General features: G+C 33.6%; 6 protein-coding genes, 2 long non-coding RNA genes and 1 pseudogene across 15 annotated transcripts; 4 read left to right on the forward strand and 5 right to left on the reverse strand.

Annotated features, from left to right (window-relative positions):
• Positions 1-3,032: 3,032 nt before the first annotated feature.
• LOC130981987 (4-coumarate--CoA ligase 2) lies at positions 3,033-8,248 on the reverse strand. Its single transcript, XM_057905775.1, has 6 exons — positions 6,923-8,248; positions 4,535-4,733; positions 4,033-4,178; positions 3,836-3,903; positions 3,635-3,737; positions 3,033-3,487 (listed from the first exon to the last, which is right to left on the reverse strand). The coding sequence occupies exons 1-6, from the start codon at positions 8,003-8,005 to the stop codon at positions 3,362-3,364; spliced, it is 1,725 nt and encodes a 574-aa protein (XP_057761758.1). The 5' UTR covers positions 8,006-8,248; the 3' UTR covers positions 3,033-3,361.
• LOC130981988 (uncharacterized) lies at positions 8,192-9,782 on the forward strand. The gene is made up of 2 exons (XM_057905776.1): positions 8,192-8,400; positions 8,566-9,782. Exon 2 carries the CDS (start codon positions 8,594-8,596, stop codon positions 9,533-9,535), a length of 942 nt encoding a protein of 313 aa, XP_057761759.1. The 5' UTR covers positions 8,192-8,400; positions 8,566-8,593; the 3' UTR covers positions 9,536-9,782.
• A 997-nt stretch (positions 9,783-10,779) lies between these two features.
• Positions 10,780-12,240, reverse strand: LOC130979374 (uncharacterized). The gene is made up of 3 exons (XR_009086639.1): positions 11,471-12,240; positions 11,265-11,330; positions 10,780-11,161 (listed from the first exon to the last, which is right to left on the reverse strand). It is a non-coding gene; the product is annotated as an uncharacterized LOC130979374 (long non-coding RNA).
• Positions 12,241-13,714: 1,474 nt separating this feature from the next.
• Positions 13,715-26,812, reverse strand: LOC130982398 (probable fucosyltransferase 8). 7 transcript variants are annotated; one of them, XM_057906394.1, is made up of 5 exons: positions 26,571-26,812; positions 25,658-25,929; positions 25,036-25,096; positions 19,996-20,285; positions 13,715-13,765 (listed from the first exon to the last, which is right to left on the reverse strand). In XM_057906394.1, the coding sequence occupies exons 1-4, from the start codon at positions 26,665-26,667 to the stop codon at positions 20,044-20,046; spliced, it is 672 nt and encodes a 223-aa protein (XP_057762377.1). In that variant the 5' UTR covers positions 26,668-26,812; the 3' UTR covers positions 13,715-13,765; positions 19,996-20,043. The 7 variants fall into 7 exon arrangements, 6 of the variants coding, with proteins under 6 accessions (XP_057762377.1, XP_057762376.1, XP_057762378.1 ...); XM_057906393.1 differs by lacking the exon at positions 13,715-13,765 and adding an exon at positions 18,297-18,836; XM_057906395.1 differs by lacking the exon at positions 13,715-13,765 and adding an exon at positions 24,017-24,134 and having other exon boundaries at positions 19,697-20,285; positions 25,658-25,972; positions 26,571-26,804.
• Positions 26,813-29,007: 2,195 nt separating this feature from the next.
• On the forward strand, positions 29,008-33,496 carry LOC130980533 (putative cyclic nucleotide-gated ion channel 7). The gene is made up of 7 exons (XM_057904202.1): positions 29,008-29,066; positions 29,514-30,093; positions 30,232-30,444; positions 30,866-31,167; positions 31,582-31,693; positions 32,421-32,657; positions 32,780-33,496. Exons 1-7 carry the CDS (start codon positions 29,008-29,010, stop codon positions 33,494-33,496), a joined length of 2,220 nt encoding a protein of 739 aa, XP_057760185.1.
• LOC130982399 (protein LPA3-like) lies at positions 32,516-38,078 on the reverse strand (annotated as a pseudogene).
• Positions 38,079-38,355: 277 nt separating this feature from the next.
• On the forward strand, positions 38,356-40,503 carry LOC130982400 (uncharacterized). Of its 2 annotated transcripts, XM_057906396.1 has the most exons (3): positions 38,363-38,644; positions 38,887-39,329; positions 39,864-40,503. In XM_057906396.1, the coding sequence occupies exon 3, from the start codon at positions 39,920-39,922 to the stop codon at positions 40,103-40,105; it is 186 nt and encodes a 61-aa protein (XP_057762379.1). In that variant the 5' UTR covers positions 38,363-38,644; positions 38,887-39,329; positions 39,864-39,919; the 3' UTR covers positions 40,106-40,503. The 2 variants fall into 2 exon arrangements, with proteins under 2 accessions (XP_057762380.1, XP_057762379.1); XM_057906397.1 differs by lacking the exon at positions 38,887-39,329 and having other exon boundaries at positions 38,356-38,644.
• A 14,702-nt stretch (positions 40,504-55,205) lies between these two features.
• LOC130982520 (uncharacterized) lies at positions 55,206-59,688 on the forward strand. Its single transcript, XR_009087175.1, has 6 exons — positions 55,206-55,773; positions 55,981-56,182; positions 56,323-56,388; positions 56,492-56,603; positions 57,136-57,308; positions 58,614-59,688. It is a non-coding gene; the product is annotated as an uncharacterized LOC130982520 (long non-coding RNA).
• A 6,294-nt stretch (positions 59,689-65,982) lies between these two features.
• LOC130980534 (uncharacterized) lies at positions 65,983-66,984 on the reverse strand. Its single transcript, XM_057904203.1, has one exon. It carries the CDS (start codon positions 66,982-66,984, stop codon positions 65,983-65,985), a length of 1,002 nt encoding a protein of 333 aa, XP_057760186.1.
• Between the last annotated feature and the right edge of the window lie 4,679 nt (positions 66,985-71,663).

Genomic DNA, 71,663 nt, shown 5'->3' on the forward strand with positions numbered 1-71,663 from the left:
GCACAAACAAGGAAAGGAGAAGTTTGAAAGATTGCAGAAACGGAAAAACGAAAGAGAGGGAAAGTATTTATAAATAGGCTAAGGGGCATAATGGTAAAAACGAGACAGTCATTAATGAGACTGCACCGTTACCAAAGCCCTCAATCCCTAAATGATCCCTCAACTGACACGACGCTTGAATTGACGTAACTGTCAGAAACAAAAGGTCGCGAAAATCACGTCGGTTTCAAGACCCGTGAAGGTCGGCTACGAACCCGAGTTAAATACTTGAACCCAAGCCTTAAAAGGATCTTGGGCCCAAGTAGGGGCACTGTTCATACCCTGGCCCAATGTTAAGGGCCCAGGTCTAACCAAAAGGCCTGATCCAATAGATTAAGCCTAGCAAAGCACCGACCTCCACTTAAGAAGTCGGTGTCAACCACGACTTAGTATGAAGAAGTCGGTTATGAGATTAGCTGGCAGATAAACACTCATTCAAATGAGCAACCGCCCCGAAAATCTCTCTAACCACTTCATAAAGCCATATCTTAACCTCCCTAAGATAATGGGACGGTTAATACCCTAAAGATACGGCACTACTCCAACGGTGGTTATTGGCTCACCACTATAAGTACACTGACACGCCTCAGGTATCTCTAAGCCCAATACTCTCTAGACCTGCTCACACTCTTGCTAACTTAGTCATCGGAGTGTCTTTGCAGGTACCACCCCCCATTCACCCACGCGCGCAAGTCGGACGGAGCCTCCCGAGTTGCAGATCCATCCGGAGTCCTCCTCCTTCATATACTTGGGCCACTCAACGCCATCCATCTCATTTATCTCCGGTTACCCACCGTAACAAAATGTATTGATACATTTACGGTGGAACTACGTTGAAGCTAAATAAAACTTTTTTGAATTCAAATAGGACACTCTAAATCTTAAGGACCAAAATAGGATTACACCCTATGAAGTACGGACACTTCGTTGAGTTGCCGTATCCGCGTGTCGGATACATTTCGGATACGACACTCATCGACACTTGGACACACCTAAATATCATCACGTGTCAGCTGTCCAGCCTTATTCTTAATATGTATTATCGAAATGAGTTTAAAAATAATATATATTATTATTTATTAAAACAAAAAATATTTTAGATACTTTTATACAGTTAAAAGAAGACATTAAAAATTGCTAAAAAATTATTTTATATTTTAATAACAATAAAATATCAAAAATTCATTGTAATTTATCTAAAAAATACTTTATATTCTATATATATGACGTGTCCTAAAATTCGTGTGTTCATGTGTCTCGTGTCCATGTCAATGTCCATGTCCGTACGTCATAGATTACACCCAAACATAGGAGACCAATTTAATACTTTACCCATACAAAAATATCAAAGTTATCAAACTCAGTCCCACCCTGATAGTACCGAATCAAAAATCCGGTCACTTGGTCATCAATCTTAGTTTTGGTCATCATTTGAACTAGTTAAACAATTAACCCGGTCAAACTTAGGCAAACTCAATAAAATCGGTCAAATTTATTCAAGATCGATTTAAACCGATCCGATCAAATCCGGTTAAGTTAAAAAAATATTATTTTCTATACATAATTTTTTATTAAATATATTACGTAAATAAAATTAAATTATATTTACAAATTTAAAGAAAAATATTATTTTATTAATTATGATATATTTTTTATTTTTATGATTGTTGTTCCGCTCTGGAGTATGACTTCCGACTTATAACTCGGCTACAGTCAGGCTAGGTAGTCCTTCTATAACGCGGAACGTCTTCTCTGGAACCGGGGTGTGGTCGGCGTGGAATCTGCAAAAGGGACTCCGCTCGGAGTCAGTAATATTACAAGACAATGAGAAATACTTTAAGAGAGAATAAAATAGATGTCTTGTGTGGGCTGAAGTGTTTTATTCTTCAGTGTTTAGATGAAGAGAGATCAGAGAAAATCATATCCCCTAGTGGGGTTAGGAGGTGACTTATATAGACGGGAAAGCTTAGTGATTTCGCCGTTATATTGACCTTGATAGTAGGGCTGTTATGGATATTTTCTGTTGTTCTCTTATATCTCGGTAAGTTTGGAAGATTCAGCTATTATCGGTTAATTTTGTAGAATTTAAATCCGATCTTTTCTGCTTGTGGTTAAGCTCGGTCAAAACTTTTGGAAGCCGAGTATTTCCGTATGGATCAATTGTTATTTTTATTTATTTTTATAAATATTTAAGGAGTATGTATAATAAATATAAATTTATAAATATCTGAAGAGTATAATAAATATAAATTAATTGATGAGTTATTAAAATTTAAAAATAATAATTAATTAAATATAAAATAAAATTAAAAAAATATTTATTATAAAAATAAATAAATTAAATTAAATTTTATATAATTATTTAATTATAATAAATCAACTAATTTAACGTATAATTTATCGATTGAACCAGTAATTTATTGATCTAGTATTCTGATTAGTTCGATTATATTCGGTTCTTGGTTCTTACAGTTATTATTAGTATACTTTGGTATTCACATGTGATCCGTGTGTCTCAGTACGGCTGGACTGCGTCACTGCAGAAATGAATGTATGGTTCTTAACTTCTTATTTCTACATGAGTTGCGGGCGGTTATATTTTGAGGAATGACAAAGTGTTTTTGTTGACTTTATTCCAAAGTCCAAACTTAATCGTGGAGCTAGCATGTGTTTTCCTTTGTTGCTTTGGTACATGGATTTTTTTGTTTTCATTTTAAACTAATTGCTTTGGCTTTCCTTTCCATATTTCAACCAAGCATTTTTATTAATGATTTACAGTATATTATAAGGTATCTATCAAAACTGTTTACAATGACCAATTATAAGGTACCGTTTTCTTCACCAACACTCCAAAGTAGTTTTTTTTCTGTATACATTGTCAAATGTCAAACTTTGACTCTCAATAGAGACTAATCCAATCTCTTTTGTTACAATCTCTTATGGCTCACGGAAAAAAACATTTTTTAAAAATCATTTAGAATTTAGAATACAAATAACATTCGAAGGGCAACAAATAATATTATTAGTAACAATAATAATAACAATTATATTCCGAATTTTAGTGATGTAAAATCACCTAACTACAATCAAAAGTCTCTCAAACAAAAAATTACAGCAGACAACAGAGGAGTAAAACCGTCTTCACATGAAAAGAATACAATTGTTTATTTGCTTCTCGTATTGGCTTTGTGCCATGAAGCATTAAATCATAAGATTACAATTATGGAACCCGTACCCAAAAGAAGAGAGGAAAATAAAAGGAAAAAAAGAAAGAAAGAATAAATATAGAATATACTGCAAAGACAAAAGTTCTATGAAGCGTCTAGGGCTTAAGGGTGGTGGTGTTTTCTAGCTTTGCTCTGAGGTCTTTCCTTAATATCTTTCCTGATGGAGACTTCGGAATTGCATGCACAAAGTACACTTTGTGTAGTCTTTTGTAAAACACTACCTGCACACAACAAACACCGCATACTTTAATTTCAATAACAAGCTCTCAAAATATCAAGGTTGTCGAATTTCCATTAAATTCATATGGCTTTTAATTACATATTGAGTTCAAAGCAGCCAAAAGTAATGAATCATTTAACTTAATTACCTGTTTAGCTATGAATTCCTTTACAGACTCTTCAGTGAGTTCAAAGCCATTAGATCTAACCACGAATGCAACAGGAACTTCACCAGCAGCAACATCCTTTTGCCTGTTATAAAATTGATGATATTAGTTATGTTACTAGCTAGAGTTCCGCTGTATTAGTAAATTAAATAATAAATCAAGATTCAAGGAAATTAAACTTACGGGACAACAGCTGCGTCTGCAATAGAGGGGTGACTTACAAGAAGGGCTTCAAGTTCTGCAGGGGGCACCTACAACAATCAAACATCAAACATTTTATTTATAAGCATGAGTCATGAGGTGTTGTTACAATATACTTTCTGTTTAAACAATTTTAATGAAATGTATTACATGCATCAGTTAGAGAATAATTTCAGTACCTGGAAACCTTTAAATTTGATGAGTTCCTTGACCCTGTCAACGATGAAGATTTCATCATCATCATCTACATAACCAACATCACCGGTATGCAGCCAGCCATCCACATCGATAGTTGTTGCTGTTGCTGTATCATCGTTCAAATACCCTACAAGGAATTCAAATATTTGACATAGTTAGAAATAAGCACGTGTATCGGAGTTCATCATAATAGGATTTGAACATTCTAAATTATAATTATAATCACTCACAGACAGATATAAGAAGAGTTTATTTACAATTTTATTTCTTAAAACACACTTCATCATATATCATTTATAAAAAAATATATATATTTTATTGCTATTTGTAAGACTCGAATTTAAAACTTTTTAGTTAAAATATATCAGCTAATTTTACTTTTATTATTTTTATATATATTTACTAAATAAAAAAGTAAACTAATATGCACATTGATACTCATTGATACACTAGTAAAATATAATATACATATGGTGATCATACCTTTCATGATTTGTTGACCACGGATGCAAATTTCACCAGGTTGATTATAACCAAGAGAGCAACCAGTTTCAGGGTCGACGACCTTAAGCTCAGCATTTCTAACAACAGTGCCACATGAACCTGATTTCGTTGGGAATGGTTGCTTCGCAAAGCCCAAGCACATGGACAGCACTGGCCCTGCCTCTGTCATCCCGTACCCCTATAATAATTCTTAAATAAATCATTACTTCGAACGTGTAATATATAATTAAATAAATACCAGATTCCTAGGTCTACAATTCTCATCATAAACATGCATGTTGACACCTATCCAGTTGTTTTATCATTTTTTTAATTATTATTTCCCACATATTTGCTTAGCAGCAGTCACGAGCTAATTAGCAAATAGAGGTTTGGAATCAGTACTAATTTACTAATTGACATGATATTAGGGTGTTCATCACATTGGGTATTTCGTGAAATAATTATGTTTACACTAGAATTATTATATATAAAGAATTTATTTTGTCGATTTTGCAGATGAGCTGTCTACAATTCTACATGGAAAAGAATCTTATGTGTTATGAGTTATGACCTGTTTTGTCATTTTTGTGCGTGTCTGTGGTGGTCATTTTTTCTTTTGGACATTTTTTCTCCTCAAATGGGACTCGATAGAGACTAAAGATCTGATATCTAATTTTATATATGCACTATTTATATATATAATTTTCATATATTTTTTTATTAAAAATGTTTGATAAAAGAAAATAAAAATTATTTATACTATAAAAAATGTATTAAAAAGTATAAAAATAGTATAATATTATTTTTAAATTTTAAAATAAGTTTCACAATTTTTGTTTAACATTTTATGAAAAGATTATGAATATTTTAAAGAAAAAGTCTAGGGGCCAATAATTTTATCAAATTCTGGCCAGCATGTAATCATCAAAAAAAGTAGGCCATTTGATGAAATCTCACATTAATCTCACACTATTAAAAACCTCATTGATAGTTATTTGATGACTATAAATCCCAAAAGTTGCTGGCCTAGCATTCCACTATTTTAAAAGCCTGTTCAAACTTGTTATACATACATCGATTGATGCTTAAGTTTAAGATTAACTTAAATTGACCGATTAAAGAAAAGGTAAAATCTTTGACTGGCCAATACAAGTGTTTGGGGAAGTTGGCAGTTGGCACTTCATCATGGAGCCAAGTCAACTACTAACCAAACTATGACCATGAGGATCACGTTGCCAAGTTTGACAGGTAAGTAAAACGTTTTATAATACTATTAAAATAAAAAATATAATACTATTTTCATTTTCAAAATAAATGATGAAAGACCAAAATAAGCTTATATCTGGTAAGAAGTAGTTATTGGAAAGACATCATCATTTTTGTCTTTTAAGCTAATTTATTTTCCTAGCGGGGGGTATATAAAGACATAAAAAGGAAGAAAACTATTGTCTTAAAGTATAAATCCATCTAAAGCAACAAACAAAAAACACGAGCGCTTTTTGCCTTTTTCCTACTCGTGAACCATGAATCAATGATAACTAGCACCTCATATATCCCCTTTTGTGTAATAGGGAATTCCACATATCCCGTGAATAATTCTACTTTCAAGGCCCACTTTCAATTTCCTCTCCACCACAATAATAGTTTATTATTATTTTTTCAAGATCATGCTTAAAAATACTAGTTTAAATTATCTATTTTAATATTATTTTCTTTTATAACATTTTAAAAATAATTGTTAGCTAAATTCTATCTTTTATTATCAATTATCAATTTAAGGGAAAACAGTCAACTTTGATTCTTCTCTCCCTTATTCATCTCCTCTTTAACTTGGAGAGATAATTCAATTCAACTCAATTCAATTTCCATTATTCCAGTTCATTCCAAACACACACTTAAGCTAATCTCCAAAATAAGAGCCATCATAAAGTTTTTGGTCCCCAAGAACAGGCCGGATGCATGAACAAGAGGTTATTGTTGTTGGGGCTTTGGAATGTACGTGGGAGCAAAGAATTCAGTTGTGTATTAAATGAACGCAATCACCAAATCAATAAAAAATAATAAAATAATTAAATTTCATTTTGGTTCTCAACCTTATGATTATAATATAAACAAAATTATTCACGTGAAAATATTAAATATTTTTATGTGAATATAATAAAGATTTGATATATTTAATTAAATTATTTAACATAATATAATTCAATTTAGCCTTCAAATCTCAAAAGCTGTAATTACTAAGTCCATAAATCAAGGATTTAATTGTTACTTTTAAGAATTTTGAGAACCAATTTCAATTGGAATATGGGCAAAATTTTCGATTTGGAGCACAAAATGAACATTTATCCGGGAAAAAAATAAAGGAAAAAAAAAGAAAAAGCTGACCTGTCCCAAAACAGCTTGAGGCACCCGGCTCCGGAGACCCTCTTCGAGCTCCTTGCCGAGCGGCGCCGCTCCGGACAACACCAACCTTATAGAGCTCAAATCATACTCCACCACCATCGGATTCTTCGCCAGAGCCAGCACGAGCGGTGGCACCACCATCGCCACCGAAACCCTGTACCTCTGAATGAGCTCCAGCAACGTTCCAATGTCGAACTTCTGCATCAGCAACACGGCGCTTCCAGCTCTCAAAGCACACAACAGAACACTGTTCAGCGAGAATATGTGGAACAGAGGAAGAACGCAGAGAAGAACGTCCTCCGTTTTCAGGTACAGGTTAGGGTTTTCTCCGTCGACCTGTTGAGCCACGCTCGTCGTTAAGCTCCTGTGCGTGAGAACCACTCCTTTCGGGAGACCGGTTGTTCCGGAGGAGAACGGCAGCGCCACCGCGTCGTCAGGGTGGATCTCAACCTCCGGTAGGTCGTTCTCGTTTCCCTCGGAGATCGCTGAGAAGTGCAGGCAGTTCTCCGGCGGATCGTCGACGGTTACGACCTTGAAATCCTCTCCGATTTTGGCGGAATCGCTGTCTCGGAGCTTGTCAACGTACATTGCCTGCGTGATGACGAGCTTGGCCTTGGAGGCGGTGATCTGCTTGAAGATCTCGGCGGGAGTGTAGAACGGGTTGGCGGTGGTGGCGACAGCGCCGATCATGGAGGCGGCGATGAAGGAGAAGACAAACTCCGCTGAGTTCTGGAGGAGGATCATGATGACATCGCCCTTGGTAATTCCGATGGCGGACATGCCGGCGGCGAGTCTCCGGGAGGCGTGGTATGTTTCGCCGTAGGTGTAGATTTTTCCGGCGGAACCGACGATGAGACATGGACGGTCAGAGATTTCATTGAGTCTTTGGAAGCAGAAAGAGTGGAGAGGAAGGTGGTTGGAGAGGGGTATATCGGGTAATTTAGACTTGAAGATGTGGACATTTTGGGGAGAAGAATTGGGTTGTTGGGTTGGGTCAGCGGTCCTTTGCTGCTGCTGTTGTTGTTGGGTTTGGGTGCTGTCAAGAGAAGGAGCTACTGACAACATGGTGTGTTAATTTGTTATTGCAATAATGAGAGAGAAAAGGAGAGAGGAAGTAGTGAAATAAACGAGTATAGGTGTATGTATATGAATATGAATAAGAATAAAAGTGTTGAAGAGCAGAGAAGGGTGTTAGGTGAGAATGAGTGATGGCACAAGCTAAGAGAAGAGAAGAGAAGAGAAGAGAAGAGAAGGAGACGTAAGTAGACGAGGGAATGGAGATGGGGGCAGCCACGCTACCATTTGTTGTTCAATATTGGCGCACAACACCCCTACCTACCCCCTTTTCCCTGTCTTTTTCTCTCTCACTCCCCTCCCCATCTACTTCCAGATTTCAAGTTCTCAACTACCTCCACTAGGGGTGTCAAACTATCAATATGAATTAAGTTTCTCCTATTATGGTATGTAATTAAAAATTATTATTATAATATATATATATATAATAAAGTTGATAGATATTAAACCCATATTTTTTTATTTTTATAATTTTAACAAGAATTTTATTATAATTTTATTATTTTTAATTTTAATATAAATTTAATTTAACAAAAGTTCTATGGTGCTAGCTTGGTTTTTCTATCACCACATCAACTCATGCTAACTTTCCCTCCAGACCCTTACGATGATAGTGATAACGATGATGATTTAGAACATGATCATCAGAACAAAAGGATTCTAATTTCCCCTGAGGTTTTCATCAAAGGGACAGTGTGTGGTTGTTCCATGAATGTTTTCTTGTGTAGTGACAACAGGTACACAAGTGGCTATGGTTATTTCCTCCATGACCCCATTAACAAGGAATCCTTCAAGCTCCCTTCGCTCGAGGTGAAGGAGGAGTGTCTTCATGCTATTGGCTTTACATGTGATCCATATTATTGTAATGACCCTAAAGAGGATTCAAGGAGAAACTATCTTGATCCTAGGAAGTGTTTCAGGGTGGTAAGAATCAATTCCTTCATTGCAATACACTATGAATTCGAGGTTGATGTTTGGTCCTCAGAGACAGGGAACTGGAGACAAAAGACTGTGATATTAGATGATGGTTTTGCTTTTGCTCCTCACTGGTCAATGAGTTTTGCATATGAAGGAGGATTGTATTTCATGGGTAGGACTAGTATATTTGTTTATGATCCTTATGGACTTAATGGTGAGACACTTGATTACCCTGTTGATTCTGACCCAATGAACATTATGAGCTTTGGTTTTCTTGGAACTTCTTGTGGAGACTTGAGGATTGCTGAAATTAGACACAATTATATTAAGGTTTGGGAGTTGGTGTCGAATGACTGGGAATTATTACACCATGTTGATTTCTCAGGACTTTTGCCAAATGAGTTTTGTGCTGATTACTATAAGCGTGTGGGGGGTTTTCACCCACATGAAGGGGAGACTGTGTACTTGTACTCTTTTAATGAAGGGATTTATGTTGCAAATCTTGAGACAATAAAATTTACCTACATCCCTGGATATCAGAAATCTGATTTGAGTCCATTTCATTTGGAGTTGCCATTGTGGTCATTGAAGGATTTCTTTTAGTCATAGTTTGTTACTTGTAGATTTCAGAACTTTTTCTTTTAGTCATAGTTTGTTACTTGGTAGATTTTATGTCTTGAATAATTTGATTGTACTTTACTGTAGATTTACATGTATTATCATATGATACGATGTAGTAAACAAATGATGAGAAATGACCAAATCTTATTGAGTTGTATTCCGCCTACTTATTTTTTCATGTAGAGAAGAGTGCATTAAACATAAAATTAGGTGACTACTTAATTAAGATTTATTGAGGGACAAATGATAAATAATTATTAGATATTTTCATTTCATATTAAGTGTCTCATTCTAATTTTACACAAGTATTAAGACAATTATTATATTTTATTGAAAGTATAAACAATCAAAAGATAAAGACAAAATTATCCCAAAGTCTATCTTCTAAAATTTTCTTCCTATCTAATATTAGAAGATATAATATATAAAAAATAATTGCAGACTTCTTGAAGTTAGAAAATGATACTTTATTTGTAACAAAACTAAAAATGAAAAAAAATTGAAAGAATAGATCACAAGTGATTTTTTTATTAAGTGCTTTTGAAATCATACATTAAAAAGAAAACTTGATTTTGTCATCGATATTTATTTTAGCGATAACAAGATGAGGTCTTTTAAATGTGGTCATCTAGAAACCAAAATACCAAACGGGAGGTATTCAGAACCCTAGTCCAAGTGAAGAGTGAGGCAAGTCACTAACTGCCGAGGAATGATTCCGAGGCTCTAATGCTTTTGTGCCCATATGTCACCTTTTTGTCCTATTGGACAAATTGATTATCAGCCGTCGCCACCTTAACTTTATACGAGTGATCTCGAAAGTATCACCAGTCGCCGTCTTAACTTTATGAGATTGACTTTAACTTTATGCGAGTGATCTCGAAAGTATCGCCAGTCGCCGCCTTAACTTTATGAGAGTGATTTCGGAAGAAAACCCGTACTGTGAAATTAAATGTGAAGTGTTTGGGTTTGTTGTATGGTACTTAGGATCGGGTGTTGTTCAATCCATCTAACAAAATAAAAAGTTTGCAAGTGCTACGTTTCATGGTAATTTCAATTCCAGAAAAAGGTTTTCTAACCATATGTGAATGTCACTATAAATGCACCTCCTATTGATATTATGCTTCCCACAATTTTAGCTTGGGTTGTTCTAGTTTTTACATCTATCTTTTCCATCCTTAAGTTGTGGTAGTAATAGCATTGTAAACAAACAAAACACGGAACAAGAATGGATAATAGGGTAAGATACTAAGATAGTGATTCAGAAAGAAATTATTAATTACATCACTTATATATGTAATATTGATCATTTATTCCAACTGTAATTAATAAATACAAAACAAGATAACTTTGATTTGACTTGGACTGATTTTTATTATCTTCTGAGCATTTTTGTTTTCATTTTTCTTCTTCTTTGAAACACCTTTGAGCAGCAAATGATGATTGTACAGGTTAGAATTTTGTCAAATAAATCCATAAATTGAGAAAGAGAAAGGAACCTGCAAATGATAACAAGTATGACGGTGAAAGCAGGAATGAGGTTACTGATAGCTGAGGAAAGTGGGATTACTGTAACTAATTCCAGCATAGCCCAGCATCTGTGATGAACATCTGCAAAAAATTCACAACAATTAAGGGTGAAAAGAGCCTTAATGATGGTGAATTCCAATAGTCAACTCAAAGAAAAGGGTATATATAGGAATAGTTAACTTACCCTATGACCCCAAGCAGGGCAATTTTGCAAATGATTGAGAAACTCAGTGGAGGAACCACTCTTGATCTGCAAAAACAAGATGAATTCATATAAATCCATCAAGTGTTGATGTTTTTTCACAATGTATTAACCAGATAGGAAAAATTAAAATTTCTATCTCATGACAATGCCATTATGCAAGATAAGTTGGCCATTGTTGTATATACTTTCATAAAATTCAGAGTGGGAGTCTATTTTCTCAACAAAATTGACTGAAATGCAGGCTTCCCCAATATTCTACATCCTTATCTTGCTGCAAATTCAGAATGTATGTCACCCCCTCTTCCTTCTTGAGGTGATCGATGTCTTCAGGTTTCTGTGGTTGGGATCCCACAATGAGATTGTCAGTTATAAGTGTGTAATTCAAACCCAGATCGTGGTGATACTCATAAGGATTCCTCATCATCCTCTTCATAGCAAAATTGTAATCTTCCATTCCGTCCTTGGATTTAGAGGCAGCGGTATTGCTGGTGGAGGGTTTGTGCTTCTTCTCATCAATGCCACTTTCTGATAGCTTCTTGCAGCATATCCGAGTGACAGGACACGATTCAAAAGCAGCGATGTCCAGAGGGGCAGACGACAGCGTGACAGCAGAAGCAGAAGAGGCGACAACCCACAAACGACAACGAGAAGCATCGATGGTGACAACGGCGACGACGGCTTCGCGCAGCTCCAATGGTGACGACGGCGACGGAGCTGGCAGTGACGAGGACAGCCAGGCTCCCCTCCAGTGGCGGCGACGCTACTCCCTCGCGAGCTCGTCTCTCTCTCCCCTCACGTTATTACTCTCCCGACAGCGATAAGACGGCGGCGACGGTGGCAGTGACATCCACCGCCGCCGTCTCCCCTTTTCCCCCTCTCCTTCCTTCTCCTTCTTTCCGTTTCGTGTGTGTATGGTTTAGGGTCTGAGTGTTTGTGTGTGGGGCGGCTGGGGAAAAAAAAGGGCGAGGGTGAGGGTTAGTTAGGTTTTTATTTAGGAATTTTAATAAAATTAAGGTATAAATAAGTATTTTTAATAAAATTAGTAGTAATTAAATTACTAAAGATTTTAAATAAAAAATATCTAAATATTTATAAAAATTATATGAGTTTTAATTAATTTTAAACTCAAAATTTTATAACTTTAATTTAATTATTTTTTAGTAAATATATTTTTGAAAATAAAACCATGAATAATTATAATAAATTATAAATAATTTATTATTTATTTTTTAACAATAGAAGGTCTTATCGATTTAATGATGGGTGTTAGGTTAAAGTGAGTTTAGGACTAATAGAGGGGGAGAAAAAACTAAATTTTTATATTTTGCTTTTAAGTGAGTTTTTTTTAAATTTATTTAAATGTAAAAATATATTAAATATTAGAGTGTTAATGAAACAAAAAATAATATTTGTTTTAAATTTATTTTAGAGTAGAAAAGGAGGGTGGCTTTGAGTGTGAGAGGTGGAGCCGTGAAGACAGTGAGAGTGGACAAGCGCGACGAACAGCAGAATGAAGAGTAAAGGTGAAAGTTAGAATTAGAGTTTTAACTTTTTATATTTGTTTTTATTTTTAAATTTTAACTATTTTTATTTATGTTTAATAATTAATTTTTTAATTTAAAAAAATTAATTTTTAGTCAACATTTAAGACTTAAATATTAGTAAAAATTATATTAATTTTATAAAAAATATAAAATAATATATACCTTTTTAAAAATTAATCATTTAATCTTTAATTTTTATAAAAAATAATTAATTAATACAAATAATATATTAAAAAATAAAATTTTTGAAATAAAATAAAATTATCTTAAAGATTTTAACATTTTAAAATAAATTTTATAGTTACAAAAATTTTTATATTTTGTGACAAACAAATAACTTGTTCCAAACAATATTGAATTTTGTGACAAATTAATTTTTTGTTACAAAATAATTGGAGTTTTTGAAACCAATGGACATTTTGTTACAAAATTTTTTGAACTTTTGCAAGAACTTCGTCTTTTATTACCAAATATTATAAATTTTTGCAACAAAACACTGATTCGTTACAAAAGCCAATATAATTTGTAACAAAAAAATCAAATCGTTACAAAATATCAAAAAGTTTTGTAACAAATTGTATTGTTGATACAAAACATTATTATTATGTAACAATTACTAATTTTTGTTACAAAAAAATAATTTTTTGTAACAATTTTAAATTTGTTACAAAGTTTTTGTTACAAATGTTCCATTTTCTTGTAGTGGTAGTTATCATCATCAGAACCCTTCTTCTTAGGCTTGCGATATGTTTCCTCAACTTGCTTTGCCTTGTGCAACGTAGTGTCAATTAGCTTGGTAATGTTAGGAACTTGATAATTTTGAGCCACATAAATGCCACAGACTGTCCCTGCTATGAATGAGAAGCCTGATTATACCCATCAGTACCGGCTCGAGCGATTTCCTAGTGTTTAAATATCCAATATCTGCAAGAATCACTGCCAGAAATCGCCATATCAGATACAATGTCCAAAACAGACTCACTTTTGTTTTTCCAAAGTACATTTACACTAATAAAGCATACAATTCAATTCAGAAAAGAATCCCAAAATCTTTACAAAAAAGTAAAGCCGTCGATTGCAACTCATGACGCCATCTGAATTTTACCTATACGCTTTAATATTAGAGGTTCAAATCCTGAAGTTGCTTGGTGAGATTTTCACCTTATAATCACCTATTACCCCAAAATTTCATGATCATCGTTGCAAACCAAGATAATAATATTTGTTTTTTTTTTAAATAAAGTGTATTTAGACAATGTCTATACTATATAAACCAAATCACAAATACAATGTCCATAACCTTAGCCCTACGTAAAACAGAATACAGAAGAGATGCTCTTTGAATCCCTATCTTCCCAAATAACCCTTCCATTTGCATAAATTGAAATGGTTTATCAAGCATGAAAGGCATGAAATTCGACTGTACCAGAACATCTTTTTTCTTTTCGACTTTCCCCCAATCCCAAAAATAAGAAAAATTATATTGTACAATGACTGAAAAAACAAAACAAGGAACAAAGAAAAAACCGTACCGTAGCTAAGGATATTGAGTTGAATTTGAAAACTTGGGCAAAATTACGAAACCCTAAACGCGATGAAGGGAAGAAAGATAGTGACGGAAAACTTATGCATCGCCTTGTGAATCCCAAAGTGAATCTCTGATAGTCTAATTTGATTTTCAACTTGTTTCGAAATGCACTGTTTTAGAACTTTTTATTTTTAATATTGAGATTGTGGTGTTATTTTTAAATAATGTGGAGAGTTGGTGTATTTTTTTAGTACTGCTAGAGAGTCAATGGTCTTAAGTGTACAATGTATACAATGAGCTAAATCTTTGGTCCAATATGAATAAAATGAACATTACCTATACTATTTAGAATAACCATCTGGGTACGGAGATAATAAACATCTCATGTCACATTGTCATGAAACCACTCATCCCAAAAACTTAAACTTTATTTTGAGATTCACCAAAGATCGAACTCTTGATCTCTCAGATCTAGAGCTCCGATACTATGTTATGAAACCACTCATCCCAAAAGCTTAAGCTGATAGAAAAAGATAACACTAATGGTTATATCTCTAATACTGAATCGAACATCTTTAAACCCCATTGTACATATTGTACGAATATTCCATTGGCTCCCTATACTTCCTCATTTTTTTTTGGTATGGATGGTCACAAATCTGAAGGTGATTTGGCTCCCTATACTTCCTCATTTTTTTGGTATGGATGATCACAAATCTGAAGGTGATTTGTGATTTTATTTTTTTTTAAATATAAATTTGTGGTTTATAATTTTTTTAACAAAATTGACTAACCGATTTTCATATTCCTTAAAAAAAAACTTCAGTCCACACAAATTTGAGACTCAGATTTTTCTATTACCCCAAATCTGACCTTAAGTTTTATTTCCAAAACAAAACTGGTCCTTCGATTTGTGAATTTCAATTTAAAAAAAAAAATTATCTCCGTATAAATAAAAAACACAATATTTTTTTACAATTGAGCATAACACATTTTAAACTTCCATAACTAAAAAAATTACCCACCGTTTTAATCGCATAACGGTCAAAAAGTCAAAACAATTTTTACTTGCGGTGCACGTTACTATACACGTGGCCAAGTTTGGTTCAAGGTGTGCCAACTTATCGGGGGTGCACTATAATACCTTTTATCTGCTTGATCACCCATGCTCCATCAGCGTCAAGATCACTTTTCTTTTATTTATTTAGTTTTTATAAATTATATCTTTAATTATGGAAATACAATATATTTTATGATTGGTGGTTCATAACTTCATATTGCGACTTATTTGATTATGATGAAAAGTCATGTGCAGTCAACTTCACGTAAAGTTGATAATTGAAAGCCATTAAATAATTTGATCGATTTGACTATATTTTTCAACTTCACATAAAATTGACTGCATCTGAATTTCTACCTTTAATTATTTTGTACCAATGAATACCTTAACTGTATAGAAAAATTCTAATTGTCAACCGATTAAATAATAATCACAAAATTAACTAGACATCATAGCTTAACTTTAACCTTAAGAGACATCATTGGTTTATAATTCTTAAATAAAACTTAAAAATTAAAATATATAAAATGTACAATTCTCAATTGAAATACCAACAAAAAAAAGGTAAATAAATATACACCTACAATATTACAAAAGAATAAAAGAAAATGAAACTACAAGCTAGATAAGAAATTAAAATTAATGAACTACACCATCACCCAGCTTCACTCCACGGTAATAATCCTTGCATTCAAACATATGTGGAAAAGAAATAGCAAAATGTTCTTTGGGGTTCCCACTACACTGATACTGAGGTGAAAAATGGTAACAAGGCTCAGGTGACAAGTCTCTAAGACAAAATTATTCCAAATTTTATCCTCTAAATTTTCCTTTCTATCTAATAATAGAAGATATAATATATAAAAAATAATTAATAAATTCTTGAAATTAGAAAATGATACTTTATTTGTTACAAAATTAAAAATGAAAAGAAATTGAAGGAATAGATCACATGTGATTTTTTTTATTGAGTGCTTTTGGAATCATACATTAAAAAAAAAATTTAATTTTGTCATCGATATTCATTTCAGAGATAATAAGATGAGGTCTCTTAAATGTGGTATTCTAGAAACCAAAATACCAAACGAAAGGTATTCCTGAACCCTAATCCAAGTGAAGAGTGAGGCAAGAACCCTAGTCCAAGTAAAAAGTGAGGCAAGTCACTAACCGTTGAGGAATGAATCCGAGACTCTAATATTTTTGTGCCCATATGTCACCTTTTTTTCTATTGGACAAGTTGATTATCGGCCGTCACCACCTTAACTTTATGCAAGTGGTCTCGAAAGTATCGCCAGTCGCCGTCTTAACTTTATAAGATTGACCTTAACTTTATGCGAGTGATCTCGAAAGTATCGTCAGTCGCCACCTTAACATTATGAGATTGACCTTAACTTTATGCGAGTGATCTCGGAGGAAAACCCATACCGTGAGATTAAATGTGAAGAGTGTTTGGGTTTGTTGTGTGGTACTTAGGATCGGAGGTTGTTCAATCCATCTGACAAAAAAAAAAAAAAGCTTGCAAGTGTTATGTTTCATGGTAATTTCAGTTTCAGGTTTTGGCCCATGCCCAAGGTCCCATGTGCTCTGTTTCATCCAATTTGTGATTCCAGATTTACCTTAAACTATCATGTTTCCACAAAGGGGTAAACATGGGATAGTCAGCAGAAAACACTAGAGACAAAAATTGAGTTATTCTTATTTTAAAATGCATAGTATACCAAAGACACTTGAAAGCTTAAACTATGACCCTATGACTATGAGGCATAAATGCTTCACCCCTTGATTTCCTTGACTTTCATCACCTTGTAACTTTATGCGAGTGATATCGGGGGAATACTGCGGTATGAGATTAGTACTTGCAGAAATGCTTCACCCCTTGAGGCATAAATGCATCACCGCTTGATTTTCGTGACTTTCATCACCTTGTAACTTTATGCGAGTGATATCAAGGGAATACTGCGGCATGAGATTAGTACTTGATTTCCACCTACTTATTTTTTCATGTGGAGAAGAGTACATTAAACATAAGATTAGGTGACTACTTAATTAAGATTTATCGAGGGACAAATGATAAATAATTATTAGATATTTCTATTTCATATTAAGTGTCTCATTTTAATTTTATACAAGTATTAAGACAATCATTATATTTTATTGAAAGTATAAACAATCAAAAGAAAAAGACAAAATTATCTTAAATTCTATCTTCTGAATTTCCTTTTCTATTTAATAATAGAAGATATAATATATAAAAATTAATTGATGACTTCTTGAAGTTAGAAAATGATCCTTTATTTGTAACAAAACTAAAAAATAAAAGAAATGATCACAAGTGATTTTTTTTAAAAAGTGCTTTTGGAATCATACATTAAAAAGAAAACTTGATTTTGTCATCGATATTTATTTCAAAAATAACAAGATGAGGTCTCTTAAATGTGGTCTTCTAGAAACCAAAATACCAAAGGGAAGGTATTCCAGAACCCTAGTCCAAGTGAAGAATGAGGCAAGAACCCAAGTCCAAGTGAAGAGTGAGGCAAGTCACTAACCGTTGAGGAATGATTCCGAGGCTCTAATGTTTTTGTGCCTATATGTCACCTTTTTTCTTATTGGACAAGTTGATTATCGGCCGTCGTCACCTTAACTTTATGCGAGTGATCTCGGAAGTATCGCTAGTCACCGCCTTAACTTTATGAGAATGATCTCGGAGAAAAACCCGTACCATGAGATTAAATGTGAAGAGTGTTTGGATTTGTTGTGTAGTACTTAGGATCGAGAGTTGTTCAATTCATCTGACAAAAAAAAAAGTTTGCAAGTGCTACGTTTCATAGTAATTTCAGTTCCAGGTTTTGGCCCATGCCCAAGGTCCCATGTGCTCTGTTTCATCCAATTAGTGATTCCAGATTTACCTTAAACTATCATGTTTTCACAAAGGGATAGACAGCAGAAAACACTAGAGACAAAAATTGAGCTATATTTATTTTAAAATGCATAGTATACCAAAGACACTTATGACCCTATGACTGAGGCATAAATGCTTCACCCCTTCATTTCCTTGACTTTCATCACCTTGTAACTTTAAGGGAGTGATTTCATGAGAATACTGCGGCATGAGATTAGTACTTGCAGAAAGATAAAGGCTAAAAACTACTAGATACGAATAAAGACAGATTTAAGATATTTTTGTCCTTGGCACTTTTGAAAAATATCTTCACACATCACCACGAGTGACAAGCAGCATATGAATGGAATTCAAGAACCATCTAAAATTATACAATAGAGAGGTTGGTAACTGTTGAGAGATTGTTATGAAACTAGACAATTTTGTTCTCAAGTTTCCTTAATTCGTGCCTTCTTGAAACTTCATGCAAGTGATCCCCACATTCGAGTTCACACCGCCTTTAGACTTCATGCCGGCAATCCTAGAGGAAATTCCGTAACTCGTAACATAAGATTAATGTTTCAACAAATTTAAACCTGCAACCTATTTAAACCTGCACCCTAGCTAGTGTTCGCCAACAGATTTTGGCCAAAATTATCACACACACTCGTATGGTTTAATTTTGATGCATTATCAAAAATAAAAAGTTTGAACAGGTGTTCAAGTTTGTCTTGCCAATCATTTTAAGTGTTTTGAGTGAATCACCCAATACCTTGAAAATCTTACCAATAGAAATATGTGGTTGAATGGCAATGTAAGACTCGTACACTGAACTCATCAAAATTAAGTTCGAAATGAAAAGAAAAATGACATATTCAATTCTGATATTACTTTATGTTCTGTCTTTAGAATAGAGCCTCTAAATGCTTAAGGTATTTTTACATGCCACCACAAGTAAAAAGGAGATATCCTAATAACACTCTAAAGCTTAACTAAGAATGCACATCAATCAATGAACCGAGAGATGTTTGTAACTTAAATATTCAGCCACCATGTTTCCTTAATTCTTGCAGTCATGTAAGTTCATGGGGATGATTTCAGAGGAAATTCCAAGTTGCTTTAAAAAAGATATATATCTAAGCTCATTTGTTAGATGAAACAGGCAGACGACACATCTAATGAGAATGTTTATTAAACATTACATAGATAGACACACCATGAGATAATGTGAATTATTACAACTAAATATATAGTTAATATTATTCGCATAAGTGTTTTATCTTGGTGTCAAAATTGTGCATCAACAATGAAACTGTATAATTAACAAGCCACAATAAGATGATGACTATATCAAGAATAGGTAAAGTACCATTAAAATTTATAGGCATAAAACTCCAGGTATATTACGTAATTCTGATGACCGTAAAAACAAATTTCTTGCCCAGTCCCAAAATCTATTCAAGATTAATGAATGAGTATATTATACATTTCTTTAATTTGTAATTTCAATGTAAGATTCCAAACATGGGAGACAAAGGAAAGATAACATTTCCCATTAAAAAAAGTGAAAAAAGCTCTTATAAATGCTAAGAAATCTCCTCTAACACTCTTCCATTCATTTCGATATACCATAAACTTTTGTTAACAAATTTATTTGACCCTATATATCATTGAGGAAGACAAAACAAAGAAGAAATTACCATCACAGCAATATGAACCTGATTCTGAAGTAGCACCATATAGGGGAACTAATCGTAGTTATCATCATCAGAATCCTTCTTCTTAGGCTTGCGATATGTTTCCTCAACTTGCTTTGCCTTGTGCAAGGTAGTGTCAATTAGCTTGGTAATGTTAGGAATTTGATAATTTTGAGCCACATAAATGCCATAGACTGTCCCTGCTATGAATGAGAAGCAACTCCTGATTATACCCATCAGTACCGGCTCGAGCGATTTTCTGCTGTTTAAATATCCAATATCTGCAAGAATCACTGCCAGACATCACCATATCAGATACAATGTCCAAAAAAGACTCATTTTTGTTTTTCCAAAGTATATTTACACTAATAAAGCATACAATTTAATTCAGAAAAGAATTCTAACATCTTTACAAAAAAGTAAAGCCGTTGATTGCAACTCATGACACCATATGAATTTTACCTACACACTTCAATATTAGAAGTTCAAATCCTGAAGTTACTTTCTTAGATTTTCACCTTATAATCACCTATTACCCCAAAATTTGATGATCATCTTTTCAAACCAAGGTAATAATATTTATTTTTTTAAAAAAATAAAGTGCATTTAGGCAATGTTTATATTATATACACCAAATCACAAATACAATGTCCAGAATCTTAGTCCTGTGTAAAACAGAATACAGAAGAGATGCTCTTTGAATCCCTATCTTCCCAAATAACGCTTCCATTTGCATAAATTGAAATGATTTATCAAGCATGAAAAGTATGAAATTCGACTATACCAGAACATCTTTTTCTTTTCAACTTTCACTCAAACCCAAAAATAAGAAAAATTATACTGTACAATGACCGAAAAAACAAAACAAGGAACAAAGAAAAAACCGTACCGTAACTGAGGATATTGAGTTGATTTTTAAAACTTGAGCAAAATTCTGAAACCCTAAACGCGATGAAGGGAAGAAAGATAGTAATGGAAAACTTATGCACCGCCGTGTGAATCCCAGAGTGAAAACTCTGATAGTCTGATTTGATTTTCAACTTGTTTCGAAACGCACCATTTTAATCGTGTAACGGTCAAAGGTCAAAATTATTTTTGCTTACGGCCCACGTTACTACTATACACGTGGCCAAGTTTGGTTCATGGTGTGCCTAGGGCTGCACATGAATCGGATAATATTCGCATATCTGCGGTAATTATCCGCATCCGATCCGAATTTTGCAGATATTATCTGATCCGCACTATCGATTGCGGATATGGCAGTGATATCCACGGATCCGATTCGCAAATTCGCATATCTACATATTTCATATAAATAGCATAGTTTAAGAAAGTAAACCCTAATGTGATATGAATTTTAGTCTGTTATTTTATGAATTTTATGATATCTTATTTTTAATTTTTTATATTGTACTTCAATTTAGAATAATTAAACTTAAATCTTGTATTATTATTTTGTTTTTGTTATTAAAGAGAACTTTTATTGATATTATTTTAGAAGTAAATAGGTTTAAACAGGTGAAAAATGAATTTTCTGGATTTTTTTTTTGTAAAAACAGCCAAATAAAATTTTAAAATAATTTTGCCAAGTAAGCGATATTGCTGACATGGCATTAATAGAAAGAAAAAGATGTTTTAAAAATAATGTGGTAAACTTATGTATCTACTTTTATATACTAAGAATAGATGAATACTTGAGCTTTTTAGAAAAATTCTAATTGTCAACCGATTAAATAATAATCACAAAATTAACTAGACATCATAGCTTAACTTTAACCTTAAGAGACATTATTGGTTTACAATTCTTAAACCAAACTCAAAAATTAAAATATAGTGCTTGTTTGGGCGTCATTATTTTGATAAAAAATAAAAAAAGATTTTTTTTATTTTTTAACGTGTTTGGCAAATTTCTAGTAGTAAAAGTAAAAGCACTAGAAAAATAAAAAAAAATCTTTTTTGAGAAGTTGTAATTTACATCTTTTTTTAAAAGATCTTTTTTTTCTTAAAAAAAATATTTTTCATGTAATAAATAAACAAAAAAGTACTTTTATATTGTTATACCCAAATGTAATTGATAAAAGATCTTTTTAAATGAGAAACCCAAACATAAAATTACTTTTACTTTTTTCATAAGATCTTTTAAAAAAAGATAACTCAAAAAAAGATATTTTCTTAAAAGCTCATCCAAACAAGCTCAAAATGTACAATTCTCAATCGAAATACCAACAAAAGAAAAAAAGTAAACAAATATACACCTACAATATTACAAAAGAGAAAACAAAATGGAACTACAAGCTAGATAAGAAATTAAGAATTAATGAACTACACCATCACCCAGCTTCACTCCACGATAATAATCCTTGCATTCAAATATATGTGGGAAAGAAGTAGCAAAATGTTCTTTGGGATTCTCATTACACTGATACTGAGGTGGAAAATGGTAACAAGGCTCAGGTGACAAGTCCCTAAGACAAGGTGAAAAATGTGTTTCATTACTTACCAGCCCAGAGTAACCAAGGCTTCAAACCCCCAAAACCTTGAGCCACATACCCAAAAGTAGACAATAAAGAAGTCACCAACACATCACATAAACTTAGTAGATACATATCCACCAATGCCTTTATGTTGTGCACATTATCATTAAACTTTTGCTTTTCTTCATGACTTGGTTGATAAACTCTTATTACTTCTCCGGTAATAGTTGGTCCTTTAAGGTACATACTTCTCAAATTTTCACCATACTCTGGATACAAAGATGCCACAACAACAGCCTTTAAAGTATGGTTGTTTCTCCCCACATTTGAAGCCGTCGTGCCGGCCGGATTTCGCATATCGACCTCCGGAAGTATCTTGTTACTTGTAACACAGCTTAAAAGCAAGTCCATAACTGCTTGTTGAGGCGTGAAAGTGGGTCTAAACACTCTTATCTACAAATATTTTATGAGCAATATGTAAATATTTTTATAGTCTTAACTAATGTCGTATTTGTTACTATTATAAATAATTGTGGAAATTCAGGTGCAGTCGACTTCATGTGAAATTGATGACTGAGAACCGTTAGATGATTTTACTAATTTGACTAAATTTTTATCTAACACCTCTCAACTATCAATTTCACGTGAAATTGACTGCACCTGAGTTTTCACCATAAATAATACATTGAATAGTAAAAAAAAATATTTTACTCTTTTTTTTATGCTTTTAGTAACAAAATTTTTTGAATCCGTCGCTACTTACTTGTAGTCCAATCCTCTCTTCTGCTTTCGCCAAGTATGCATCATAGAATTTACTAATTTGTCCCCACGCCTCGTTCGAAGGGTGGAAAAGGTACCGGCCGACGTGGTGGAAAACAGCATCCTTTTCCGGGAACATCTTGTTCATATCATGACTAAAAGATGGAGTCATGAACAGAGAAGGCACAAAGTACTGATCTGATTGAACAATCAAGACAGTAACTTTCTTGAGAGCTTTTTGATTATGATCACAATGAAAAAAGATTTCAGGATCTTCTTTTGTATGTTGTAGATTAATAAACAGAACAGAAGGCAATAACAATTGATCCAATGTCAAGTTTCTAGCTTTGTCCACCTTAGCTAACACTACACTTTGATATGTCTCAATATTCGCATGGTTCCAAAAGGGTGAATTCATAGGCAAAATCCAAGTTGACCCATGAAATGATTCACAGAATAGGCCATTCATATCTGCTTCAAATCTTACCAACAGAACTCTGTCTGTGAGGACGGCGAAGAGGAAGGCGGCGGCGATGCTAATCATTCGATTTCCCAGTCCATTTGCAGGTGTCTATACAAGATATTTGCACTTTGCAGCATCAACATTATCATTGTGATGATGATGATGATGTGTTTTAGAACTTGGGGTTGTTATTTTTTGCATGGCTATTTTGTAAGCTCTAGAGTTTGGTCCACATCTTTTGTGAAATTCTTCATAGTTTCTGAGTTTAGATATCAAATATGGAGATGGCTTGTGATTAGAAGGTTTGCGGTATAAATGGGATTGATACCTGCTTAGGCATGTTGATTCATCAAATTCAGAAGCTAAAAGTCCATCAAGAAATTTGTCATGTGTGGTTGAATTTTTTGAATCATTTGTTGAAAGTTTTTGTGTATTATTTTTTGGCCCTGAAAAATTAGAGAACAATAATATCATCAATCCCGCTATCTCTACCAACTTCTGTCAACTCAATTCTTATTTATGATTGTGTTTAATGAAAGTGTCTAATAGAAATGTCTTTATAGATGTATTTTCTAGATGTGTCTCTTTATACATGTATTTAAAATATAATAATTAATTATTGTTGGTAATAAATTGGCAGATAGTATATTGGTTCCCTATACTTTTCCTAATACCATATATAAGTATAAGCAATATTTAGACATTATTTGTAACACTTCTTAAAAATGATTTATTATTAGAAGTAATAAATAAAATAATAAATTATGAGTTTTAATTTAAAATAAAGAATTAAAATTTGTTTAATTAATAACGAGTGTAATATTTTTTATTTAATAAAAAAAATTAAGAATGAGTCTTAATTTTTGAGATAAAAATATAAATATAGCAAAATAAAAATTATTTAATTGTAAAAATATAAATAGAGATAGAAAATTTTAATATTTTTGTCTTTTTCTTTATCTATTTGTTTTGTCTTGGAGATAAAATGCCATTACAACTCTATAAATTAGAGTTAAAAAAAAAAAGAAGAGTTTATTCTAAAATTTATGTACAACTTAGTTTGGTACTTTAATTTTTATAATTAAGTTACTACTATTCCATTTACTTACTGTGAATATCAAATAAGAGCACTTATTATAAATCTTAAATCATAAATTATTTCTCGATTTTTAAATTTGTGCCTTATCTAATCTGTACTATAGTTTTAACAAAATTTTATATACTTCATAATCATACCTCATAAGAACACAATATATAATAATGAACGAAAACTTAAGGTTAATAAAAACGAAAAAACTTAAGTTGAAAAAAATAGGGAAAAAAAAAAAGAAGAAGCATATAACTAACCTCCACCTGTTACTGTTTCTTGTGAAGCAGTGCAATTATTCTGAACTTTCCCTTGAGATACCTTAATTTAGCCATTAATTAAGTTTAGATTAGACTTTAGAATGAATTACAAGTTAAAAATAAAAAAAATACCATCAAAATTCCTAATTAATAATTTTAGAGAGTTTGATTTTGATTCACACACAACTTATTCAACCAATTTCATTTTTTAGATGATTATTTTTGCCACAAGTAGTTGTTTTTCTTAGGCCAATCCTCCAATATCTAAAATTTTATCCAAAAATAAAAATGATATCAGAAATATAGGTTGAAATTATTGGGTTAAAATTAAGTTTTTTTTTTATTATCTAAAACTCATATTTTTTTGTTTAGTTATTGTCTAATTTATTTTAGACCTACTATTAACTTGCTCTGGTAAATATTAACCCATAAAACAAAATACATAAATATTTAGGAAATAATAGACACCAAAATAAAATATCCTAAATTTTAAAAGAATTTGACAAAAATTACAAAGAACTAATAAATAAATAAATAAATTTGCTAGAAATTTAAAACTTATTTAAACTAAAATCATATATAAAAAATAACAAGGACATTACAACTTTACAATGTTGCTTACCTCAAAAGTATTATTCTTTTCTTCTCCTCCTCCTCCTAAGTTCTCATGTGTCATATTTTGGACTATTCCTCTTTCTTCCAATTCCATGCTATTATTATTATTATTATTCTGATATTTTCCTCCTAATAATACCTTTTGAAACCCCTCAAAAGGAAGAAAATTATTTGAGATTTTGCACATTGAGGTAATTGTGATGAAAACCAAAGGAATAGCTATGAAAAGCACAAGTAGAAGCTTTGAAACTTTTTTGTTACTCAACCCCATGTTGTCAACTGCATCATCAAGTATTTCCATGGCCCTTAAATTAGATATTTACTGCCAAAAATAATAATCAATCAAAATATGAGAACAATAAGAATATATATTTTATTTAGTATTATTATTCTATTTGTAATTAAAAAAATCATATAAAATCATTACATTTAGCATGGTTTATTTGTTAGATATATGATCATGATTATGTCATTATTCAATAATAAATTAAATAATCTTACCATTTTTATTTTTATTATTATTATTATTATCATCATCATCATCCAATAAACAGAACATCATAGAATTAATCTAGACTCTTGAAGCTTTAATCTGAGTATATCATTTCAATTCTGAATTATGTAAGGAATTTATTCAAAAAATAAACAAAGGGTATATAACTATATATCATGAATTATGCTATATCAACATGATTATGATTATTCAAAACTTAGGAATTTATCTACAGGATATTTATAAAGCTAAGTGAAACACATATGTTATATGATTCTAACTCATAAGTGTGCTTCTCAATAAGAGGATCCATCAAAAAAACATTTACAGAACAGAAGAATAAACAATAAAGAGATGGGAAAAAAGTCAACTCCTCAAACCAGATTAGTCCTAGTGATCGTAATTAAAAAAAAAAAAAGAAAAATACCTTGTGGGAGAAAATATTCAGGGGTTCTGTACAGAGGCACCACAAAGACAGTATTTTTTTGGGGGGTATAATCAGAGACAACCTTGTTAAAATACATAAGTTTCTAGATTCAACTTTTTCTCTTTGTTTTTTCCCCTTTGAATAGGCTTAGCATAATTTGAGGCTAAGCAATTCAAATTGTGTGTTTTAAGAAGGTATCAATTACTTTCTTGAAATGTTCATTGAGAATCATATCCTCACTAAAAAAGCCAAGGCTATTAAGTATATCATATTATCAATACATTTAATCTAATTGATATCTATAGTGTGAAAGGAGTACAAATATATTGATATTTATTTTATAATAAACAGAGGACTAATAATGTCTTAAAAAAAAAGAAAGTCACATATTTATTTATGAAAGATCGTCACAAAGATAATCAACCATTTTGGAGTGAAACTCTACCTGTTTTGGTAGGATTTATGATAAATAAAAAATCGCTAATAAAAGTTATATGAAAACTCAAAAAATAACGAAGATTTCGTTAATAAGGAAATACACACCATTGTAAATAACGAAATGCATGCACAACCCTATTTCGTTTCGCATCATCTATTGACGAAAAGACATACATGTCTATCATTTATTATCGCGGAGGACTTAATTAATATTTTAAAAAAATTAATTAGTCCAAAGTTAAATTTTTTGAGAATATAATTGTTATTTTACTCCAAGAAAAATATAATAGGATTATGTGAGAATGAATACAAAAGATCCGACCATCAATCAACACAATAAAAAAAAGGAGATTTCCAATGATAAGAAAATAACAAAAATATTACATTCAGAAAAAGGATAAGGTTCTAGTGGCTATAAATTTTTCAACGTGTTTTTTGGCCTCATCGGAAATTTTTGGTGGTGATAGGATCTTTCCTAATTTGCGAGATCCTTGATAGTTATACATTCTTTTTAATTTCATAATATATTTTTAATTTCAACATGAATATATGTGATACATTGATAACAAACAAATAATAGTAACTGATTATGAAAAATATACCTTTTTTCATATAAAATTATGAGCAATATACTATACATTTTGAAGTCTCTACATCTAAGGAGATCTTTTCTACTAGTAAGTTATTATATAAAAGTCAGGATCGGATATGGTTTTAATTTCTGTAGGATTATATACATATTTTCTTTAAATAATAATATGTGTAGATTTTTATAATTCCGAATAAAGTTGTATGCAATTTAGTCCATCAACTTGTATGCAATCTTCAATTTAGTCTCTGAAGTTTCAATTGCCTCTATTTAATCCTTAAACTTTGCGAATGTGACTCACATTAGTCTATAAGCTAATTTTCGACACAAAAACGTTAACAGAACACTGATGTGGATAGCCAAATATCACATTGATTCTGTAAAACGACGTCATTTTTGTTTTGACACCCCAATAGTCTAAAAAAACATCGTAAGTAGTATTTATTGAAACTTTTTTTCTTAAAATAAGTGTTTCAACGCCGTTTTTGGACTATTTAAGTGTCAAAACCAAAACGATGCTGTTTTACAAGTTCAAGCATGACATTTGGTTGTCCATGTCAGAGTTTCATTAACGTTTTTGCCCCAGAAATTGTCCCGGGCTAATGTGAGTCACGTTTATAAAATTTGAGGACTAAAGAAAGACAATTGTGATATCATAAGTAAAATAGCAAGAAGACTTGAGTGATATCTGAAAAATAAATATAGTATAGCACGTGTGAAGGTTGTGATGGCATGCATGCATGGCGGGGACAATAACCTTAACTACCATAACGGTCTAAACTACCTAAATCTACTCCAAAAACCAAACCAAACCAAACCACCTTAATTCCAATTCCTTTATCATCACAAACAAAAACATTCTTTTCTTTATTCATCAATCTGCATCTTATGTCATTTCTCTCTTGATTCTTCAAATCAAAGCCTTAAAAATTCTCATCAGTAAGTCTTCCTCTATTTTTTTAACCTTCCTAATTTAATGTTGTTTCAATTGTGCATTTCAACATTGTATTTACATGATTATGTATACATCTCCTTTAATATGAACATGGAAATTAGGGATCTTTGAAGGGAAAAAATAAAATAAAATTAAACAAATCATTCTTAGAAATTAGCATTATGATTATCAAATCAATAAGAACACAACCCAATGAACATCAGATAGGTTTCTAGCCTTGGATGAATAAGCAATTACATTATTTCCTAAGGATCATTTGTCACCTTTTTTTTTCATAATTAGTTTTCTTTGAATTAAATAAAAAAAATTTCCAACATGTTTGGCTTCCTTTTTTTTTTCTCTTTCTCTCTGCATTGCAGGAAATGGGATACTAAACTATCTGATATAATAACAAGACAGTAAACTGCTAGGAAGATCACCAATTCCTGGCGAGGTATCTATGTAATTTCCTCAAAATGTTTGACACTGGTTACAAGTCACAGTATATTGGAGGCCAGAGGGAGAAGTTTGTAAGGTACACAAATTCTTATACACAATAAAGACACAATTGCTTCAAATGTTCACAAGTGTTACTTACATACATAAAAGTTTCATGATTATCATGGTTATGAAACAAGGTAAGTATTAAGAGTAGGCTACCATTTTGGTCCTAAAAAAAGTGATACAAAATAGTCTCTTAGATTGCGTTTGATTTTGAGTACAGGACATTAAGAACAAGACACAAAAATTAGTGTTCTTATATTTTGTTTGGTGATAAACTAGAATAAATTTATGAAAGTTTAATTTACTTTATTTTTTCCGTACAAAAAATTTTGGAAGAAAAATATAATTATCAAAATTTGATAGAAATAATGAAAGAAAAAATAAAAAATAAATTGTGTCTCTTGTTAGTATCTTTATGTCATTGTGACGAATTCACTCAAAGGCCAATAATGAAGCTAACATAGAGTGTATAATGCAGGTTGGATGATCTTGATTCTAACATGTCATTCTCAGGCAGACCGAGTTTGATGGATAGGCTAAGATCGATCTTCCATGTTGGCAGCCGCGCAAGGAAGAATCCTTCACAATCCTTTAGGCTAGGAGTGAAGAAAGGATCAGCAGGACTCAGAACATTTGGAAGGTCACTGAAAACTGGTGTAACTACTTGGGCAGTGTTCCCTGAAGATCTCAAAGTTTCAGAGAAGAAAGTGTTTGATCCTCAAGACAAGCACCTTCTCCATTGGAACAAGTTCTTTGAGATCCTCTGCATTTTTTCAGTAGCTGTTGACCCTTTCTTCTTCTATCTCCCTTACTTCAACGTCAAGTCATTCTGCCTCGCCATAGATAGCACACTGGCGAATTTTACAGCAGCACTGAGGACTGTATTGGATTTTATCTATCTCCTGCGCATAAGCTTTCAGTTCCGAACTGCTTATATCGCGCCTTCATCTCGTGTGTTTGGAAGAGGTGAACTTGTCATAGATCCTGCAAAGATTGCCAGTAGATATTTACAGCGATATTTCATTATCGACTTCATGTCTGTGTTTCCTATGCCACAGGTTTGAAAACCATGCCTTTTGAATTGTCAAGGGCTACTGAACAAAACTTCTAACTTCAATACAAGTTGATGATGATTTTAGTTATATTTGAAAATTGCTTTGTCAATATGGTTCATTTTCTACATGTTTCTAATGCAGATTATAGTGTGGAAATATCTATACAAAACAAGACATTCAGAGGTATTGAGTACAAAAACGGCACTGTTGAGAACTGTGATCCTGCAATATTTTCCAAGATTTCTAAGGTTTCTTCCATTAGCATCGGAAGTTAAAAAGACAGCTGGTGTTTTTGCAGAAAATGCACTGCTTGGAGCCATTTACTATTTGATTTGGTTTATGCTAGCTAGTCATGTAAGTGCATGTTGCATGATTGAACCTTCTTTCTTTAGGGTCCTCATTTGATCATCATATGTACTTTTAATTAATTAGAGATGTCTTGTTTATAGCAAGAATCACCAAAAGTATCACCACTAATCTCTACTAGCCTGCTAAATCAAGAATTTGTCACCATATAGAGGACAAAGTCGTCCACCAAGATTTGAAAATGATGAATTCATCTCTCACCATTCAAAAAATGGTGACGAATTAGTCCTTTCATACTAATTCCATCCATAAATCCAAGGATTCAACTCAAAAGTGCAACATTTCAACTGTTTATGAGAAAAAAAAGGTTTAGGATTTTATAAACTAAGAACATAGGCATAATGATTGATACATCGTAGACTGACAGTGTAAAAAGTTTTACTAAGAACATTCTTCTACTTTGTTCCAGATAACTGGCTCCGTTTGGTACTTACTTGCCATAGAACGCAATGACACATGTTGGAACAATGTTTGTCTTGAAGATAATAGATGTAACAGTCATTTCTTGTACTGTGGAAGTACCAATAAGCACATCCCAGGGTTTGATGCTTGGAAAAATGTCAGTGAGGATGTTCTTGTAAAGAAGTGCTTTGTTGATGGTGAGTTCAATTATGGAATCTTTGCTCAAGCAATCAAGAGTGGTATTGTTGCTTCTGTTGAAGTCTTTCCTAAGTTCTGTTACTGTTTATGGTGGGGCCTTCAAAATCTGAGGTAAATTGTTGCACTGCCTACACTATATAACTAGCAAAAGCAGTAGGCAATGACGAATTCAGAAAATTTAGATAGTATATATATGCGCCATCTTGGCACAAATTGTCCTGCATTAGTGGCTAACTCCGTGGTTTGAACCTATGATCTTGTTATCTTAGTGTAAGGTCAAATGTAATAAATAATGGTGGATAAATATGCACTTACAATTGTATTATCTTAAAGATTTTCCAAATCTCAGTAGGGACTCCCCTGTAAAGTTAAAATAAGTAACCTAAGGGATATCCATATAGGCATAACAAATCAAGGGAATGTCATATGTAATATAATTTAACATTGGAGAAAACCATTGCAATTTAAATATGCATTGGCAAATTTTTAACAAGCTTGAGCTTCCTTCTGTTTTGAGTTTGACAGTACAATTGGCCAAGGGCTTTCAACCAGCACCTACAGTAAAGAGGTGTGGTTTTCCATAGCAATAGCTGTTATGGGGCTCATCCTTTTCGCACTTCTGATTGGAAACATGCAGGTGAACAACACAGCAAGCACTATTGATATTCAATTTATTAAGGATGCTTATTGCTATGCAAATTTGTGAGACATAAAACTAGTTTTCCTTGGAAAAGATACATGGCTTAAGTTTGATCTACTCCTTTGTTTGACTTGATAAGTCAAGACATTTGTATTATGTCATGAAAATTCGACAAAGTTTTATGTTAGTTGTCAAAGGCCTAGCACAACCCTCCTCTTTTATCCGAGCTTGGGATTGGGACCGGCTATGTAACATAGGCAGAGTTGGGTTTAGTAACTGTTACATGGTCTCTACAAACTTCGGTATTAGTTTCAAGTTTTTTATATGATTTAAGATTCTATGTATATTTGGTATCCAATTCAAAATTGGAGGAATTTCAATTCCATGCACTTTTTTTGTTCCCTAGAAAATAGTTCACTACAGTTTTCATCATAACCACCCTTGGACTCAGGTACTTCATCTGTGTGCATTCATATCATTCACAATTACCACAAACCTCATTCTATGTTTCTCTTCCATGTGAAATGACCGGAGCTGCAGTTTGTGTTTATTTGCTCAACTTAAACTGTTAGCAGATGATCTTTTGAAATGTTCAATAGATGAATCAAAACATCTTTATGCTTTAGGACACTAAAACATTTCATGTTCATGTCATAAAATCAAACGTACTTTAAAAAATTTACATGGCAAGTTCTAATCTCTGTGTCATTGTGGAAATGAACAGACATACCTTGACTCAATGTCGGTTCATCTTGACGAAATGAGGATCCAAAGACGTGATTCTGAGCTATGGATGCATCATCGCTCGCTTCCTCCAGAACTAAGGGAAAGAGTCAGACGCTATGATCAATACAAGTGGCTGAATACCCGAGGCGTGGATGAAGAGAGCTTGATGAAGAGCCTTCCAAAAGATTTAAGGAGAGATATCAAACGGCATCTTTGTTTGAATCTGGTTAAAAGGGTGAGTCTTAAGAATACTAACTTCTGCTTTCTGAGATATGTTATGTTATAAATAATTCAGAATCTAAGAATTTATCTTCATTTTCTCATTGGTCTTCCTGTGCATGGGATATGTATACTCAGGTTCCTCTCTTTGCTAACATGGAGGAACGCCTGCTCGATGCTATATGCGAGCGACTGAAACCTACTCTGTACACAGAGGGCACTGACATAGTTAGGGAAGGAGACCCTGTCAACGAGATGCTCTTCATCATCCGTGGACGCCTAGAGAGTGTCACCACAGATGGTGGAAGGAGTGGATTCTTTAACAGAGGGCTTCTCAAAGAAGGAGACTTCTGTGGTGAGGAGCTACTAACATGGGCACTAGATCCAAAAGCTGCAGCAAACTTGCCATCATCTACTAGGACAGTGAAGGCCATAAATGAGGTCGAGGCATTCGCATTGGAAGCGGAGGAGCTTAAGTTTGTCGCTTCGCAGTTTAGATACATTCATAGTAGGCAGGTTCAGCATACCTTCAGGTTCTACTCACAGCAATGGAGGACATGGGCCGCTATCTACATTCAAGCCGCGTGGAGGAGGTATATGAGGAGGAAACACACCATGCAAAGAAGGCAGGAGGAAGAGTATTATTATGATTCTGATGACAGTGGTGGTGATTCTGCAAAGGCCTTGGTTAAACGTTCCTCAAGTTCATCTAGCTTTGCCACAACCATGTATGCTTCACGCTTTGCCGCGAATGTACTTCACGGTCATAGGCTTCGTGAAGCAGGTAGTTCCACTAGTCTAGGAAGAATTCAAAAACCATCTGAACCTGACTTCAGTCATTATGGTCCAAAGTGACCTCTATCTTTTTCTTTTCTGTTTGTAGAAACGAGGACCAATTGCAGTCTCTCAGTGTAAGACTTCTTGCATTTGTAAAGTGCTGTAAACATGTTAGCTAACAAAGTCTGGCATGTAAAATTTTGGCAAAAAATCTGCACCAATATAAGCTTAGGCTTCCTAGTATATCAGAGGAGAAACGTTACAACTAATATGGCAATATCAAGTTCTTGTCATAATTATAAACAAAAGATAAAAAGTTTAAATGGTGATAGTCACAAGAAATGAAGACTATAGTATTGCTTGTGCAGATTGCATAAATACAATTACATTTCAAATCATCATCTATTTATTATGCATGTTAGCAAATCAAACTATGGGATTACATAGTTAAATCCTCTCATGTTTGAAGCAAACATGATCTGGTTAGAGCAAACTATTTTATTCTAAGTATGAGAGGATCCAAATCAATTCCGCAAGATAGAGAGATTAATGGTCTTTTCAGGGATATGATGGGTTTCTTTAATCTTTTATCAAACTAATTGCTGATATACCTTAGTGGATTCCCACAATTTGATTTGATACAATTGGGTTTGGAAATTCCATCTGATATTTGTTTGCAACAATTCAACTATAAATGCCACAAATGGGTCACATTGGTTTCAAACTGAACAGAAAATTGGGAATATTACATAAAACTTACATTTAAATTTAAAAAAAAAAAACAGAGAGAATCTCTTATAGTAGTTTTACAGTGTAGTGATCAGCTCCTCCATGCAGAAGATGCTTCCAAATCAAAATCTTCCAACCATGTGCTTGCCTGCAATATCAAATGAGGCAGGTAAAAGATTTCAGGCATGTTTGACAGAAGTTTCTTTATAATTGAAAAAACTAAAATTTGATTTTCTTATAAGCTACTATCTTCAGCTCCAACAAAATAAAAAAGCTTAAAACTGGCAAAATCCTGATTATTTCTAAATTTTATCCAAATATGTGAAACCTGGCTTTCTTATACAGTATTTTGGCAAAATAAGCTGAAGAAAAGCACCCTTATGGCCTTATCTGTGAATAAGAGACACGCCAACAAACAAGCAACAAGCATAAACAAAAACATAGACTGATAAACTAACAAAATAGAACACCTTGTAGCCTCTTCGAAGAAATTCTAGAGAGCTTCCCTCCTCTTCTTGAAGTCCCAAGACTCTCAACAACTCTTCTTTGGCCTACATCAGTTTAAAAGTTAATAACAAAGTGTTTACAGTTTAAAAAGTGAATAGAGTTGAAGATCATGTATTTACTTCACCAAGGGTGAAGCGGGTTGTGCTTTCCGCTATGCAAGTGTAAGAACCATCTGCTTGCTTAAGCATCACCTGCCAAGGACCTGAACCACAAACCATGAAGTAACAATTTTGTGCACCAGTTATATACTAAGATCAAAATACCATATAGCCATACCTGGATACTGGCGGAACACTGCTCCACTGTAATTGACAATATAAGGTGCTATTGCAACTGTCTTAAAAACATAAAAAGAAAACAATCAATACCAATTATTTGAGAAAATGATCAGGTAAAAACAATTCAATAAAGAAGAGGCACCTTTGAATACTCTTTGATTCTAATGTAGAATAATGGAGTAAATTGTGAAAGGAAGCGGTAATGCAAATCTTTGGGAGGGAAGCCCAAAAGGCCTAAATCAGCACTGTAAATGCAATACTAACTTTCTGTCAAAAATAATTATATTAAAATTATGGATTTAGCACTGCAACATGTATCTACTAGAGATCAGAAATTGCTGAAGAAAGAACAAGATGTCTTTTGTTCTTTCCGGGCGATCGGAAAGTAAAGAAATTGTTATTATATTCAAGATAATTATGTATTTACAAAATACTGTCTCAATTCATCCTATTTCATCAGATCCGGGATGGGATATGGTTCCGAAGGATGAACTGGACAGTTCCAATAAGATTTCATTCTTGAACAAAAATCCGATAGACTTATTTGAGGGAGGGGGATATACCGTAGTGTGTCTAGTTCAAGATTAAATAGAAGTGTTAGTGTAGACACAGGCACACAGCAAATTTTTCCTGCAAAATTCAACGGGTAACAATATATAAAATACATTAAAGTAACTGCCACCTACATGAAACAAGTCAGAAATATAACCTGTTCAATAGCTAATAATTAAGAATCGCTTATACAGCCAACAAAGGCTAACAAAATCTAGAGTTGGAAGAAAATAGTATACAAAAAAGAGCGTTACATGCTGTCCCAAAATCAAATGAAAGGATTCAAGCTTTATATTCCATTGCATGTTATCACCAAAGAAAAAAACTAAACATTTTCTGAATGAATAAGCCAACAACAAGCCAATGCAAATAAGGAATAGCGAAATTTCATAAGCACATCAAATATTAAAAGTGAAAAGAGGTTCAAGAAACATTCAAAAGGCAGAGACACCATACCACATACTTCTCTATATTTGCAAGTTCACGCATACTGCAGTTAAGGAATATGTAGAGTGATGGAGGCTCATTAGACTTCCATCTATCTGCAGTTCAGGTATCAAGTCATCATGCATTATTATTAATTTTGAATTTTTGATACATTCTCTCATCCCTAAGTTTCGAAGATGATAATTTGGAAAAAAATTATTGACTTAGTACAATATCCTAATGCCATTTTCCCCAAAGAACAAACCTTCATTTTCATCTTCAAAATCAAAATCAAGGGTGTTCCTACCGGATCGGAAAAATGAAGTCATAGGTCCAGCAGGGACATCATCTAAGGAACCAATGGTAATGCCATCAATCTGAATGCACAACAAAAATGACACTTCAAAATAAGAAAGATGCAGGAAAATAAGATAAATCCATGAGAAAGATGGGAAAAAATCATAATAAGTGTATTTTCATTACCGAATCCAGAGCTGATTTGAACAACTCGGAGACTCTGCGCATTTCTGGCTTATCAGGGAAGACCTACATCCGGGAACATATATCATAAGATCTTCTCCAGAAAAACAGAAGGTAAAAATTTATTCATGAAAATAAATATTTCTTCTAAGTAAGGATGGGACGAAAATAATGCGTCTTCTTACTAAGCAAGCTCGGGTCTCCTGTTTCTCCTGGAGCTTTTTCACAACAGCCAGTGCGAGTTGAATGTTGGCATCAATGAACTCATCTGAAGATCCCTTGAAATATTTAGGAATTTGAGACAATTATGTGCAATGCTTTGAGACGCATGCCTCATAAAGGTCAAGTAACCGTGAATTAGAACAATGCCACTTGAAGCATGAAATTGATGTTAGCCTAACATAAAGCATAGACATGAAAATCAACTAAACAGACTTATATGTCGACACACATGAACTGTGCTCACAATCAATAATAAGTAAAATGTCATTTTAGATCAGAATTCAAGTTAGCCGTGCACCATATCTTAAAATGTTGTTATTGATTGTGACAATATCCACAAGTGCATCTAAGAATCTGAAGCTAAGTACTATGAAGACGAAGTAAAAGTTGACAAGTTAAGGCACTCTCAACTATCACTAATAGCACTACAATGGAAAAGTTGCAGCTACATATAATGAAGGACCAAAACTGACAAACATTAGTCACTTGATAACATTTGTTTCATGATAGCAAAGAATAGTACCTTATAAGAACTTATGTTGCTGGGCAAGGGCCTGCATACACAACCCAAGAGAACAAAATCAGGAAGAGAATTACAGCAATAAAAGCCACACCTAAAAGCTCAATTGTTAATTGGAATCCTGAAGAGTTATAGGTTAACAAAATAGGAAAAGATAATAATAGTATCTAGTGTCCTAACAAGAAACTAAACCATTTCCAAAATTCTAACTCGCAAATGTTATAAGCATTTTTTCCCTGAACATATAACAGTAATCCTCTATTTTTTTTTTAACACAGCTTCAAAGGTTGTTATGCAGTGTCATAAACATATAAAAACGTCAAGAATCTACTCTACACACTAAGCTATTTGTTTTTGGTCAGACACATAACTATGCTAGACCACTGTTTTATTCTAATGGTAATAATGACTCTAGAGTTACCACATACAGGTGATTTTCTCTTAAACTATCCCAAACTTAGTAACTCACGTAAGTACTAACCTAACCGAGTTAAGGGAAACCAAGTGCACTCTAACCTAGCCATCATCACCATTGCTCTCGTCGTCAATGTCTTCTTCGCCATCATTATTATCCTCAGTCATTAATGCAACTGACTAATGTGATATTTGATGTGATAAAGAGCAAGATCTTATTAGATTATCTCTTTTTTGTTCTTTTATTATTTCTCAAACCTAGAACCTAAACACAAGCCTTAAGCAGTAACCTAATCCAAAACCAGAGTGCATATTCCATATATGAAAAAAAGAGAGTACCTTCACACGATATTCCTTCTCCATTAACTTTTAAACCATATCTGCTTTCATCTTCAGGTCTTTCATTTCCTGAAAATGTCAACAGAAAATTCAATATCAAACTTCTTTAATCCTTTTCAAGGCTCTGTACTTCCGGATATAAGAAGAACACAGTCAGAATACAAAAAGCTTACACCCAATAATTGAAACCCACCGCCCCCCCCCCCCCCCCCCCCCCCAAAAAAAAAAAAAATATGTATCCATCTAGATTATTTGCATGCCTTAAAGCCGATTGCAGCAAGCCTATAAATGGGAACATAGTCAAAATACATGTTTAACAGATTTGACCTACAGCAAATAATTTTGATTTGAAAGAAATAAGCTTGCTTAAATATGTAAAGGATAAATAAAAAATAAAATACACCCTCCTAAACGCACCGTTTTGTCACTTAAATTAAAAAAAAAAAAAAGGAAAAACACAAAACGGCAAAACTGAAGCAGTGAACCCTAAATCAAACGCAGCCCCCATTTGTTCTTCTTCTTCACAAAGCCACAAACGCATCTCCTCTCCTCTCTTCTCTGAGAACCATAGAAGCCACCGCAGCCCCCAATCGCGCAGCCACCACATCCCGCCGCCACAGCATCCCGCAGCCACCGCAGCGACGGGTTTGACCACCGCAGCCCCCACCGCATCGTTGTCATCGCCGAGCTCGCCTTCTCTCTGTTCGCTGGTGTCGCGTCCTCTGTCGTCGCCGTTGCTCGCCTTCCACCTCGCCGCCGGTAAGTAATATTTTGTTCGCAGTTTCGCACTACATAGCCATCTCCTCGGCGTCTGCTTGCTGGTTTAGGGTTTAGCAATTGATTTCTGATAATACTTGTTATTTGTTTCAAATTGATTTGCTGATTAGCTGGATTTTCTGAGGTTATTGTTTACTGATTTAAGTTTTACTGTGGAGTTTGTGGAGTTTGCTGAGTTAATTTTGTTCATAATTTTCTGAAATTTTGTTCAATGAAACAACTAGTCTTGTTCCATTGACACACGTGGGGCAAGGATTCATGCCTAAACCAATAGTGTAGACGAGGTTTCTATCAACTTTGAGAGGAACAAGAGCAGGGTATTGATCAGAGTTTAGGCTTCTGAGTTTTTTGTTGAGACTCTGTGCAAAAGATGAGTCATTTCTGGCAGGAAGTTGAAGTTGAGGAAGAGAAGGGAGTTTTTTGTTGAGACTCTGTCCAAAAGATGAGTCATTTCTGGCATGAAGTTGAAGTTAAGGAAGAGAAGGGATCAGTGTTTGAGATGCCTTTGTATTGGAATATAGCTGTGGTGGTTTTGTTGTCAACTGAGATTAGAGCATCCATGAAGACCTTTTGCGGCCATGAAGTACCTGCTTGGAAGTTGAAACAATGTTTGGCATGGACTAAAACATTTGTGGTTTGTCCTTGTCCAATTAGTATGGAACTTATGGTAATGGTTTTGTTAAATTATGATGGATGATAGTTTAGGTGTTTTGTTAAATTTTCTGAATTAATTTTGTTGATGATTGATGATGTTTTTTTAAATATTTGAAATTATATATTTAATTTTTAATAATTTTGTTTAATATTTAATAAAACCGGTTGAACCACTGAATCAGTAAATCAGTCATTCTACCGATTCATTGACCGGTTCGGTTCTCGCAACCTTGCTAAATACACTTTATTAAAAAAAAACAAATATTATTATCTTAGTTTGCAAAGATGATCATGAAATGTTGGGGTAATAGGTGATTATAAGGTGAAAATCTCACCAAGCAACTTCAGGATTTGAACCTCTAGTATTGAAGCGTGTAGGTAAAATTCAGATGGTGTCATGAGTTGCAATCAACGGCTTTACTTTTTTGTAAAGATGTTGGGGTTTCTTTCTGAATTAAATTGTATGCTTTATTAGTGTAAATGTACTTTGGAGAAACAAAAATGAGTCTGTTTTGGACATTGTATCTGATATGGCGATTTCTGGCAGTGATTCTTGCACATATTAGATATTTAAACAGCAGGAAATCGCTCGAGCCGGTACTGATGGGTATAATCAGGAGTTGCTTCTCATTCATAGCAGGGACAGTCTGTGGCATTTATGTGGCTCAAAATTATCAAGTTCCTAACATCACCAAGCTAATTGACACTACCTTGCACAAGGCAAAGCAAGTTGAGGAAACATATCGCAAGCCTAAGAAGAAGGGTTCTGATGATGATAACTACGATTAGTTCCCCTATATAGCGCTACTCCAGAATCAGGTTCATATTGCTGTGATGATAATCTCTTCTTTGTTTTGTTTTCCTCAATGATATATAGGGTCAAATAAATTTGTTAACAAAAGTATATGGTATATCGAAATGAATGGAAGAGTGTTAGAGGAGATTTCTTAGCATTTATAAGAGCTTTTTTCACTCTTTAGTGGGAAATGTTATCTTTCCTTTGTCTCCCATGTTTGGAATCTTACATTGAAATTACAAATTAAAGAAATGTATAATATACTCATTCATTAATCTTGAATAGATTTTGGGACTGGGCAAGAAATCTGTTTTTAAGGTCGTCAGAATTATGTAATATACCTGGAGTTTTATGCCTATAAATTTTAATGGTACTTTACCTATTCTTGATATAGTCATCATCTTATTGTGGCTTGTTAATTATACAGTTCCATTGTTGGTGCACAGTTTTGACACCAAGATAAAACACTTTTGCGAATAATATTAATTATATATTTAGTTATGTTGATGCACCTATAGTTGTAATAATTCACATTATCTCATGGTGTGTCTATCTATGTAATGTTAATAAACATTCCCATTAGATATGTTGTCCGCCTGTTTCATCTAACAAATGATCTTAGATACATATCTTTTTTAAAGCAACTTGGAATTTCCTCTGAAATCATCCCCATGAAATTACAAGACTGCAAGAATTGAGGAAACATGGTGGCTGAATATTTAAGTTACAAACATCTCTCGGTTCATTGATTGATGTGCATTCTTAGTTAAGCTTTAGAGTGTTATTAGGATATCTCTTTTTTACTTGTGGTGGCATGTAAAAATACTTCAAGCATTTAGAGGCTCTATTCTAAAGACAGAACATAAAGTAATATCAGAATTGAATATGTTATTTTTCTTTTCATTTTGAACTTAATTTTGATGAGTTCAGTGTACGAGTCTTACATTGCCATTCAACCACATATTTCTATTGGTAAGATTTTCAAGGTATTGGGTGATTCACTCAAAACACTTCAAATGATTTGGCAAGACAAACTTGAACATCTGTTCAAACTTTTTATTTTTGATGGTGCATCAAAATTAAACCATACGAGTGTGTATGATAATTTTGGCCAAACACTAGCTAGGTTGCAGGTTTAAATTTGTTGAAACATTAATCTTATGTTACGGGTTACGGAATTCCTTCCGAGATTGCCGACATGAAGTCTCAAGACGGTGTGAACTCGAATGTGGGGATCACTTGCATGAAATTTTAAGAAGGCACGAATTAAAGAAACTTGAGAACAAAATTGTCTAGTTTAATAACAATCTTTCAACAGTTACCAACCTCTATTGTATAATTTTAGATGGTTCTTGAATGCCATTCATATGCTGTTTGTCACTCGTGGTGACGTGTGAAGATATGTTTTCAAAGTGCCAAGGACAAAAATATCCTAAATTTGTCTTCATTTGTATCTAGTAGTTTTTAGCCTTTATCTTTCTGTAAGTACTAATCTCATGCCGCAGTATTTTATCGAAATCACTCCCATCAAGTTACAAGGTGATGAAAGTCAAGGAAATGAAAGGGTGAAGCATTTATGCCTCAGTCATAGGGTCATAAGTGTCTTTAGTATACTATACATTTTAAAATAAGAATAACTCAATTTTTGTCTTTAGTGTTTTCTGCTGTCTATCCCATGTTTACCCCCTTTGTGGGAACATGATAGTTTAAGGTAAATCTAGAGTCACTAATTGGATGAAACAGAGCACATGGGCTGTTAACCACAAGGTCGGAGGTTCAAGCCCTCCTTCTAGCGATTTTAACTCCGCTTATGTTACACTTGCGGTACATAGCCAGTCCCAAGCACGGATAAAGGAGGAGGGTTGTGTTAGGTCTTCGGCAACCAACATAAAAATATAGCCGAACTCCCCATGACATGAATCAAAGACATTATTGCGCTAAAGCTAGGTCGTTGCCCGGAAGCAACGCGCCGTATGGCTCGAGTACAGTGTCAAAGCAAGAGCCGCTGCATCGGTATCTACATCTAAACGGTCTCTCTGTAGACGTGATACATGACAGAGCACAATGGCGTCGTTTGATTCATGTAGCCGACCTTATTTAGTGGGACAAGGCTTTGTTGTTGTTGTTATTGTTGTAGAGCACATGGGACCTTGGGCATGGGCCAAAACCTGGAACTAAAATTATCATGAAATGTAGCACTTGCATTTTTTTTTTTTTTGTCAGATGGATTGAACAACTCCCGATCCTAAGTACCATACAACAAATCCAAACACTTCACATTTAATCTCACGGTACGGGTTTTTCTCCGAGATCATTCTCATAAAGTTAAAGCGGTGACTAGCAATACTTCCGAGATCACTCGCATAATGTTAAGGTGACGACGGCCGATAATCAACTTGTCCAATAAAAAAAAAGGTGACATATGGGCACAAAAACATTAGAGCCTCGGAATCATTCCTCAACGGTTAGTGATTTGCCTCACTCTTCACTTGGACTAGGGTTCTTGAATACCTTCCCTTTGGTATTTTAGTTTCTAGAAGACCACATTTAAGAGACATCAATTTGTTATCTCTGAAATAAATATCCATGACAAAATCAAGTTTTCTTTTTAATGTATAATTCCAAAAGCACTTATAAAAAAAATCACTTGTGATCATTTCTTTTCATTTTTAGTTTTGTTACAAATAAAGTATCATTTTCTAACTTCAAGAAGTCATCAATTAATTTTTATATATTATATCTTCTATTAGTAAATAGAAAGGGAAATTTAGAAGATAGAATTTAGTATAATTTTGTCTTTTTCTTTTGATTATTTATACTTTCAATAAAATATATATTTTTGTCTTAATACTTGTGTAAAATTAAAATGAGACACTAAATATGAAATGGAAATATCTAATAATTATTTATCATTTGTCCCTCGATAAATCTTAATTAAGTAGTCACCTAATCTTATGTTTAATGTACTCTTTTCTACATGAAAAAATAAGTAGGTGGAAATCAAGTACTAATCTCATGCCGCATAATTCCCTCTGATATCACTCGCATAAAGTTACAAGGTGATGAAAATCACGGAAATCAAGGGGTGAAGCATTTATGCCTCTAGGGGTGAAGCATTTCTGCAAGTACTAATCTCATGCCGCAGTATTCTTCCGATATCACTCGCATAAAGTTACAAGGTGATGAAAGTCAAGGAAATTAAGAGGTGAAGCATTTATGCCTCATAGTCATAGGGTCATAATTTAAGCTTTCAAGCGTCTTTGGTATACTATGCATTTTAAAATAAGAATAACTCAATTTTGGTTTCTAGTGTTTTCTGCTGACTATCCCATGTTTACCCTTTTGTGGAAACATGATAGTTTAAAGTAAATCTGAAATCACAAATTGGATGAAACAGAGAACATGGGACCTTTGGCATGGGCCAAAACCTGGAACTGAAATTACCATGAAATGTAACACTTGCAAACTTTTTTTTTTCTCAGATGAATTGAACAACCTCCAATTCTAAGTACCACACAACAAACCCAAACACTCTTCACATTTAATCTCACGGTATGGGTTTTCCTCCGAGATCACTTTCATAAAGTTAAGGCAGCGACTGACGATACTTTCGAGATCACTCGCGTAAAGTTAAGGTCAATCTCATAAAGTTAAGGTGGGGACTGGCGATACTTTCGAGATCACTCGCATAAAGTTAAGGTGGTGACGGACGATAATCAACTTGTCCAATAGAAAAAAAGGTGACATATGTGCACAAAAACATTAGAGTCTCGGAATCATTCCTCAACGGTTAGTGACTTGCCTCACTCTTTACTTGGACTAGGGTTTTTGCCTCACTCTTCACTTGGACTAGGGTTCTGAAATACCTTTCGTTTAGTATTTTGGTTTCTAGAAGACCACATTTAAGAGACCTCATCTGATTATCTCTGAAATAAATATCGATGACAAAATCAAATTTTCTTTTTAATGTATGATTCCAAAAGCACTGAATAAAAAAAATCACTTGTAATCTATTCCTTCAATTTCTTTTCATTTTTAGTTTTGTAACAAATAAAGTATCATTTTCTAATTTCAAGAATTCATCAATTATTTTTTATATATTATATTTTCTATTATTAGATAGAAAGAAAAATTTAGAGGATAGAATTTGGGATAATTTTGTAGGGACTTGTCACCTGAGCCTTGTTACCATTTTTCACCTTAGCATCAGTGTAGTGGGAACCCCAAAGAACATTTTGCTACTTCTTTCCCACATATGTTTGAATGCAAGGATTATTACTGTGGAGTGAAGCTGGGTGATAGTGTAGTTCATTAATTCTTAATTTCTTATCTAGTTTGTAGGTTCATTTTCTTTTCTTCTTTTGTAATAGTGTAGGTGTATATTTATTTACCTTTTTTTTGTTGGTATTTCAATTAAGAATTGTACATTTTATATATTTTAATTTTTAAGTTTGGTTTAAGAATTATAAACCAATGATGTCTCTTAAGGTTAAAGTTAAGCTATGATGTCTAGTTAATTTTGTGATTATTATTTAATCGGTTGACAATTAGAATTTCTCTATACAATTAGGGTATTCATTGGTACAAAATAATTAAAGGTAGAAATTCAGATGCAATCAACTTTATGTGAAGTTCAAAAATATAGTCAAATCAGTCAAATTATTTAGTGGCTTTCAATTATCAACTTCACGTGAAGTTGACTGCACATGACTTTTCACCATAATAAAATAAGTCGCAATATGAAGTTATGAACCACCAATCATAAAATATATTGTATTTCCATAATTAAAGATATAATTTATAAAAACTAAATAAATAAAAAAAAAGTGATTTTGACGCTGATGGAGCATGGGTGATCAAGCAGAGAAAAGGTATTATAGTGCACCCCCGCTAAGTTGGCACACCTTGAACCAAACTTGGCCACGCGTATAGTAACGTGCACCGCAAGCAAAAATAGTTTTGACTTTTTGACCGTTAAAACGGTGGGTAATTTTTTTAGTTATGGAAGTTTAAAATGTGTTATGCTCAATTGTAAAAAAATATTGTGTTTTTTATGGATATGGAGATATTTTTTTTAATTGAAATTCACAAATCAAAGGATCAATTTTGTTTTGAAAACAAAACTTAGGGTCAGATTTGGGGTAATAGAGAAATCTGAGTCTCAGATTTGTGTGGACTGAAGTTTTTTTTAAGGGATATGCAAATTGGTGAGTCAATTTTGTTAAAAAAAATTATAAACCCCAAATTTATATTTAAAAAAAATCACAAATCACCTTCAGATTTGTGACCATCCATACCAAAAAAAAAATGAGAAAGTATAGGGAGCCAATGGAATATTTGTACAATGTGTACAATGGGCTTTAGAGATGTTTAATTTGATTCAGTATTAGAGATATAACCATTAGTGTTGTCTTTTCCTATCAGCTTAAACTTTTGGGATGAGTGGTTTCATAACATGGTATCAGAGCTCTAGAACCGAGAGATCAAGAATTCGATCTTTGGTGAATCCCAAAATAAAGCTTAAGTTTTTGGGATGAGTGATTTCATGATAATGTGACATGAGATGTTTATTATCTCCATACCCGGATGGTTATTCTAAATAGTATAGATAATGTTCATTTTATTCATATTGGATCAAAGATTTAGCCCATTGTATACATTGTACACTTAGACCATTTACTCCCTAACAGTACTAAAAAAAATACACCAACTCTCCACATTATTTAAAAACACCACCACAATCTCAATATTAAAAATAAAAAGTTCTAAAACGGTACGTCTCGAAACAAGTTGAAAATTAAATCAAACTATCAGAGATTCACTCAGGGATTCACAGGGTGGTGCATAAGTTTTTCAACACTATCTTTCTTCCCTTCATTGCCTTTAGGGTTTCGGAATTTCGTCCAAGTTTTCAAATTCAACTCAATATCCTCAACTACGGTACGGTTTTTTCTTTTTCCTTTTTTTATTTTTCAAGTCATTGTACAGTATAATTTTTCTTATTTTTCGGATTGAGTGAAAGTTGAAAAGAAAAAGATGTTCTGGTACAGTCAAATTTCATGCTTGATAAATCATTTCAATTTATGCAAATGGAAGGATTATTTGGGAAGATAGGGATTCAAAGAGCATCGCTTCTGTATTCTGTTTTACATAGGGCTAAGATTCTGGACATTGTATTTGTGATTTGGTGTATATAGTATAGACATTGCCTAAATACACTTTATTTTTTAAAAAAATAAATATTATTACCTTGGTTTGAAAATATGATCTTGAAATTTTAGGGTAACAGGTGATTACAAGGTGAAAATCTCACCAAGCAACTTCAGGATTTGAATCTCTAATATTGAAGCATGTAGGTAAAATTCAGATGGTGTCATGAGTTGCAACCGATTGCTTTACTTTTTTGTAAAGATTTTGGGATTCTTTTCTGAATTAAATTGTATGCTTTATTAGTGTAAATGTACTTTCGAAAAACAAAAATGAGTCTGTTTTGGACATTGTATCTGATATGGCGATGTTTGGCAGTGATTCTTGCAGATATTGGATATTTAAACAGCAAAAAATCGCTCAAGCCGGTACTGATGGTATAATCAGGAGTTGCTTCTCATTCATAGTAGGGACATCTGTGGCATTTATGTGGCTCAAAATTATTAAGTTCCTAACATTACCAAGCTAATTGACACTACCTTGCACAAGGCAAAGCAAGTTGAGAAAACATATCGCAAGCCTAAAAAGAAGGGTTCTGATGATGATAACTACGATTAGTTCCCCTATATAGCGCTACTCCAGAATCAGGTTCATATTGCTGTGATGATAATCTCTTCTTTGTTTTGTTTTCCTCAATGATATATAGGGTCAAATAAATTTGTTAACAAAAGTATATGGTATATCGAAATGAATGGAAGAGTGTTAGAGGAGATTTCTTAGCATTTATAAGAGCTTTTTTCACTCTTTAGTGGGAAATGTTATCTTTCCTTTGTCTCCCATGTTTGGAATCTTACATTGAAATTACAAATTAAAGAAATGTATAATATACTCATTCATTAATCTTGAATAGATTTTGGGACTGGGCAAGAAATCTGTTTTTAAGGTCGTCAGAATTATGTAATATACCTGGAGTTTTATGCCTATAAATTTTAATGGTACTTTACCTATTCTTGATATAGTCATCATCTTATTGTGGCTTGTCAATTATACAGTTCCATTGTTGGTGCACAATTTTGACACCAAGATAAAACACTTTTGCGAATAATATTAATTATATATTTAGTTATGTTGATGCACCTATAGTTGTAATAATTCACATTATCTCATGGTGTGTCTATCTATGTAATGTAAATAAACATTCCCATTAGATGTGTCGTCTGCCTGTTTCATCTAACAAATGAACTTAGATATATATATTTTTTTAAAACAACTTGGAATTTCCTTTGAAATCATCCCCATGAACTTACAAGACTGCAAGAATTAAGGAAACAAGGTGGCTGAATATTTAAGTTACAAACATCTCTCGGTTCATTGATTGATGTGCATTCATAGTTAAGCTTTAGAGTGTTATTAGGATATTTCCTTTATATTTGTAGTGGCATGTAAAAATACCTCAAGCATTTAGAGGCTCTATTCTAAAGACAGAACATAAAGTAATATCAGAATTGAGTATGTCATTTTTCTTTTCATTTTGAACTTAATTCTGATGAGTTCAGTGTACGAGTCTTACATTGCCATTCAACCACATATTTCTATTGGTAAGATTTTCAAGGTATTGGGTGATTCACTCAAAACACTTCAAATGATTTGGCAAGACAAACTTGAACACATGTTCAAACTTTTTATTTTTGATAGTGCATCAAAATTAAACCATACGAGTGTGTGTGATAATTTTGGCCAAAATCTGTTGGAAAACACTAGCTAGGTTGCAGGTTTAAATAGGTTGCACGTTTAAATTTGTTGAAGCATTAATCTTATGTTACGGGTTATGGAATTCCTCCGGGATTGCTAACATGAAATCTCAAGACGGTGTGAACTCGAATGTGGGGATCACTTGCATGAAGTTTCAAAAAGGCACGAATTAAGGAAACTTGAGAACAAAATTGTCTAGTTTCATAACAATCTCTCAATAGTTACCAACCTCTATTGTATAATTTTAGATGGTTCTTGAATGCCATTCACATGCTGCTTGTCACTCGTGGTGACGTGTGAAGATATTTTTTTAAAGTGCCAAGGACAATAATATCTTAAATCTGTCTTCATTTGTATCTAGTAGTTTTTAGCCTTTATCTTTCTGCAAGTACTAATCTCATCATGCCGCAGTATTTCCCCGAGATCACTCCCATAAAGTTACAAGATGATGAAAGTCAAGGAAATGAAGGGGTGAATCATTTATGCCTCAGTCATAGGGTCATAAGTGTCTTTGGCATACTATGCATTTTAAAATAAGAATAACTCAATTTTTGTCTTTAGTGTTTTCTGCTGTCTTTCCCATGTTTACCCCTTTGTGGAAACATGATAGTTTAAGGTAAATCTAGAATCACAAATTGGATGAAAGTGAAACAGATCACATGGAACCTTAGGCATGGGCCAAAACCTGGAACTGAAATTACCATGAAACGTAGCACTTGCAAACTTTTTTTTTTGCTAGATGGATTGAACAACTCCCGATCCTAAGTACCACACAACAAACCCAAACACTCTTCACATTTAATCTCACGGTACGGGATTTTTCTTCGAGATGACTCTCATAAAGTTAAGGTCAATCTCATAAAGTTAAGGTGGCGACTGACGATACTTTCGAGATCACTCGCATAAAGTTAAGGTCAATCTTATAAAGTTAAGACGGCGACTGGCGATACTTTCGAGACCACTTGCATAAAGTTAAGGTGGTGACGGCCGATAATCAACTTGTCCAATAGAAAAAAAGGTGACATATGGGCACAAAAACATTAGAGTCTCGGATTCATTCCTCAACGGTTAGTGACTTGCCTCACTCTTTACTTGGACTAGGGTTCTTGCCTTACTCTTCACTTGGATTAGGGTTCAGGAATACCTTTTGTTTGGTATTTTAGTTTCTGGAATACCACATTTAAGAGACCTCATCTTATCATCTCTGAAATAAATATCGATGACAAAAGTAAATTTTCTTTTTAATGTATGATTCCAAAAGCACTCAATAAAAAAAATCACATGTGATCTATTCCTTCAATTTCTTTTTATTTTTAATTTTGTAACAAATAAAGTATCATTTTTTAATTTCAATAATTTATTAATTATTTTTTATATATTATATCTTCTATTATTAGATAGAAAGGAAAATTTAGAGGATAGAATTTGGAATAATTTTGTCTTAGGGACTTGTCACCTGAGCCTTGTTACCATTTTCCACCTCAGTATCAGTGTAGTTGGAACCTCAAAGAACATTTTGCTACTTCTTTTCCACACATGTTTGAATGCAAGGATTATTACCATGGAGTGAAGATGGGTGATGGTGTAGTTCATTAATTTTAATTTCTTATCTAGCTTGTAGTTTCATTTTTTTCTTCTTTTGTAATATTGTAGGTGTACATTTATTTACCTTTTTTTTTGTTGGTATTTCAATTGAGAATTGTACATTTTATATATTTTAATTTTTAAGTTTGGTTTAAGAATTATAAACCAATGATGTCTCTTAAGGTTAAAGTTAAGCTATGATGTCTAGTTAATTTTGCGATTTATTATTTAATCGGTTGACAATTAGAATTTTTCTATACAGTTAAGGTATTCATTGGAACAAAATAATTAAAGGTAAAAATTCAGATGCAGTCAATTTTATGTGAAGTTGAAAAATATAGTCAAATCGATCAAATTATTTATTGGCTTTCAATTATCAAGTTCACGTGAAGTTGACTCCACATGACTTTTCATCATAATAAAATAAGTCGCAATATGAAGTTATGAACCACCAATCATAAAATATATTGTATTTCCATAATTAAAGATATAATTTATAAAAACTAAATAAATAAAAGAAAAAGTGATCTTGACGCTGATGGAGCATGAGTGATCAAGCAGATAAAAGGTATTATAGTGCACTCCCGATAAGTTGGCACACCATGAACCAAACTTGGCCACGTGTATAGTAACGTGCACCGCAAGTAAAAATAGTTTTGAATTTTTGACCGTTATACGATTAAAACGGTGGGTAATTTTTTTAGTTATGGAAGTTTAAAATGTGTTATGCTCAATTGTAAAAAAATATTGTGTTTTTTATGGATATGGAGATAATTTTTTTTTTAAATTGAAATTCACAAATCGAAGGACCAGTTTTGTTTTGGAAATAAAACTTAGGGTCAGATTTGGGGTAATAGAAAAATCTGAGTCTCAAATTTGTGTGGACTGAAGTTTTTTTTAAGGAATATGAAAATCGGTTAGTCAATTTTGTTAAAAAAAAATTATAAACTACAAATTTAAATTTTAAAAAAAATAAAATCACAAATCACCTTCAGATTTGTGACCATCCATACCAAAAAAAATGAGGAAGTATAGGGAGCCAATGAAATATTTGTACAATATGTACAATGGGTTTAGAGATGTTCGATTCAGTATTAGAGATATAACCATTAGTGTTATCTTTTTCTATCAACTTAAGCTTTTGGGATGAGTGGTTTCATAACATAGTGTCGGAGCTCTAGATCCGAGAGATCAAGAGTTCGATCTTTGGTGAATCCCAAAATAAAGCTTAATTTTTTGGGATGAGTGGTTTCATGACAATGTGACATTAGATGTTTATTATCTCCGTACCCGGATGATTATTCTAAATAGTATAGGTAATGTTCATTTTATTCATAATGGGCCAAAGATTTAGCTCAATCTCAATATTAAAAATAAAAAGTTCTAATACGGTGCGTTTCAAAACAAGTTGAAAATCAAATTAGACTATCAGAGATTCACTCTGGGATTGCATAAGTTTTTCGTCACTATCTTTCTTCCCTTCATCGCGTTTAGGGTTTCGTAATTTCACCCAAGTTTTCAAATTCAACTCAATATCCTTAGCTACGGTACGATTTTTTCTTTGTTCCTTGTTTTGTTTTTTCAGTCATTGTACAGTATAATTTTTCTTATTTTTGGGATTGGGGGAAAGTCGAAAAGAAAAGATATTATGGTACAGTCGAATTTCATACTTTTCATGCTTGATAAACCATTTCAATTTATGCAAATGGAAGGGTTATTTGGGAAGATAGGGATTCAAAGAGCATCTCTTCTGTATTCTATTTTACGTAGGGCTAAGGTTATGGACATTGTATTTGTGATTTGGTGTATATAGTATAGACATTGCCTAAATACACTTTATTTTTTTTAAAAAAATAAATATTATTACCTTGGTTTGAAAATATGATCTTGAAATTTTAGGGTAACAGGTGATTACAAGGTGAAAATCTCACCAAGCAACTTCAGGATTTGAATCTCTAATATTGAAGCATGTAGGTAAAATTCAGATGGTGTCATGAGTTGCAACCGATTGCTTTACTTTTTTGTAAAGATTTTGGGATTCTTTTCTGAATTAAATTGTATGCTTTATTAGTGTAAATGTACTTTCGAAAAACAAAAATGAGTCTGTTTTGGACATTGTATCTGATATGGCGATGTTTGGCAGTGATTCTTACAGATATTGGATATTTAAACAGCAGAAAATCGCTCGAGCCAATACTGATGGGGCAGTCTATGGCATTTATGTGGCTCAAAATTATCAAGTTCCTAACATTACCAAGCTAATTGACACTACCTTGCACAAGGCAAAGCAAGTTGAGGAAACATATCGCAAGCCTAAGAAGAAGGGTTCTGATGATGATAACTACCACTACAAGAAAATGGAACATTTGTAACAAAAACTTTGTAATAAATTTAAAATTGTTACAAAAAATTATTTTTTTATAACAAAAATTAGTAATTGTTACATAATAATAATATTTTGTATCAACAATACAATTTGTTACAAAACTTTTTGATATTTTGTAACGACTTGATTTTTTTTATTACAAATTATATTGGCTTTTGTAACGAATCAGTGTTTTGTTGCAAAAATTTATAATATTTTGTAATAAAAGATGAAGTTCTTGCAAAAGTTCAAAATATTTTGTAACAAAATGTCCATTTGTTTCAAAAACTCCAATTATTTTGTAACAAAAAATTAATTTGTCACAAAATTCAATATTGTTTGTAACAAGTTATTTGTTTGTCACAAAATATAAAAATTTTTGTAACTATAAAACTTATTTTAAAATGTTAAAATCTTTAAGATAATTTTATTTTATTTCAAAAATTTTATTTTTTAATATATTATTTGTATTAATTAATTATTTTTTATAAAAATTAAAGATTAAATGATCAATTTTTAAAAAGGTATATATTATTTTATATTTTAGAGATGTTCGATTCAGTATTAGAGATATAACCATTAGTGTTATCTTTTTCTATCAACTTAAGCTTTTGGGATGAGTGGTTTCATAACATAGTATCGGAGCTCTAGATCCGAGAGATCAAGAGTTCGATCTTTGGTGAATCTCAAAATAAAGTTTAAGTTTTTGGGATGAGTGGTTTCATGATAATGTGACATGAGATGTTTATTATCTCCGTACCCAGATGGTTATTCTAAATAGTATAGGTAATGTTCATTTTATTCATATTGGGCCAAAGATTTAGCTCATTGTATACATTGTACACTTAGACCATTGACTCTCTAGCAGTACTAAAAAAATACACCAACTCTCCACATTATTTAAAAATAACACCACAATCTCAATATTAAAAATAAAAAGTTCTAAAACGGTGCATTTCGAAACAAGTTGAAAATCAAATTAGACTATCAGAGATTCACTTTGGGATTCACAGGGCGATGCATAAGTTTTCCGTCACTATCTTTCTTCCCTTCATCGCGTTTAGGGTTTCGTAATTTCGCCCAAGTTTTCAAATTCAACTCAATATCTTTAGCTACGGTACGGTTTTTTCTTTGTTCCTTGTTTTGTTTTTTCAGTCATTGTACAATATAATTTTTTTTATTTTTGGGATTGGGGGAAAGTCGAAAAGAAAAAAGATGTTCTGGTACAGTCGAATTTCATGCCTTTCATGCTTGATAAACCATTTCAATTTATGCAAATGGAAGGGTTATTTGGGAAGATAGGGATTCAAAGAGCATTTCTTCTGTATTCTGTTTTACGTAGGGCTAAGGTTATGGACATTGTATTTGTGATTTGGTTTATATAGTATAGACATTGTCTAAATACACTTTATTTAAAAAAAAAAAACAAATATTATTATCTTGGTTTGCAACGATGATCATGAAATTTTGGGGTAATAGGTGATTATAAGGTGAAAATCTCACCAAGCAACTTCAGGATTTGAACCTCTAATATTAAAGCGTATAGGTAAAATTCAGATGGCGTCATGAGTTGCAATCGACGGCTTTACTTTTTTGTAAAGATTTTGGGATTCTTTTCTAAATTGAATTGTATGCTTTATTAGTGTAAATGTACTTTGGAAAAACAAAAGTGAGTCTGTTTTGGACATTGTATCTGATATGGCGATTTATGGCAGTGATTCTTGCAGATATTGGATATTTAAACACCAGGAAATCGCTCGAGCCGGTACTGATGGGTATAATCAGGAGTTGCTTCTCATTCATAGCAGGGACAGTCTGTGGCATTTATGTGGCTCAAAATTATCAAGTTCCTAACATTACCAAGCTAATTGACACTACGTTGCACAAGGCAAAGCAAGTTGAGGAAACATATCGCAAGCCTAAGAAGAAGGGTTCTGATGATGATAACTACCACTACAAGAAAATGGAACATTTGTAACAAAAACTTTGTAACAAATTTAAAATTGTTACAAAAAATTATTTTTTTGTAACAAAAATTAGTAATTGTTACATAATAATAATGTTTTGTATCAACAATACAATTTGTTACAAAACTTTTTGATATTTTGTAACGATTTGATTTTTTTTGTTACAAATTATATTGGCTTTTGTAACGAATCAGTGTTTTGTTGCAAAAATTTATAATATTTGGTAATAAAAGACGAAGTTCTTGCAAAAGTTCAAAAAATTTTGTAACAAAATGTCCATTGGTTTCAAAAACTCCAATTATTTTGTAACAAAAAATTAATTTGTCACAAAATTCAATATTGTTTGGAACAAGTTATTTGTTTGTCACAAAATATAAAAATTTTTGTAACTATAAAACTTATTTTAAAATGTTAAAATCTTTAAGATAATTTTATTTTATTTCAAAAATTTTATTTTTTAATATATTATTTGTATTAATTAATTATTTTTTATAAAAATTAAAGATTAAATGATTAATTTTTAAAAAGGTATATATTATTTTATATTTTTTATAAAATTAATATATAATTTTTACTAATATTTAAGTCTTAAATGTTGACTAAAAATTAATTTTTTTAAATTAAAAAATTAATTATTAAACATAAATAAAAATAGTTAAAATTTAAAAATAAAAACAAATATAAAAAGTTAAAACTCTAATTCTAACTTTCACCTTCACTCTTCATTCTGCTGTTCGTCGCGCTTGTCCACTCTCACTGTCTTCACGGCTCCACCTCTCACACTCAAAGCCACCCTCCTTTTCTACTCTAAAATAAATTTAAAACAAATATTATTTTTTGTTTCATTAACACTCTAATATTTAATATATTTTTACATTTAAATAAATTTAAAAAAAACTCACTTAAAAGCAAAATATAAAAATTTAGTTTTTTCTCCCCCTCTATTAGTCCTAAACTCACTTTAACCTAACACCCATCATTAAATCGATAAGACCTTCTATTGTTAAAAATAAATAATAAATTATTTATAATTTATTATAATTATTCATGGTTTTATTTCAAAAATATATTTACTAAAAAATAATTAAATTAAAGTTATAAAATTTTGAGTTTAAAATTAATTAAAACTCATATAATTTTTATAAATATTTAGATATTTTTATTTAAAATCTTTAGTAATTTAATTACTACTAATTTTATTAAAAATACTTATTTATACCTTAATTTTATTAAAATTCACAAATAAAAACCTAACTAACCCTCACCCTCGCCCTTTTTTTTCCCCAGCCGCCCCACACACAAACACTCAGACCCTAAACCATACACACACGAAACGGAAAGAAGGAGAAGGAAGGAGAGGGGGAAAAGGGGAGACGGCGGCGGTGGATGTCACTGCCACCGTCGCCGCCGTCTTATCGCTGTCGGGAGAGTAATAACGTGAGGGGAGAGAGAGACGAGCTCGCGAGGGAGTAGCGTCGCCGCCACTGGAGGGGAGCCTGGCTGTCCTCGTCACTGCCAGCTCCGTCGCCGTCGTCACCATTGGAGCTGCGCGAAGCCGTCGTCGCCGTTGTCACCATCGATGCTTCTCGTTGTCGTTTGTGGGTTGTCGCCTCTTCTGCTTCTGCTGTCACGCTGTCGTCTGCCCCTCTGGACATCGCTGCTTTTGAATCGTGTCCTGTCACTCGGATATGCTGCAAGAAGCTATCAGAAAGTGGCATTGATGAGAAGAAGCACAAACCCTCCACCAGCAATACCGCTGCCTCTAAATCCAAGGACGGAATGGAAGATTACAATTTTGCTATGAAGAGGATGATGAGGAATCCTTATGAGTATCACCACGATCTGGGTTAGTTTCCTCTTTTTTCCCTCTTTGTTAGTTATGACTGCCAACTGTTTGATATAATAATGGGTTTCCTTTGTTAATTACTTGCATTTTGTATAAGGTGCTAGAAGGAACAGTTAGTGCTGTATTAATTTGGGTCTATTTTATAAAATGCATAGCACAGTAATATGATTTCTGCTGCTGATGCAATCTGTGATTGATTTATTTCAGGTTTGAATTACACACTTATAACTGACAATCTCATTGTGGGATCCCAACCACAGAAACCTGAAGACATCGATCACCTCAAGAAGGAAGAGGGGGTGACATACATTCTGAATTTGCAGCAAGATAAGGATGTAGAATATTGGGGAAGCCTGCATTTCAGTCAATTTTGTTGAGAAAATAGACTCCCACTCTGAATTTTATGAAAGTATATACAACAATGGCCAACTTATCTTGCATAATGGCATTGTCATGAGATAGAAATTTTAATTTTTCCTATCTGGTTAATACATTGTGAAAAAACATCAACACTTGATGGATTTATATGAATTCATCTTGTTTTTGCAGATCAAGAGTGGTTCCTCCACTGAGTTTCTCAATCATTTGCAAAATTGCCCTGCTTGGGGTCATAGGGTAAGTTAACTATTCCTATATATACCCTTTTCTTTGAGTTGACTATTGGAATTCACCATCATTAAGGCTCTTTTCACCCTTAATTGTTGTGAATTTTTTGCAGATGTTCATCACAGATGCTGGGCTATGCTGGAATTAGTTACAGTAATCCCACTTTCCTCAGCTATCAGTAACCTCATTCCTGCTTTCACCGTCATACTTGTTATCATTTGCAGGTTCCTTTCTCTTTCTCAATTTATGGATTTATTTGACAAAATTCTAACCTGTACAATCATCATTTGCTGCTCAAAGGTGTTTCAAAGAAGAAGAAAAATGAAAACAAAAATGCTCAGAAGATAATAAAAATCAGTCCAAGTCAAATCAAAGTTATCTTGTTTTGTATTTATTAATTACAGTTGGAATAAATGATCAATATTACATATATAAGTGATGTAATTAATAATTTCTTTCTGAATCACTATCTTAGTATCTTACCCTATTATCCATTCTTGTTCCGTGTTTTGTTTGTTTACAATGCTATTACTACCACAACTTAAGGATGGAAAAGATAGATGTAAAAACTAGAACAACCCAAGCTAAAATTGTGGGAAGCATAATATCAATAGGAGGTGCATTTATAGTGACATTCACATATGGTTAGAAAACCTTTTTCTGAAAGAGTTGTAAGTTTGTTAAATGCTTTGCTTGCTTTTCTGAGACTGGATTATAATTCATAGCTTGATATATTTTATAAATCTATTTTATTAGGCAATATAGACTTTGATCCAAACTCCTTGCAAAATATTCTACCTAAAGCAGTCTTATCATTGGAATGGACAATCTCAGAGGAAAAAGGAAGAGTTTCTGTGCATTGTACTGCTGGACTTGGGAGAACACCAGGGGTGGCAATAGCTTATTTGTTCTGTTTCTATGACATGAATGTGAGTTCTAAACCTCAACCTATCTTTGATTCAAGAAATGATTATCAAATTTGATATTGTTAAGTGTAATATACGATTAGTTCCCCTATATGGCGCTGTGATGATATTGCTGTGATGATAATCTCTTCATAATCAGGTTCATATTGCTGTGATGATAATCTCTTCTTTGTTTTGTTTTCCTCAATGATATTTAGGGTCAAATAAATTTGTTAACAAAAGTATATGGTATATCGAAATGAATGGAAGAGTGTTAGAGGAGATTTCTTAGCATTTATAAGAGCTTTCTTCACTTTTTTAATGGGAAATGTTATCTTTCCTTTGTCTCCCATGTTTGGAATCTTAAATTGAAATTACAAATTAAAGAAATGTATAATATACTCATTCATTAATCTTGAATAGATTTTGGGACTGGGCAAGAAATCTGTTTTTAAGGTCGTCAGAATTATGTAATATACCTGGAGTGTTATGCCTATAAATTTTAATGGTACTTTACCTATTCTTGATATAGTAATGATCTTATTGTGGCTTGTTAATTATACAGTTCCATTGTTGGTGCACAATTTTGGCACCAAGATAAAACACTTTTTGCGAATAATATTAAATATATATTTAGTTATGTTGATGCACCTATAGTTGTAATAATTCACATTATCTCATGGTGTGTCTATCTATGTAATGTTTAATAAACATTCCCATTAGATGTGTCGTCTGCTTGTTTCATCTAACAAATGAGCTTAGATATATATCTTTTTTAAAGCAACTTGGAATTTCCTCTGAAATCATCCCCATGAACTTACATGACTGCAAGAATTAAGGAAACATGGTGGCTGAATATTTAAGTTACAAACATCTCTCGGTTCATTGATTGATGTGCATTCTTAGTTAAGTTTTAGAGTGTTATTAGGATATCTCCTTTTTACTTGTGGTGGCATGTAAAAATACCTTAAGCATTTAGAGGCTCTATTCTAAAGACAGAACATAAAGTAATATCAGAATTGAATATGGCATTTTTCTTTTCATTTTGAACTTAATTTTGATGAGTTCAGTGTATGAGTCTTACATTGCCATTCAACCACATTTTTTTATTGGTAAGATTTTCAAGGTATTGGGTGATTCACTCAAAAGACTTCAAATGATTTGGCAAGACAAACTTGAACACCTGTTCAAACTTTTTATTTTTGATAGTGCATCAAAATTAAACCATACGAGTGTGTGTGATAATTTTGGCCAAAATCTGTTGGCGAACACTAGCTAGGTTGCAGGTTTAAATTTGTTGAAGCATTAATCTTATGTTACGGGTTACAGAATTCCCTCCGGGATTGCCGACACGAAGTCTCAAGACGGTGTGAACTCGAATGTTGGGATCACTTGCATGAAGTTTAAAGAAGGCACGAATTAAGGAAACTTGAGAACAAAATTGTCTAGTTTCATAACAATCTCTCAACAGTTACCAACCTCTATTGTATAATTTTAGCTGGTTATTGAATGCCATTCACATGCTGCTTGTCACTCGTGGTGACGTGTGAAGATATTTTTCTAAAGTGCCAAGGACAAAAATATCTTAAATCGGTCTTCATTTGTATCTAGTAGTTTTTAGCCTTTATCTTTCTACAAGTACTAATCTCATGCCGTAGTATTCCCCCGAAATCACTCCCATCAAGTTACAAGGTGATGAAAGTCAAGGAAATGAAGGGGTGAAGCATTTATGCCTCAGTCATAGCATACTATGCATTTTAAAATAAGAATAATTCAATTTTTGTCTGTAGTGTTTTCTGCTGTTTATCCCATGTTTATCCTTTTGGGGAAACATGATAGTTTAAGTTAAATCTGGAATCACAAATTGGATGAAACATATCACATGGGACCTTGGGCATGGGCCAAAACCTGGAAAAACGTAGCACTTGCAAACTTTTTTTTTTGTCAGATGGATTGAACAAATCCAAACACTCTTCACATTTAATATCACGGTACGGGTTTTTCTTTGAGATCACTCTCATAAAATTAAGGCGGTGACTGACGATACTTCTGAGATCACTCGCATAAAGTTAAGGTGGCACTCATAAAGTTAAGGCGGCGACTGGGGATACTTCCGAGATCACTCGCATAAAGTTAAGGTGGCACTCTCATAAAGTTAAGGCGGCGACTGGGGATACTTCCGAGATCACTCGCATAAAGTTAAAGTAGCGACGGCCGATAATCAACTTGTCGAATAAGAAAAAAGGTGACATATGGGCACAAAAATATTAGAGCCTCAGAATTATTCTTCAAAGGTTAGTGACTTGCCTCACTCTTCACTTGGACTAAGGTTCTAGACTACCTTCTGTTTGGTATTTTGGTTTCTAGAAGACCACATTTAAGAGACCTCATCTTGTTATCTCTAAAATAAATATGGATCACAAAATCAAGTTTTCTTTTTAATGTATGATTCCAAAAACACTTATTAAAAAAAATCACTTGTGATCTATTCTTTCAATTTCTTTTCATTTTTAGTTTCGTTACAAATAAAGTATCATTTTTTAACTTCAAGAAGTCATCAATTAATTTTTATGTATTATATCTTCTATCATTAAATAGAACGGAAAATTTAGAAGATAGAATTTAGGATAATTTTGTCTTTCTCTTTTGATTCTTTATATTTTCAATTAAATACAATGATTGTCTTGATACTTGTGTAAAATTAAAATGAAACACTTAATATGAAATGAAAATATCTAATAATAATTTATCATTTGTCCCTCAATAAATCTTAATTAAGTAGTTACCTAATCTTATGTTTAGGTCCCTAAAGTGTTTGGGGTCAGACCGGGTCTTCGGATCGGACCGGGTCATGCACACCCCTAGATGGTTTTTGAATGCCATTCATATGCTGCTTGTCACTCGTGGTTAGGGGTGGCAAAACGGGCTGGCCCGCCCCGCCCCGCCAAAGCCCGCCCAAATATGGGGCGGGCTGGCCTGCCCCGCCTAACTGATATGGGCTCAACTTGCTACCCCGCCCCGCCAAAGGGCGGACTGGCGGGCTGACCCGCCTCTTTTTTTTTTAACCAATTTTTTTTATGATAAAATTAAATTTAACGATCTAAGAACTAACAATTATTTTATTTTATAATAAAATTATTTTATCGAATTAGTTTTTTAATATATAGAGTAATATTCTAAATTAATTATTAATCCATAAAAAAATTATAATTAACCATAATAATTTTTTTGATTGAAATTAACAATAATAAAAATAACATAACAAATAATAAGTCTCAAAGTCTCAAACATAACTGCATAATAATAACAAAACAAACATATAATCCACACATAAATCCTACTATAATTAAAACAAAACACAACATAATTCATAAATCAACAAGATACCCAAAAAAATCTTAAATCAACACACATAAATCAATTATCAACTTCTAAATCAACAAAATTTGAATCTGATCCAGAAGTTGAAACACCGCCTCGCCTAGCACCTTGAGGATTCACATCTTCACCTTCGCCTTCACCTACAATTAGAAGAATACCCGAATTTAGAACAAGATATAAATACTTAAATGTCATATAAATATTAAATTAGTAACTAACAATGTAATTACCATCAACAAAGCCTTTATTCCAATTGCGAGTACAAATCACAGCCTCAACATTTTCTGGCAACATTCGACTTCTATATTTGTTAATGACATGAGCTCCAATACTAAAGGCAGATTCCGATGCAACCGTAGTAATTGGAATACTCAATAAGTCACGTGCCATGATTGATAACTTCGGATAACGACTCTCATATAATTTCCACCATTCCAAAACATCTAAATCTTCAAAGCAATCCTTTGACAAAAGTGGCTCCTCCAAGTATGTATCAAGTGGATTCTTTCCACTAGAGACCTCAGCTTGATGGTTACGTTTCATCAATTTCTATCAAAATAGAAATAAGCACATCTTGTTAGGATAGAATAATGACAATTAATAAGAGAATTTAAATATGTTAGACATTACTTACGGCAACAATCGCAAGTCGCTTCTTGCTTGCACTTTCAGGGGTATGGGCCATGGATGAAGATTGATTACTAGGTCCTTGTGCTTGAACAGTTGGAAGAGAATTCTTGTCATATTTTTCAAAAAGCTTATATAATTTCTTTTTCACATGTTCCACCTTCCCTTTTGCAGTCTCAACATCAATCTCTTCGTACATAAGCTCTAAAGTAGAAATCTTAAGTCTAGGATCAAGAATAGCACCAAATGCAAGAATGACACTATACTTTTTCCAATACTTCTTAAATTTGTTCATCATCTTTTCTCCCATGCTCCTTAGAAGCTCATCTTCACTTCTCAAACTTCCCATCAAAACACATTGAATTTGATAGACTTGTAGAAAATACAAATTTGAAGTAAGGTAAGATGTGCCAGAAATCAAATTAGTAGTTTCATAAAAGGGGTATAAAAATTCACATATCTTTTCAGCTCTCCCCCATTCATCAACCGAAGGACAATACTTATAAGCATGGTCGGTTGCCTTCAAATACTCAAAGGCCTTCCGATACTTGATAGCACTTTCGAGCATAATGTACGTAGAATTCCATCGAGTAGTAACATCTAGATGCAACCCACTTGTAAAAGTCAAACCCTGAATCGCTGAAACACATTCTTTAAACCTTATCATTCTACTCTCCGATCCCCTCACATATTTCACACTTTCCCTAATCTTATCCAGTGCATCATGAGCAATTTTTAATCCATCTTGCACAATAAGATTCAAGATATGAGCAGAACATCGAATATGAAAGAACTCCCCATCACACAACAACCAATCATGCATATTTAATGTACTTTTCAGATGATCTTGGCATGTATCATTAGCAGATGCGTTATCTAGTGTAAGAGTCATAATCTTCTTTTCAATTCCCCATTCATTTAAAAGCTCAAAAATCTTGGAAGACAATTCAAATCCCGTGTGAGGAGGAGGCATATGACAAAAACTCAAAATTTTACTTTGTAATTTCCAATTTAAATCAACAAAGTGAGCAGTTAGGCATAAATAACCCTCTGTAGTGATGGATGTCCACAAATCAGAAGTCAAACAAACTCTATTAGGAATGGCTAATAAAGTACTTTTAAGCTTATCTTTTTCCCTTAAGTAAATTTTCAGCACATCCTCCTTAAGAGTATTTCTAGTAATTAGGCCTAGAGTTGGACTGATGTATTTTACCCAATTCCTAAATTTCTGATTATCAACAATAGAAAAGGGAACATCACAATCAATCACAAAGGCAGCAAACATCTCACGCGATACATGATTATCTATCTTGAGAGCCCCCATTTTATTTTGCATTTCTATCAAAGTTTGACCAATATCCTCGAAGTCTATTTTCACGCACCTGTCTAAATGACGCTTAAGTGTCGATGTCCCATATTGTTTACCACTAGCCTTAAACTTCTGTTTGCATCCATCACATTGAGCACGATCTATTCCATCATCACCAGGTCCAAGCTTTGTGAAATATCTCCACACATCAGATGTTGTTGCCTTCGCCTTTTTCTTTTTAATATCTTCAGTCGTTTCAGATATTTCCATATTTTCAGGATTTTGTGTTGTATTCCCACCATCAACTTCCATAGAGACAGAATTATCCATTGCAGAATCAACAGCTCAATCTAAATAATCTCAATACATAAAAATGTTTAAATCAGTCAAAAATATTCAAACAATAATCAAACATAATCAATAAGTAATTTAGCACTAACTAAATAATACCCAGTTGCAGAAACATACTCAAATCAGGCAGAAAAACAATATTCAAACATAATCAAACAATAATACCCAGTTGCAGAAACATAATCAAATCAGGCAGAAAAACAATATTCAAAGTTTCAAACATAATCAAACAATAATACCCAGTTGCAGAAAACTCAAATCAGGCAGAAAAACAATATTCAAACATAATCAAACAATAATACCCAGTTGCAGAAACATAATCAAATCAGGCAGAAAAACAATATTCAAAGTTTCAAACATAATCAAACAATAATACCCAATTGCAGAAACATAATCAAATCAGGCAGAAAAATAATATTCAAACATAATCAAACAATAATACCCAGTTGCAGAAACATAATCAAATCAGGCAGAAAAACAATATTCAAAGTTTCAAACATAATCAAACAATAATACCCAGTTGCAGAAAACTCAAATCAGGCAGAAAAACAATATTCAAACATAATCAAACAATAATACCCAGTTGCAGAAAACTCAAATCAGGCTGAACAAATTGACATGGAAAATGTAAATCACTTACTGTAATGGCAGAGCCGTCGAGCAGGAAGAGGAGGAGAGAGGAGCGATTCCAGGAGTCTGCCAGTCACAGAACCGCCAAGCAGAGGCACCGACGAGACAAAGCTGCCGACGACGACAGAAGGAGAGAAAGGAAGGCGAAAGGCAGAGGCGCCAGAGAGGAGCGAGTGAGGAAAGGCCGCCGCAGGGAGGAGCGAGTGAGGAGGGAGCCGAGCTGCTGAGGAGTGAGGAGGAGCGAGTGAGGAGGGAGTGGGTCAGCGAAAAGTCTGGCCGGCGGGGATGTGGGTGTGGCTGAGCTGAGTGACCGGCGTTACTGCGTTAGGTCGGGTGTGGCCGTGTGGATGTGCCATCTGCCGTGTGGGTGTGGCTGACAGGCTGAGCAGGAGGCACCGAGGCGAGGCAGCTCTGCAGTCCACAGTAGCACCGTGTGGGTGTGGGTGTCACGGGTGTGGGTCTGACGAGGAGTCGAGGAGTGAGGGAGCTGAGCTGTTGAAGGATGAAGCCGGGGGTCAGGGTTCGTCGGTCTGAGGTCTCACCCTCTCTGGCATCTCAGGGAGTCAGGGTCGCCGGTCAGGGAAAGGATCAAAGGAGTAACTAGTAAGGCTGTAAGGGAAAGGGACGAAGGGTTAGGGGGGCTAGGGCCGGCTGTTTGTGGGAAGGAGGAGAAGGAAAACCTAATTTTCCTATTTATATATCACTTGCAAATTTACGAAATTACCCTTAAACAAAAACAATATGTCAGCCCGCCGGGCCAGCCCGCCACGTCCCGCCTTGGCCCGCGGTTTTGGCGGTGCGGTTTTGGCGGGTTTTTAAATTTTGGCGGGTTCAAAATCTCGTCCCGACCCGCCGTTTTTGGCGGTTTTGGCGGTTTGACCCGGCGGGTTCGACCCGTTTCGCCACCCCTACTCGTGGTGACGTGTGAAGATATTTTTCTAGAAGTGCTAAGGACAAAAAATATCTTAAATCTGTCTTCATTTGTATCTAGTAGTTTTTAGCCTTTATCTTTCTGCAAGTACTAATCTCATGCTGCAGTATTCTTCCGAGATCACTCGCATAAAGTTACAAGGTGATGAAAGTCAACGAAATGAAGGGGTGAAGCATTTATGCCTCATAGTCATAGTGTCATAGTTTAAGCTTTCTAACTGTCTTTGGTATACTATGCATTTTAAAATAAGAATAACTCAATTTTTGTCTCTAGTGTTTTCTTCTGTCTATCCCATGTTTACCCTTTTGTGGAAACATGATAGTTTAAGGTAAATCTGGAATCACAAATTGGATGAAATAGAGCACATGGGACCTTGAGCATGGGCCAAAACCTTGAATTGAAATTACCATGAAACGTAGCACTTGCAAACTTATTTTTTTTTGTTAGATGGATTGAACAACACCCGATCCTAAGTACCATACAACAAACCCAAACACTTCACATTTAATCTCACGGTACGGGTTTTCTTCGGAAATCACTCTCATAAAGTTAAGGCGGCGACTGGCGATACTTTCGAGATCACTCGCATAAAGTTAAAGTCAATCTCATAAAGTTAAGACGGCGACTGGGATACTTTCGAGATCACTCGGATAAAGTTAAGGTGGCGACGGCCGATAATCAACTTGTCCAATAGGACAAAAAGGTGACATATGGGCACAAAAACATTAGAGCCTCGGAATCATTCCTCAGTGGTTAGTGACTTGCCTCACTCTTCACTTGGACTAGGGTTCTGAATACCTTCCGTTTGGTATTTTGGTTTCTAGATGACCACATTTAAAAGACTTCATCTTGTTATCTCTGAAATAAATATCGATGACAAAATCAAGTTTTCTTTTTAATGTATGATTTCAAAAGCACTTAATAAAAAAATCACTTGTGATCTATTCTTTCAATTTCTTTTCATTTTTAGTTTTGTTACAAATAAAGTATCATTTTCTAACTTCAAGAAGTCAGCAATTATTTTTTATATATTATATCTTCTAATATTAGATAGGAAGGAAAATTTAGAAGATAGACTTTGGGATAATTTTGTCTTTATCTTTTGATTGTTTATACTTTCAATAAAATATAATAATTGTCTTAATACTTGTGTAAAATTAGAATGAGACACTTAATATGAAATGAAAATATCTAATAATTATTTATCATTTGTCCCTCAATAAATCTTAATTAAGTAGTCACCTAATCTTATGTTTAATGCACTCTTCTCTACATGAAAAAATAAGTAGGCGGAATACAACTCAATAAGATTTGGTCCTTTCTCATCATTTGTTTACTAATCGTATCATATGATAATACATGTAAATCTACAGTAAAGTACAATCAAATTATTCAAGACATAAAATCTACCAAGTAACAAACTATGACTAAAAGAAAAAGTTCTGAAATCTACAAGTAACAAACTATGACTAAAAGAAATCCTTCGATGACCACAATGGCAACTCCAAATGAAATGGACTCAAATCAGATTTCTGATATCCAGGGATGTAGGTAAATTTCATTGTCTCAAGATTTGTAACATAAATTCCTTCATTAAAAGAGTACAAGTACACAGTCTCCCCTTCATGTGGGTGAAAACCCCCCACACGCTTATAGTAATCAGCACAAAACTCATTTGGCAAAAGTCCGGAGAAATCAACATGGTGTAATAATTCCCAGTCATTCGACACCAACTCCCAAACCTTAATATAATTGTGTCCAATTTCAGCAATCCTCAAGTCTCCACAAGAAGTTCCAAGAAAACCAAAGCTCATAATGTTCATTGGGTCAGAATCATAAGGGTAATCAAGTGTCTCACCATTAAGTCCATAAGGATCATAAACAAATATACTAGTCCTACCCATGAAATACAATCCTCCTTCGTATGCAAAACTCATTGACCAGTGAGGAGCAAAAGCAAAACCATCATCTAATATCACAGTCTTTTGTCTCCAGTTCCCTGTCTCTGAGGACCAAACATCAACCTCGAATTCATAGCGTATTGCAATGAAGGAATTGATTCTTACCACCCTGAAACATTTCCTAGGATCAAGATAGTTTCTCCTTGAATCCTCTTTAGGGTCATTACAATAATATGGATCACATGTAAAGCCAATAGCATGAAGACACTCCTTCTTCACCTCGAGCGAAGGGAGCTTGAAGGATTCCTTGTTAATGGGGTCATGGAGGAAATAACCATAGCCACTTGTGTACCTGTTGTCACTACACAAGAAGACATTCATGGAACAACCACACACTGTCCCTTTGATGAAAACCTCAGGGGAAATTAGAATCCTTTTGTTCTGATGATCATGTTCTAAATCATCATCGTTATCACTATCATCGTAAGGGCCTGGAGGAAAAGTTAGCATGAGTTGATGTGGTGATAGAAAAACCAAGCTAGCACCATAGAACTTTTGTTGTGTCGCCATGAACTGGCCAATGAAGTAAGAAGTTGAAATCAATTCGAGCCAGCTCTTTAAGACGCATTTGCATATTGTTGTTGATCGAAAAGGGAGCCTTGTGAAGATTTCTGAGAGCAAATCGTTGCATAAATGGGAGATGCTGCTGCTGCTAACAAGTGTTGTTGTGCAACAACTCTTCTTATTATTATGATTGTTGTTGTTGTTGTTGTTGTTGTTGCTGACCAAAAATGATGATGATGATGATGATGATGATGATGATGATGATGTGATCTGAGACATATTGGTGATAGTGTTCTACATAGAGATAACAAGGATGTTTTACCAGTTCAAATTCAACAGTGGGTTTCCTCAAAGAACACCGAACCATGAAGTCTGATGGAGCAACACTGAAAACAAGGAGTCTTTGGATCATCTCAAACTCAACAATTATATATATATGAATCATTTATTACGATTATATTACCTTTTAAAAAGTGTTGTTAAAATTAAAATAACGTTTTTTATAAAATTATTATAAAATATAGTTTTTTAAGGTACTGTATAAGTTAAATAACTCTAAATTTTAACTTTTATATTATTTTAGAGTAAACTACCATTTGTACTCACAAAAGTTGAAAACGCTGGCACATCTACCCATAAAAAAAGTAAATTATTATTTGTACCTATAAAATATGAGTTTCATATAACAAAATTATCCAAACACTAAAAAATCACATAAAACCCCAAATTATCCTTATCATCATCTGCATCATCTTTTTCCATCCACCACCACCACCACCACTAACCCCATTCTCTCTCTCTCCTTCCATTTTCTGAGTTCGTCGCCGCCGCCAGAGTCCGTCAACTAGTGGTTGTCTTCTATCCATTTTGAACATTCTCTCTCTCTCTCTCTCTCTCTCTCTCTCTCTCTCTCTCTTCCCTTCTGTGTTTTGCTTCTCTCTGTCTTCTACTTCTTCGAATGGTTGCGTGATGTAGGTTCAGTGGTCTCTAGGTTTGCAGATTGGGAAAGAACGAGTGGAACCGCGGACTAGACAGGGGTTGAATCGGAGCTCTGTGTCAACGAGAGATGGAGGGCTAGCTGGAACGAGTTGAGGCAGTGGTAGCAATCAGGCAGCGGCGGCGGCTCTAGGGTTGCGAAAGGCGGCGAAAACAGAAGGCGACGGTGGTCCTAGGCTCGCGGAGATGAGGCGAGGGAAAGAAGAAGAAAGAGAGAGAGAAAGGGTGGAAGAGGAAAGAAAGGGGGAAAGGACGCGGGTGGCAGCGAGTAGAGGTTAGGTGGGACTTGACAGCGCTAGTGACTGTTGAGTGCCGCGGCGGTGGTTATGCAGAGGAGCAGAGAAGGGAATATGGGTGAGAAGGGGCGAGAGAGAGGAAGAAGAGAGGAAATCGAGTGAGGGGTGACAGCTTGGTGGTCACCGGTGGTGGTGCGGTGGTCTGAGACAATTTACTTTTTCTATTGTTGTTGTTGTTGTTGCTTTATGTGAAGAAGATGATAATAGAGGTATAGTGGTGGTAGTGGTGAAGGTAATGATGAAGGAAATGAGGTGGTGGTGCCTTTGTTATATATATTATATACATAAAATTATAAATATGAAATTAAACAATATCATTTTTTATTATTGTTTTACTAACATCAGGAGAACCATAAAAGGTTGAAAATTTTCCTTCAATCTAATTAATATTATAGCAATCAATGATAATTATCCGTTGGCTTAATCTAAGTATGATTGTAGAAATATTATTTTACTAGGAAATAAATCTTTGCAATCTATTCAGAATTTCAAAACCAACCATTATTTAGTTTGCTTTTAATATACATTATTAAATTTAATAGGTAGGATCTCTTTTTATGCAACATTCATTGAATATATATGTTATTTATTAAAACTAATTTGTGGTTAACATAATAATAAAAGTAAAACAGATTCTTCTGATATGCCTTTTGTCCATGAGGAATACTACACATACAAGTCATTTGGTTTATAAGTCATACAAGTTGGGAGAAACTTAATAAAAAGCACGCTGACCCATATACGATTTCTATGGCGTGCTTCGCGTTCCTCCTTTTCCTCCTCCTCCTCTTCCTTCTTCTTCTCCTTCTTCTTCTCCTACTCTTCTTCTTCTTCCTCCATAAAAACGAGTTTCTTGCCAAATTTAATCTCCTTCGTGCGTTCTCTCTTTGCCTTTTCATTCGTTGTTTTATCTGCATTTATCACCAATATTCTTGCTTCGTTTTTTTTTTATTTTCATGGTTTCTGAAATCAAGTTTTGAAATCGTTTTGAAGATAATGGAACTTCAGAAATACACCCAAACGATTACATAAATACACCCAAAGGATTACAGAAATACACCAAAACGGTTACAGAAATTTACCAAAACGATTATAGAAATACATCCAAAGGGTTACAGAAATATACCCAAAGGATTACGAAAATACACCCAAAGGATTTAAGAAATACACCCAAAATTCGTTGAAGTACACCTTATGCATAATTCAGAACTCTTTCTCTTTCTCCTCCTCATCTTCTACTGCTTCTTCTTCTTCAAAAACGATTTTGGAGCTTGATGTCAAAAAACAATGGAAATCGAGAATAACGAAGAAAGAAAACAGAGAGAAAAGCACGTAAATGAAGGAAAAATAGAAGGCAAGAAATGAAAGAAAAGAAGAAGAAGAGGAAGAGGAAGAAGAACGTGCAGCAAGAAGAAGAAGAAGAAGGTGCAGAAGATGAAAAACGTGCAGTCAAGAAGAACGAGGAGAAACACGACGATGAAGATGAAACACTTCAAAAACGAAGAAGAAGAAGAAAAGGAAGAAGAAGAAGAAGAGGAGGCATGGAGAAAGAAGAAAAAATAAATGACTTGTATGACTTGTATGGGAAAACGCTTGTATGTGGAGAATTTCTCTTTGTCCATAGTAGTCAAATTATCTGAATTGAAAGTAATAAATATACGTAAATAAAAAAGGAAAAGGCCGCTGAAAACAAAAAGGTTTTGGTAATGAGAATAACTAAATTCGGTCCAAAAGAATAAAAGTGAAATGGATTGTGTTGATACGTGTTTTCTCATGAATCATAATAGTTAAAATATTTGTATTCAAATTAAAAATGTATATAATTAAAAACAAGAAAAAGGTCATGGTAATTAATAAAAGAGGATTTTCTTCTTTCTTTCGTTTTATAATTACGTTAAAAAAAACTACATTTTTTATTTAGTAAAATATTATCTATCTAAATCAAGGTATGATTTAGTTCACTTATTCTTGATTTGAATTTTTTATAATTTAAGCTACTTGTATTAGACACTTTAGGAGCAACCTTTCTCCAAACCTTACATTAACAGAAAATGCTCATGCACTGGAATCTAGATTATCCTTTTTTAAGTTTTATCTCCATAATAAATTCTCCTACCCAATTCAATGCTTTGCTTACACTCACTCAAAAGTCAAAACTCTGCCTTATCCTTCGTATAAAAGGTAATAAATTTAGGAGTTACTCTTTAAGAGATTAACCCAATCAAAGCATCCATTAAACAAAAGAACTGAGATGACATTATTAGTACATAGTATCTCAAAGTTGAACTTATTGGTAGGCTCTGAAATGAAAAATAACAAAGCCACATCAAACAATTGCCTGTTCTTAGTGGGTGAAAAACAGGATACATATATCAAAATTTCTACTGGGGTAGTAGTAACACCCCGTCTCTATAGTTAAACATAAATTAAAAAATGTGCTCCTCCAAGCAATAATTACTAATCTAGATGTTGTAAAAGCCTCAGCTTAATTCAGCTGAGTATGGGGTAGTACACCCATTGCTTCATTCTTGTTTTTAAATAGGTGAGTGACATTGGGTTTGGAACACATTTGCCCATAACTTTGATACAACACTCCTCTGTTTGACGCATAACACCTTACCAGGAGTCACGACCGAACGGATTCTGAGTAGAATCCTGAGGGTTCCCTTCTATGTTTCTATGCATCCCTGCTTGTCCACCTTGTTCTCCAGGGCCTCTTTGATTGGTGTTAGGAGGCCTTGAGTATCGTGATCCTGCAGGAGGAATATATTGCTGCATCCCTTGTTCCGGGACCTCTATTGTTGAAACCTGTATTATTCGATGATGTTTGTTGGTATCAGTTTCTTAGCTCGGCTCTTTGGTATCTATTCTCAGTTGCAGCAGGAGGTGCTTGTGCATGAGATTGAACCTTGTTACCGTCAGCTCTCTTATACCTATTTTCTGGCTCAGGCGGAGACACCGAATCACTTGTGGTAATGTTTTGGTAATAAGAAGGACAAGCATTATTCCAGTCTCTGCTATTTTTCTCTGATCCTCCCACCTCCTCTGCAGCTTCAAACCCATATTTAGTAGAACTGTGCTTCCCATGTTCGATAGAATCACTAGAACTAGTTGTTAATGATTCCGCATTATCTTCCTGAGCCTTAAGAGCCATCTCCAAAGCATCTTGAAATTTTCGTAGAGCACCACCACCTTTTTTAGGCCCATATTTGGCATGTCTAACAATCATAAATACATCTTTTTTTGCCACACTTGGTCCACTTTCCACAACAATGACATCTTCTATCTGCAAAGATCGTTATGATTTATGAATATAGAATGGAAGGACAAAAAAATAGGAGAGAAATATACATAGTATCTTGTAAAAAAATAATTCAGATTGGAAGTCCCAGA

This window comes from Arachis stenosperma, chromosome 5, assembly GCF_014773155.1.
Source record: "Arachis stenosperma cultivar V10309 chromosome 5, arast.V10309.gnm1.PFL2, whole genome shotgun sequence".
NCBI classification, from domain to species: domain Eukaryota; kingdom Viridiplantae; phylum Streptophyta; class Magnoliopsida; order Fabales; family Fabaceae; genus Arachis; species Arachis stenosperma.

What these genes read in the sequence shown, in the direction of transcription:
- LOC130981987 (XM_057905775.1), bottom strand. Translation starts at nt 8,005, where the DNA reads ATGTTGTCAGTAGCTCCTTCTCTTGACAGCACCCAAACCCAACAACAA. An exon ending in GCAGACGCAGCTGTTGTCCC is followed by an intron (nt 3,738 to 3,835) that starts GTAAGTTTAATT and finishes ATTTTATAACAG; the next exon opens with GCAAAAGGATGTTGCTGCTG. An exon ending in AGGAATTCATAGCTAAACAG is followed by an intron (nt 3,488 to 3,634) that starts GTAATTAAGTTA and finishes TGTTGTGTGCAG; the next exon opens with GTAGTGTTTTACAAAAGACT.
- LOC130981988 (XM_057905776.1), top strand. Translation starts at nt 8,594, where the DNA reads ATGCTAACTTTCCCTCCAGACCCTTACGATGATAGTGATAACGATGAT.
- LOC130982398 (XM_057906390.1), bottom strand. Translation starts at nt 23,769, where the DNA reads ATGATTAGCATCGCCGCCGCCTTCCTCTTCGCCGTCCTCACAGACAGA. An exon ending in AAGAGAGGATTGGACTACAA is followed by an intron (nt 22,920 to 23,229) that starts GTAAGTAGCGAC and finishes AAATATTTGTAG; the next exon opens with ATAAGAGTGTTTAGACCCAC.
- LOC130980533 (XM_057904202.1), top strand. Translation starts at nt 29,008, where the DNA reads ATGTTTGACACTGGTTACAAGTCACAGTATATTGGAGGCCAGAGGGAG. An exon ending in GGTTTATGCTAGCTAGTCAT is followed by an intron (nt 30,445 to 30,865) that starts GTAAGTGCATGT and finishes ACTTTGTTCCAG; the next exon opens with ATAACTGGCTCCGTTTGGTA. An exon ending in TTCTGATTGGAAACATGCAG is followed by an intron (nt 31,694 to 32,420) that starts GTGAACAACACA and finishes GGAAATGAACAG; the next exon opens with ACATACCTTGACTCAATGTC.
- LOC130982400 (XM_057906397.1), top strand. Translation starts at nt 39,920, where the DNA reads ATGGGTATAATCAGGAGTTGCTTCTCATTCATAGCAGGGACAGTCTGT.
- LOC130980534 (XM_057904203.1), bottom strand. Translation starts at nt 66,984, where the DNA reads ATGGCGACACAACAAAAGTTCTATGGTGCTAGCTTGGTTTTTCTATCA.